This window comes from Lampris incognitus, chromosome 15 (genome assembly GCF_029633865.1).
Source record: "Lampris incognitus isolate fLamInc1 chromosome 15, fLamInc1.hap2, whole genome shotgun sequence".
Taxonomy (NCBI): domain Eukaryota; kingdom Metazoa; phylum Chordata; class Actinopteri; order Lampriformes; family Lampridae; genus Lampris; species Lampris incognitus.
This window is the reverse complement of record NC_079225.1, coordinates 10,106,713-10,178,801: the sequence shown is the minus strand read 5'-3', so window position 1 is coordinate 10,178,801 and position 72,089 is coordinate 10,106,713. Positions and strand designations below refer to the sequence as shown.

Sequence of the window (72,089 nt, the reverse complement as noted above, 5' to 3'; positions counted from 1 at the left end):
ACTTAATGACCTCATGAAAACTGAGGGGGTCTCACAACTGGGCTGCATCTGAGGCAGTATTTACACATATACTTATGCAAATGAGTACTCTGTGAGAAGAACATCACACCACAGCTCTTGTTTTACACAACAAACACCTACAGTGTGAAGAATGGCAGAGCACTGATGCAATCAGGTAGCAGGGTTTCACATGTTTACACACTGTCATATTGAGCTTATCAAAGACCTGATGGCTTCTGAATAAGCAGGACTAATGCATGTTGTCTTCATAACAATGTACCACGCACAAGCCAGTGTAGCTTGACACAAGACAGAAAACCAGGAGAGATGCAAAACTGGTTGTAGCACAACGAATGTGTAGAAAACACATTCACCTTTGTGAATACAGCCAGTGACAAATGTGGATTACAGACCACAGACTAGATGTGGAGAGGTTGACCAACCACTGACATGTGAGTGTGGACAGAAGCATCGTCAGAAGAATGAAGCTACCAATGCAGAGATGTCATGACTGCATGGCGTCTAATATCAAGTCAGTGATGTTGTTCACCATTATTGCCCCACAAGTGCCCTCAAAGCCTCAACACCATATTTGCTCTGGGGGGGGGACTACGGTGGCTCAAATGGTCAGATTTGACAACAACACACCGCAGAATATGTACACACGAGTTCTGAATTGTAACCGAGCTCTTCAGCTGGGAATGTGATACTGATATCATGCTGTGTATTCTTGCTACATCAGTCCTACTTCTGCAATACGGTGTGTAAGCCCTGTGCTCTGCTACTGCTGGCTGGTAGCGGGCCAGCTGGAAACCTTTACTACAGCTGGTCATCATCACACAGATTAAAACTTTGGACTCTTGAGGCGTCCGGGTAGCGTAGTGGTCTATTCCGTTGCCTACCAACACAGGGTTCGCCAGTTCGATTCCCCATGTTACCTCCGGCTTGGTCTGGCGTCCCTACAGACACAATTGGAGATGTCTGCAGGTGGGAAGCTGGATGTGGGTATGTGTGGTGTTCACTGCACTAGCGCCTCCTCTGGTCAGTCGTGGCACCTGTTCAGGGGGGGAGGGGGGACTGGGGGTAATAGCGTGATCATCCCATGCGCTGCGTCCTCCTGGTGAAACTCCTCACTCTCAGGTGAAAAGAAGCGGCTGGCGACTCCACATGTATTGGAGGAGGCATGTGGTAGTCTGCAGCCCTCCCCGGATCAGCAGAGGAGGTGCAGCGGCGACCCGGACGGCTCAGAAGAGCGGGGTAACTGGACAGGTACAACTGCGGGGAAAAAGGGGGAAACATGTTCAAAAACACAGAGGCTGTGTTCACACATAAACACGTTGTGTTAACTTTATGAGATGTGCAGATGTATTCAACTTTGTGAAATGCTGTAGGCATATGCTAAACGATAAATGTAACCCCCATGATTTTAGCTGCCCTAGAAAGAGTTAATGCATGTCCCCGCAGTCCCCTGTAGAGGGCGCTAGCAGCCTGTCCAAATGGACAATTGCCAGGCCTTGTCAGATCAGAACGAGAGTTGAAACAGATTAACTGCAGACTTTTCTTGAGCTGCAGACGAAGGAACAAAAGCCCAACTCGCAGAAGCTGGAACAGAGATACAACATTTATGCCTTTGTTACCTTTACTCCTTTAAGTTTACCAGTTTAAGTTAATTAATGCCGTTTGGATTGGAGAGGATTGCTTGCTTGGAGACCTGTTTTCTTTCTTTGCCCGGGTTCTCCGGTTGGTCTTTGTGTGCTGGATTCCTTCCCCAAGAGAAGGGAGCAGCGAGCCCTGTGACCCACGAGGCGTGGACAGCACGTGGAAGAGTGGCGTCTCGCTTCTCCATTGAGGACGACCAGGAGAGACAGATAAGACCGTTTTGGAGATCTCTCTATTTTTTGAATGAACACTACACACACACTACCCGGGTAGTTTCAGACTTTCATCTTTTCATATTTTCCCTTTTTGACCAGAGCTCTGAGTCCACACACTGAAAAGACTTTACGGACAGACCAAAGGGGTTTGACCCTTATTCCTTGTTATTTTTCTTATTGACCATTCAAAGTGCACTTGTGTTGATATTACTATGTTTAATAAATGTCGGCCATGTTTCTCTTTTATAAAACTGTTGTCTGAATAATATTCTTTTCCAATTCCTCCTTAGCCCAACCTATTTTAGATTATTTAGCCCAGTTGCTTTATAACCCATTTCCAGAGTCTTACATAAGCATTTCACTTTTCTTTCTTCATTCATTTGTTCATTTATTTAATCACTGCCATCAGAACCAATGGCCAGAGGTGTTGCCAAGGAGACCGTAGCATTAAAAGCCTGTTACGGGGGCAGTAAACCCTCAGCTAGTCCAAACTTTGCTGCAGGAAATGTACCTTCTAGTTTTTCCCATGTTGTGTGTGTGTGTTGACAGTGGCGTAGAGGACACTGGCATCATCAGAGACCGCGGCAGAGGAAGGAGGAGCTCTCACAGTGTGATACGTCACTTCTTCATCATCATCATCACCACCCAGACCCTGTAGGACGGAGCAGCACACCACACGAGGAGACACAACACCACGTCACAACACACAATGACACAAAGAAAGACACAATACAACAAAACACCACACGACACGAGAGGACACAACACCAAATTACACATCGCTCAAACACAACAGCCCATGAAATGACACAAGCACACACAACACAACACAAAACGTCTCTCTTGGTTGAATGTTTGTCATCATTTACAAATGAATGATCTTCATCCATTGAAATATGGGTACATGGGTTCTACCTGACAACGGTGAACAGCTACACACCAGGAACAAATGCTCAGAGTATAAAAGTTGTGGCCGTCATGTCTGGAGGCGATAGTGTGTCCCACTAACCTGGGACTAAATACTGTCTGGCCCTCTTCCCCGTGTCTCCTCTATAGAGAATCCACATCAGACGGCTTACCTGTCCTTCAGCCCTGCTCTGCTTCTTCTTCTTAGAGAAGGAGACGGAGGCATAGGTGAGACCATCACTGGGATCAGCCTACACAGTTTAGGACACATGTTCAGCTCAATGTTGGTCAGCGGCACACAGATTTGTAATGAATAATAAATAATAACAACAACAACAATAATAATAATTTCCCCTACGTCAGAATAAAACACAACGACACTTCACATTATTTCATACATTTAGACAATCTATTCTATTCTATTCTGTAGAAAGTGTAAATGACCTCACGTCGTCCTGACTGGCTGGCTCTCTCTCTCTCTTTCTCTCTCTCTCTCAGCTGAAGAGTGAGTGAGCATGCTGAGCAGACGTGTGAGGGTGGTTGTGAAAATATTCCATCTTTAATCTTTTTGCTATCTTTATTTTTCCTTCTAAGTATTGCAGGATTACTGGTTTGGTGTGTATATAGGGAGGTTTTAGGGGGTTGTGTGTGTGGTTCAGAGGGGAACCCTATGGACCTTCAAGGTATTCAGTGAATACCCAAGAATGATGTTGAGAGAATTTTTGTATTCCTAATAAATATTTTTAACCATTTTCATTCACTGAAATAACAGTAATAACTTCTACATCGTCGTTATTAACTTGGGCTAATATGTCTTGGCAAACAGTGGGTTAATATGATGGAACGGGAAATGGACCAATCACAAATTTTCTTCCGACAGTATCTGGGTGAATCAGCGGTTTCCCGTGCCAGGACCCTCGGTAGCTGTAACCCAGGGGTCCCCAACCTTTTTTGCACCGCGGACCGGCTTAATAAACAATATTCTGGCAGACTGGAGGGGGGGGGGGTTAATAACGACCGGAGTATAGTTTAGGCTTATAAATCAATAGTATCATAACATTTAAAGTAAAGTTTGGATATTAATACACAGCACATATTTTCCTCTCATTAACATTACATACATATAACAACATTGTGACTCCCCAACTTCATCAGTTCTCCTTGAAAGTGTGGTAGCTGAAAGAGGAACCTCTGCCACCTTGGCAGCTGCAGCTTCAACCCACAGTTCACGGCACATGTTCTTGGCAGCAGGCAGAATCAATTCTTCGCCGATAGTGAAAAGCTTCTTAGCCTTAGCAACACAACTAGCCACTAAGTAGCCTTAGCAACACGACCAGCCACTAAGTAGCCTTAGCAACACGACTAGCCGCTAAGTACCCTTAGCGACACGACTAGCCGCTAAGTAGCCTTAGCGACACGACTAGCCACTAAGTAGCCTTAGCAACACGACTAGCCACTAAGTAGTCTTAGCAACACGACTAGCCACTAAGTAGCCTTAGCAACACGACTAGCCACTAAGTAGCCTTAGCAACACGACTAGCCACTAAGTAGTCTTAGCAACACGACTAGCCGCTAAGTAGCCTTAGCAACACGACTAGCCGCTAAGTAGCCTTAGCAACACGACTAGCCGCTAAGTAGCCTTAGCAACACGACTAGCCGCTAAGTAGCCTTAGCAACACGACTAGCCACTAAGTAGCCTTAGCAACACGACTAGACACTAAATAGCCTTAGCAACACGACTAGCCACTAAGTAGCCTTAGCAACACGACTAGCCGCTAAGTAGCCTTAGCAACACGACTAGACACTAAGTAGCCTTAGCAACATGACTAGCCAATAAGTAGCCTTAGCAACACGACTAGACACTAAGTACGACGCTCTCAGAGCAGCAGCACGTGTAAAGGCGGTGGCTCTCAGCACGCGCTTCTGTCCTCCACGGGTTTGTCTCCACAGGTTTGTCTTTAAGTGCAGGGTGCTTGGACTCAAGGTGCCGAAGCAGTTCTAGGGCTTCATTGTCTCATTAGACAGTTTGTCTCCACATATCACACACAGGGGGCCCGGAGCATGCGAGTCACCAGTCACAATAAAGCCGTATCTCCTCGTATTTCCTATTTAAGGAAACTGCTTTTTTTGCTGTCTCGGCCTCTACTGTCTCTTATCATCGTCATTAGACCTTTTATCTCCCCTACCTCTTCTGAAGAAACTCTCATGCGACGTTTGTTTTTTACCGGTACTCATGGTAGCTAACTAAACTTAGCACAAAAAGTAAGGAAATGTGTGTTTGGTAGATTATGTCTATGTTGTAACAAAGCTTCTTGGCAATAAATCTTATATCAGGCAGCTGATTGGCAGCACGTGGGGTACCAGAAGCTCAAAACAAGAGTCAACAGCAACAGCAAAATAAGCTGTTGGGCCTTGGTAGAGAAGATTTGGCAAATGTTTCATGGGCGCAACCCACATACTCAGCTCTGCTGCTCATCCCACAAATGCATGTTCCTTACACATGTGGCACCGTTTAAAAGGCAAATAAACAGGCTTTCCAACGGTATAAGATTTATTGCCAAGAAGCATTGTTACATGTGTCTTACATTTGCCTATTGTCTTTGATTTAGTTGAACATCCATTTATAATAAAGTCTTCCGAATATTTTGGTTTCAGTCTAAAATGTATAAAGGTAATTAATATGATGTATAATGACATTAATAGTTCAGTTTCTCTCCCTAAAGGAACATCTAAAAGATCTGAGGTTAAACGAGGGATTTGACAGGGTTGTTCTTGCTCCCCTTTAATATGTATTTTAGTTGCAGAAGTGTTGGCTATTTTTTTTTTTTTTTAAAAACAGTCCAGACATTGAGCCTTTAAATGTGCTAGGCAATCATCTGGTCATAACTCAGCTGGCAGATGATACTACCATCTTCCTCAAGAGGTCAGAACAGATCCCTCTGGTAATCAAGAAGATAGATGAGTTTTCTAAAGCATCGGGACTACGCTTAAATTTTAAAAAATGTGAACTAATTGCTATACATGACCATCCACTAATAGATTTGAATGATATTCCAGTCAAAAAAGTAAGTAAAATACTTAGGAGTGGTTATAACTAAAGATTGTAAAGTTGAGAAGAACTAAATATTGAGACTGTTATAAAAAAATACATCTATCTCAGTTCTTGTTTACAGAGGAATTCATCAATATTCAGACGTATTTTGATTACTAAAATTGAAACATTATCTAGAATTATGTACCCAGCTTTTTCATTAGCCATTCCTGACAATTTAATTAAATCCACTAATCAAACAAATTTCAACTAATTTGGAAAAACAAACATCATTATATTAGAAAAGGGGATGTGGTAAAATCCTTAGAAGAAGGGGGCTTAAATGTGATTGACTATGAGTCAATGAATGGAATGATAAAACTAAAATGGTTACAACAATTCATACAAAATAATAATGGATTCTGGTTTAATATTCCTTCTAAAATATTTAGTGAGTGCGGTGGGATAGATTTTCTGTTTAGATGTGATTTCTGTATTGCTAAACTACCGATTAAGCTGTCTAGATTTCATCAGCAGGCTCTCTTATGTTGGAAACTGGTTTATAGCACAATTTCACATAGCTCTCCGATCTGGAATAACAGATGTACCTTGTTTAAAAGAAAATCTTTATGTTATTATGATTGGGTGGAGAGAGGTATTTGGTCTATTTTACATTTGATGGATCAAGTGGAAATCTTCTAGAGTACAATGAATTCATTGATAAATCCAATGTGACGTGTACAAAAAAACAATACTCAGTGGTTATCAAGGCAATCCCACAAGTAATGATGACTATGATAAAAGGAGTTTTGACTTATGACGTGTTAGTACCACAGATGCCTTCACTTTACATAGACAATCTCGACTTTAGGGAGAAAACTGCACAAACAAAATTGTAAGGGGTGCCCTTGCCGCCGTACTATTTCCTTTACCATTAAAAAGAAAAAACTCTGTTAAAACAATTATCCTAAAGAGACTATAGGCAGAATCAGAACCAGATACCTCACTCTCCATATTTCACCAAAAGCGAAAGAAACTCATTTTAAAATGATAAATGAGTTTCTGAGACAAAGACTTAATACTGAAAAAACAATTGTATGTTTTGTGATTCTGTTGTCGAACCATTAGAACATTTGGGGGTTTTTTTTACTTGTAATTATACTAGGACCTTTTGGGAATCATTTCAAAATTGGATATCTGAAAAGGACTTTCATTTGTCAAAAAGACAGGAGGCAGCGCTGGAGGTGACAGAGTTGAAGATGCTAAGATTTTTATTGGGAGTGACGAAGAAGGAACAGCCATGGAAGATGAAGGTATGACTCAACTCCTCCTCCTCGATGATCTGCCAAGTGATCTACTACACAACCCAGATGGCGGAGCTACTACAGCAGGCAACATGGTACCATATCGGAGGGAAGAGTCACCGACTCACCAACCTGAAAACACCTCTCCAACCACTCATTGGGACAGACAACCAATGGCAGCAACTGTGGCTAGAGACACTGTCATCCATCTGCCCACCGCATACGGCGACCTTCGCACCGCCCTTTTCAAGGAGGAGAGAGACACTCACACACCAGTCAGGGATCTCACCACACTGATGCCAGCCAAGTCCAGCCTCACTGGAACGGGTGGTGCCCCTTGGGTAGGATGAGCTCATCCTCTACTGATCGGGTGTTAAGATTGACTTGATGTAGCAGCTCTATTACCACGTAGAGAGTTTAAGTTGCATGGGGGTCAAATCTCTGACGTTGGTTCTGATATGTCATATAGTAGCCTTTGTAAACAGATTGACGAAGGTTTACAAGAGGGGTTCAGTGAATCCGAGGTCATGAGAACAGTACTAAAGATAACCAAACCTGGTACATTCAGGGACATGTTGACAAGTAAAGATGATCTTACAGTTGATGGTTTAAAGAGGATTCTCCGCTCCCACATTAGGGACAAAAATGACACTGAGCTCTTCCAGGAGTTACGTAATGCCAGACAGCAAGATAGAAAGAGCCCGCAGCAGTTTTTGTACAGAATTATGTGTTTAAAGCAGCGAGTTCTTTTTGAGTCACAACAACCTGGTGCAGGTTTTAACTATGACAAAAAGCTTGTTCAGGGCACTTTCCTTCACACCCTCTACCAAGGGTTAAATGAAAGAAACAGCCATGTTAGACATGATCTCAAACCCTTTCTCTCAGACACACGGGTCAGTGATGACTTCCTCTTAGAACTAATCACCAAATCTACAACTGAGGAAGAAGGGAGATTAAACCGTCGGAGTATAGTAGCTAAAACCAGGCCAGTAACTCTTAGTGCAGCTCAGCGTGACAAGAACGAACAGACTGACCAGACCAAACAGACCAAAGTTGACTCTGAGTTACAAGCTAATTGTGCTGCTCTCGACGAACTGACGGCACAAGTGTCCTCATTCTTTTACCTGTCTATGTATTTTTTTAAATGGTAATGTTTAATTATGAGCTTTTGATGAGAGTAGGGTGCAGGTTGAGGCAATCCCGGAGAGGTGGATGCATGAAGAAGAGGAATGGAAGTCAGTAGGAGCAAGACAGAACACATATACGTATGTGTGAATGAGAGGGAGGACAGTGGAATGGTGAGGATGCAAGGAGTAGAGGTGACAAAGGCGTATGAGTTTAAATACTTGGGGTCAACTGTCCAAAGTAACGGGGAGTGCAGAAGAGAGGTGAAGAAGAGAGCACAGGCAGGGTGGAGTGGGTGGAGAAGAGTGGCAGGAGGGATTTGTGACAGAAGGGTACCAGCAAGAGTTAAAGGCAAGGTGTACAAGATGGTTGTGAGACCAGCTATGTTACCATTTTGCTAAAGCATTTCACAGCCTTGTTTATGTTGAATTTCTAATTTTAAAACTCACATTATCTTCACCACATGCTGTTTGAGTCCCTGGAAAATATAAAACAAGTGAGAGGAGTTTAGATCCTGAAATCACCATGTCTTTCTCATGACTATCACATATTCATCTGTAAATATTATTACCTTTAGCTTTCCACCTGCACACGATGAATGCAGCTACAATTAAGAAGAAAAAGACCAAACCCACAGTCACTAAGCTGACAGTCTGGACAGAAGAATCTGTGGAGGAAAAAAGAGCAAATACAAAAACATATCACATGATGGCAAAACTAAATCAGGTAAAATATTTCTGGAGCTTCTTCTTGTGGGCTGTGGAGCTAAAACCCATTAAAACCCAGTAAAGATATGCTGGTTGTGTATCCTTGTAATGAGCTACAACATAGACTTTGCACTCATGAGCAAATTGTCATTGCACTGTATTGTCTGGTCTTTTCTGCTGCTGTTTGTCTGACATGCTGGTTTTATTGTGTGTTTGCTATCACTAAAACTTCAAACTGAATATGAAACTAGAAGGTGCAGTTCATACTGGCATGTGTTGCCATGGCTACGTGGTATAAAGTTCACTCCCCCTTGGTTTTGGAGCGGACGGAAGAGGAGAGAGGACTTCGGTATTTGCACTGCCACACTCCCAGAAGGGCCCACCCACCTGCAGACCCCTCCTGGGGACCCAGGCCCCACCAGGCCTTCACCCAACACAACACAGCCATGCCGGACCAGCCCGGCGCACCCAGTAACCAAAACCAGCCACCTGGACATGCCCCCAGCCAACAGGACCCGCTCACCGCCCCCAGCCGGACAGACCTGCTCGCCGTCCGCAGCCAACTGGACCTGCTAACCGCCCCCAGCCGGATAGACCTGCTCGCCGTCCCCAGCCAGATAGACCTGCTCGCCGTCCCCAGCCAGACAGACCTGCACACCATCCCCAGCCAACTGGACCTGCACACCGTCCCCAGCCGGATAGACCTGCTCGCCGTCCCCAGCCAACTGGACCTGCCCACCGTCCCCAGCCAACTGGACCTGCTCACCACTCCCAGCAAGACAGACCTGCTTGCCGTCCCCAGCCAACTGGACCTGCCCACCGTCCCCAGGCAACTGGACCTGCTCACCACCCCCAGCCAACTGGACCTGCTCACCGCCCTCAGCCAACTGGACCTACTCACCACCCCCCAGCTGGTTGGCCCCAACCAGCCAGCGCACCCAGAGCCGTCCAGCTGCCCAAGGAGCCCACTCTACAGGGCCCCAGCTATGCAGACACCCCCAGAAGACCACAGAACTTCATGGATACCGGTATGGGTGAAATCAAAGAACTACTGCAGTACATCTGTACCAAACTCATATAATATCAATACAAACAAGGTCAAGGTTTTCCTATAAGTAAACACATGCATGGATACATAAACTAAGATTAGATCCATTGTAGGAGCCATTTGGTCTCATCTCATAAGCACCTAATTGGTCCACAGGGGTCACTCTAATTGCTATGGGCTCACAGCAATTTCGGTGGGAACATTCAGTGAGGTGATAGGTGTGGCTTGACGGAGGGGAGCACACAGTTTTCTTGACCACTTCACTGCTGCAGGCCGCACTAGGCTGGCAAACGATACAAGTGTAAATTTGGAATATTGGACTGTTTATGATGTGTGATGTTTTATAGATTCATCGTGGCGAGTAATAACTATAGAGTTTCAACTTAAACAAGTCTGAACATTATTTCATATACACACGTAACGCGAAGTGGCTACAAGCGCGTCAATTAGGTGCCTGTCTAGCAACCCCTCAGGGGCTTCAAGTGTGGGCTTAGTCTCTACACCCATTATGCATCAATAGTTTAATAATAATTAAAAAATACGTTCAGTCAAAGTTCATCATTCTCTTTTTGATATCTGATGTATATGTATGCAGGTGTATATGTACATACGTATGTGTGTGTGTGCACAAGTACTGTATTTGTATGTGTACATATATGGATGCAAGTAAGTGCGTCTGTATGTGTACATGGATATATGCTGTATGTGTATATGCAAGATATGTGTGTACATGTATATGTATGCATGTATGTGTGAGTAAATATATGTATATGTACATATTTGCCACTTACAATATACATTTATATACATTCCACTAATGCCTTTGCTTGTCAAATAACAATTATCTGTTTTCCAAGTTTATCTCTTTTCAATAACAAGACATTTCAACAAGAAACGAGTATCGCTATAAGTACATGGAATATCCAAGGTCTGAAATCATCAGCCTTTGGTGTAAAAAGCCTAAAAAGAGATTTACAACAATGCATCAAGAACACAGACATCATCATTCTGCAGGAGACATGGTGTAAGGAAGACGTTGCCACTCACTGCCCCTCAGAATGCAGAGAGACCATTATACCCTCCCAGAAACTCAGCACCACACATCAGGGCAGGAACTCAGGGGGACTCATGATATGGTACAACGCTAAACTACACAACTTTATAAATCTTAAAAATCTAAAAATCACACGCTTGGATAAAAATGAAGGAACATCTCCTCTCAGCACAGAAAGACCTATTCCTCTGTGCTATACACGTCCCCCCTAAAGAGTCCCCCTATTACAAGGAAGACACTTTCTCTGAGCTTGAAAAGAGACGAGCCATTTCCAGGCCCGGGGAAATGTGCTCATCTGTGGTGATCTGAATGCCAGGACAGGAACCCAGCCTGATTCCACTGAGGAAAAAGGAAATAACTACATAACTAACAAACTGGCATATATTAACAACCTGACCTATTCCCACAGAAATAACCACGACCACAGTCCACACAAACAGAAAGGACTCGCTGCAGCTCTGCTGAAACCTGGGTGTGTACATCGTCAATGGCCGGGTACGAGGGGCCTCTCTAGGGCCATACACATGTTGCTCCCCTCTTGGGAATAGTACAGTAGATTACATGATAACACATATACATCCTTTTTCTCTCACAGCATCCACTGTTAATCCACTGACCCCTATGTCTGACCACAGCCAAATCACTGTATACATCAAAAAGACACACACACACACACACACACACACACACACACACACACACACACACACACACACACACACACACACACACAGGTTTCTTCCTTTTCTATTTTTTGTTCTTCTCGTCTTTGTCCTTCAACTTCAATTAATGTTTGCACTACTAAATGTATTGTTAAATTGGTTGTTTGTTTGTTTTTAACAATACAGCAACTTTGTTTTCTATTATAGTTTGTCTGTTATAAACTGTACTGTACTGTTTTGTCTCTTGTCTCTTTTTCATCGTCTTCTGCTTTTTCTTTGTTTTCTGGACAGAGGAAGCAACGATGCCCAATGAACAGGAGCGTCTCTAAAGAGGTCACATTGTCCCGTTTATCAGACCAAGTGAAAGGAAATAATTTGAACACCTCAAAATCATACTTTACCAGACATGTGAAAGATGAAGTCAAATATCCCCAGTCTTTCCCCAGTACCAGTCAGTTGACAGCTGAATGTCTCCTTCTTCTGGGTGGTTGAAAGCATCATAGTGGAGTTACAGAAATACACTGTGTTTTCCTTGCGAACACAGCTCACCTGACTATCTTTCTCATCCACCCACTCCACCTTTATAGACCGTTCATGTGTCACCACAGAGCAGGAGAGCGTCAGGTGGTCAGCGGTCTTCTGGCCAGTCACTGGAGAAGATGGTGATGTGTGTAGAGGAAGACAGCGACATGGTACCAAGTTATAACATCATTAAGACATTACTGTCGTGGTCATTACTGTCTCCTGTCCTACAGCAGCTCTGAATAGTTATAAGAATGTGGATGAAGATGAGCAGGATACAGTACAAATACTCACTGATTACAACAGAAAGATAAACATAAGAATAATCTCGTTGGTATGGGAGTTGTTGTTGGCAGATGTACAGACCAGCGTCCTCGACTGTCACCTTCTTTATAAGCAGAGAACAGTTTGGTGTAATACTCAGCCTGTCTGCTCTGGAGTTGGTGACGTCATTCCTTCTAACTTGACCACCAGAAACCAATACTTGTGTCTTATCATAGTTACTGAAGAACCACGTAGTAGTATTGAAACAGTTTTCTGGTCCTGATCTCACACTGGTACATGGCAGAGTGACCTCATCATCTCCATCTCTCCTGTAGATGGAGAGATATCCTTGTCCGGTAACTGCTGAGGAGAAAATATTTCTTATTGATCCAAATGAATAAAACCCACATAACAACACAGCTGGTACCAACACAGTTGGTGTGAAGAGATATTTGAAGACTGGCAGATAATGCACTTCAGATCTTGACTTTCAGGAATTCACTATATGAACCATTCAGCATGTTTTAAATAACATCATAATGAACGATGCTCACAGAATGAAGAGTGATTAATACATCATGTAATAATGTTTCCATGTTAAGCAGAAATTAATACGATGTTGCTGAATGTTGTTATTTATCCATAAGCTGTTATCTAAGATACATTAAAATGTGTTCTTACCTGCTGCAGGAAACAGTATTATCAGAAATAATGATGTTCCACTCATTCTCAACTCAGCCATTCTGCTCTGTCTGTCTGTCTGTCTGTCTGTCTCTTGCTGCTGTCTTCTGTCGGTCTGTATGTGGACTGGGTGTTGGTACAGAGACAAATATATCTCCTGTGCTTAGTTCTGCTTCTCAGCAGTGAGCAGGTGTATTTTATCACACCAGACACCACTGCTGATGAACTTCATGTTGCTTTCTTTCAGGAAAGAAGAAGAAGGAAGTTGTGGGTGAGGTGTCATTGCTGTTAACATGGAGTACAATCTGCTTCTCATTTTCACTGGTACGATGATCTTTCACACACACACACACACACACACACACACACACACACACACACACACACACACACACACACACACACACACCTAGGGGCAGGTTAGTATGACCTACTTGTCGTTGGACTGTGGGAGGAAACCCACGCAGACACGAGGAGAACATGCAAACTCCACACAGAGGACGACCCGGGACGACCCCCAAGGCTGGACTACCCCGGGCTTCGAACCCAGGACCTTCTTGCTGTGAAGTGACAGCACTAACCACGGCGCCACGTGCCGTCAGTGATGAAACGTATCTGTCAGTAAACGGTGTGTCCAGATGAACTGATTCAACCTTCTTTGACTTTCTTACCTGGATTCTTGAACATGCATCAAGACTTTGTGGTTGATAAATTTGCCAATCAAGTGAGCGCCAAGTGAAGCCTCAGGAAAGTTGGTCCACAAGGATTCAAACCATTGATTTAATAGGAACAGATGCATTTTCACACCTGCACACTTAGAGGCAACTTCAAATACTTGATATTTAATTATAAAAAGCTCAACACTATTACACATGTAAAATCAACAACAAAATATGACTGTTGATAAACTACAAACTAACAGGAAACACATTCACCCCTGAACTCAACAGCATGTCTGAAGTGACTGTTTGATGCCCCAAATTGTCATTAATTAAACTAATAAGCTTCCTTTATGTGCATTGCAGTTTTACATTTGGTGGCTCTGCTCTACTTTTATGGCTGTGCCTCTTTTTGCGTCACTACGCCCTCTTGTGGACGAATAAAACACTTTCCCAAAGACTTCCTTAACAACACATTCTACAAATACTCATTAAAAGAATAAATATACAGCACAAAATAACGTGTAAAACGACAAACATGTTGAACTGTCAATTTTATTCCCTCATCTATCGTAAACAACCCGTTGTAAAAGTAAAAACAAAAATAACTGCTTTGAAATTAAGTGTTTAATTGTGTAGGATTACAATTATATTTACCCAATAAAGTAAAACCAACAAGTAACAAATGATAGACTTAACTATGTTTTCCATTGCATATGAATACAGTCTGTTGAGCACGGGCATCATTTGGTGTCATACTGTCAGTTTTGAATAAATGTGACAGTAAAAGTAAAAATACTGCATCTGAAGCAGTATTTACACATATACTTATGCAAATGAGTACTCTGTGAGAAGAACATCACACCACATCTCTTGTTTTACACAACAAACACCTACAGTGTGAAGAATGGCAGAGCACTGATGCAATCAGGTAGCAGGGTTTCACATGTTTACACACTGTCATATTGAGCTTATCAAAGACCTGATGGCTTCTGAATAAGCAGGACTAATGCATGTTGTCTTCATAACAATGTACCACGCACAAGCCAGTGTAGCTTGACACAAGACAGAAAACCAGGAGAGATGCAAAACTGGTTGTAGCACAGCGAATGTGTAGAAAACACATTCACCTTTGTGAATACAGCCAGTGACAAATGTGGATTACAGACCACAGACTAGATGTGGAGAGGTTGACCAACCACTGACATGTGAGTGTGGACAGAAGCATCGTCAGGAGCATGAAGCTACCAATGCAGAGATGTCATGACTGCATGGCGTCTAATATGAAGGAGGAAGTTCAGAGGAAGGAGGAGTTGTCACAGTGTGATGCGTCACTTCATCATCAACATCACCATCAAGACCCTGTAGGACAGAGCAGCACACCACACGAGGCGACACAACACTACGTCACAACACACAATAACACAACAAAGAGCCTTCAGCCCTGCTCTGCTTCTTCTTCTCAGATGACGGAGGTCTAGGTGAGACCATCACTGGGATCAGCCTACACAGTTTAGGACACATGTTTGGCTCAACGTTGGTCAGCGGCACACAGATTTGTACTGAATCATTGTCCTCCTTCTATTCTATATGTCTCTATTTTCTTCTATTCTATCCTAAATGAAATGTGGAAGACAGAACGGGTTGCCTTGACAGGTGTCACGATGCAGTGGTGTCAGTAGAGCGACTGGTTGCAGCACTGACAACAGCTTACGTAGAAGCGACTGACGCGGTAATAGAAGTGCAGGTAGCTGGAGTAGGAAGAATAATAGAAGTAGTAGTAATGTAATAAAAGAAGCAGTAGTAATAGATACATAACTAATAGTAGTAGCCTCTCCTTCTAATAGTAGTTCTAATCCTTGGTTTTTATTTAGTGAAATAGAGTTTACCCCTGTGTCAGAATAAAACAACCATATTGCTTTTTTACGTGTTTATTCAAAAAGTCAAACCGGAACTACATGCAGACACTAGAGGACAGTACAGCGCATTAGCGACAACCATTGTCAAATTACTGTATTACAACACTGCCACTAAATTTTACAATAGCATTAATGCACTTCACACTAAATTATATTACTAAGAGCCGTGCTCTCCTTCACAAATAATGTCAAGATAATAAATCTTTAAACTGAAAAAACTTGCAAGATTCATTTTCTTACTATTTTCAACAGAAAAACAGTGCCTATTACAGTAAACCGAATTACATAGGGAAAAGCCCAATCTCTCTCCTAAGATATTCAAACTTCTGTTTAGTCAGTGGCTTGGTCAAGATATCTGCCTTCATGTCATTTGTTGGGCAATATTGCAGTTCTATTTGTCTATTCTGCACACATTCACGGATGTAGTGGTAGCGAATTTCTGTGTTTAGTCCTTGAGTGATCCATTGGATTCTTCGCAATTGCAATGGCTCCTTCGTTGTCCTCCAGGATCACTGTGGGCGTAGCATCCATTCCGAGATCATTCAGTAATCGTCTCAGCCAGGTACCCTCTTGAGCAGCTTGACTGAGTGCGACGTACTCGGCTTCTGCTGTTGAAAGTGCAACTGTTGCCTGTTTCTTGCTGAGCCAGCTCACTGCTCCTCCACTCAGTAAGAATATGTTGCCGGTTGCTGAACGGCGGTCATCCTGATCACCGGCCCAGTCAGCATCTGAGAAGCCGATCAAAGTTCCAGACTCTGACCTCTCATACTTGAGAGCAAGGTTCACTGTACCTTTCAATTATCGAAGTATTCTCTTCACAGCAGTCAGATGCGCAGCATCTGAATTTGCGTTGAACTTTGATACAGCACTCACTGCTTGAGCTATGTCTGGTCGTGTGGCCATCGCAGCATACAGCAGACTTCCTACCATAGATTGATAGGTACTGTGGTTCACAGGCTTACTGACACCACCACTTTTTTTCAATTTGACATTGGCATCAGCAGGAGTTGCAACAGGATTTGCATTATCCATCCCATATTTCTGAAGAATGGCTTCAATGTAATGCTTCTGATGAAGTAAGACACAGTTCTTTTCTTTGTCTTGGACAACAGAGATGCCCAGGATATAGGACAGCTCACCCATGTCCTTCATCTTGTAGCACTTCTTGAGAGCCATTTTCAACTCGTTCATGCTTGCAATCGACTCCGTAATCAGAATCAGATCATCCACATAAACAGCGAGTATCTCAAGCTCTTGTCTTGATCTCACAAACACAAAGGGGTCTGATGTGCTCTGTTTAAATCCAATTTCCATCATGAACTCCGTGAAAGCCTTGCTCCAGCAGCGAGAAGACTGCTTCGGTCCATAGATTGATTTCTTCAGTTTACACACCAGGTGTTCCTGCCCTGGTTTGATGTATCCCTCTGGTTGTTCCATGTAGATTTCTTCTTCCAGATGTCCATTAAGGAATGCAGTTACTACGTCCATCTGGTGCACATGTAGATTGTTCTGGATGGCAAAGGACAGGAATGTACGAATTGAGCTGAATCGTATCACGGGTGAAAGTTTCATCATAGTCAGCACCATACAACTGTGAGTTGCCCTTGGCGACGAGTCTGCACTTGTATCTCTCCACTCGTCCATCACTATGATGCTTGACTTTGAACCCCCATCTTGATCCTATGGCCTTTCTATCCCTTGGTAAATCAACTAAGTCCCACGTCTCATTTTCCAGAAGCGACTCATATTCCAAGTCAGCCGCCTCCTGCCATTCCTTTGCATTAGTACTCAACATTGCTTCTTTCAGTGCGCTTGGCTCTATGACACAACACACATTGGCATGATTATCAACAGTCACTATATCAGCAAACTCCTCATATCCATATCTCCTTGGAGCCCTTCTCTAACAGCTTCATCGACAGTGACCTCGTCATCTGGTGTTCCACTCTTATCTGTGTTCATGGTTACCTCGTTCTCTGAGCAGGTCACTTCCACTTCCTGTTTCCAGTCGAAGTCTGTTTTATTAAAGATGACATCACGACGAATTAGAATCCTCCTTTTCTCTTCATCAAACAGGCGATAGCCTTTGGCATTGTTTGCATATCCCATGAAACGAAGCTTCACAGCCTTCTTGTCCAGTTTTCTTTTCTCTGTGTCTGGGATATGTGCATAAGCAACACAGCCAAACACTCCCGTGTGACTCATGTCCGGCTTTTTGCCACACCATCTCTCGTAGGGTGTCTCATGTTTCAGGGCAGATGTAGGCAGCCTGTTCTGTATGTAAGCTGCGGTTGCTAAAGCCTCTGCCCAGAACATCTTTGGCAACTTAGCACGAGACAGCATACGTCTAGCTGCTTGAATTAATGTCCCATTTTTTTCTTTCTGCAACACAATTTTGTTGTGGTGAATGAGGTACAGTCATCTCATGGTGGATACCTTGAGCCTTCAGATATTCTTGAAACTCCTTTGATGTGTACTCACCACCATTGTCTGTTCTGTCTCGTGACGTTCTGCCCACACTCATTGGAGAATGTTTTCTCAAATTCCTTGAATTTGCTAAGGACTTCACTCTTCTGTTTCAGAAGTATACCTTGCAGCATCTAGCGTAATCATCGATAAAAGTCACAAAATATTTTGCTCCACCTATAGATTCAGTCTGCATGGGACCACAGACGTCGCTATGGATCAGCTGAAACTTGTGTTTGGAACGGATTTCTCCAACTGGCTTGTATGGCTTTCTAGACAGCTTGCCTTCCACACATCCTTCACAGAAAGGAACCTCTTTCTCTGCAGAGAAGTCCACTCCGTTCACCAGATCTTTTAGTTCCTTCAGCTTGGTGGTGTGACCCAGGCGCTGGAGCCACAGGCTGGCTGCTACTGATGCACTTGATGCACCATGACAGACAGACGAACTTCCTTCGACGTCCAGCTGATACAGCCCGTTCAGATCTTTGTGTTCCCATTCCTTGAAGAGTTCCATCTTCCCCACGTATGTAGCAGCAAGACTTTTTAAACTGCACCGTATTTCCTTTTCTGGCAGCAGCTCCCAATGAGAATACACTCCCAGATAAAATTGGAACATAACGCACGTCATACATTGTGACATTTTTTACATCACTTACTTTGAAAGTCATTCTTATTTTGACATTGCCAAGTCCTAGAGCGTCAACCACCCTGCCGTCACCGAGTTTCACAGACTGTGCTTTTGAGAATTGCAGGTAGTCTTGAATAATTTCTTTATCACATCATGTGCTTTGATGCTCCTGAATCAATCAACCATTCGACCTGTTGTGGCCTCTCAGTCGGGTTTGCCTCTTTAGCGACAAAGGCACTTTCAGATGAATCTTCTGCATCTTCACACGTCATGCTTTTGGCCTTGTGGGTTTTCTTTTTCTTTTTCCAACATGGACAGTCGTGCTTTATATGTCCTTCTTTTCCACATTTGTAACATTGCCACGTACTTGGTCTTTCAGTTCCCACTGCCTTGGAGTTAGCCTGCATATCTCCACGAAATTGTGATGACATGGCTGATGCACCACCTGACGTAGCACCACTGGAGTTATCATTAGCATTCACTGGCTTTTGCTCTTCATTTATTAATGCTTGCTGAACAAACTGCAGTGTCAAATTGTCAATCTTTGTTTCTAGAGCAGTGATAGTTGTAGCATAGCTTGGTGGCAAACTACCCAAGAGTGGTATAATTTGGTCTTCCTCTTCAATCACACAACCTATTGCTGCTAGCTGATCAGTCAGTTCCTTCATTCGTTTTAAATGTTCATTTAAACTTTCTCCTTCCTTCATTTCACATCTGAAATGTGTTTTCGTCAGGAACAGTTTATTTGCCAAATTATCTCTCTCAAAATGTCCATTCAGCGTGTTTCACGCCTCTTTTGGAGTCTGGCAGCTTGTTATCAGGTACAACTGGGGTGTACCTACATTCAGCACTAACACAGAGAATGCCTTCCCTCTCCGTTTCGTGAATTGAGCTTGTGCGTGTGCATTAGCATCTGCAGCTAGGATATCCATCTCCATTAGCATGCCCCATAGTCCTTTCACTTTCAGCAAGTGTTCTATCAAAAGTTTCCACATTGCCCAGTTCTCTGGTCCGCTCAGCTTGTCAATAAACAGCTTTTCTTCCATTGTGAATTCCACAACACCGTTTATCTCACACAAAAGTCCATGTAAAACAGCCTTTTAGCGAAGCTCTGGGCCCATAACCTATTGCTTTTTTACGTGTTTATTCAGAAAGTCAAACCGGAACTACAAGCAGACACTAGAGGACAGTACAGCGCATTAGCGACACCCATTGTCAAATTACTGTATTAAAACAAACCACACTACATGATTTCATACATCTCGACCTTGTTCTATTCTATTGTATTCTATTGTATTCTATTCTGTAGAAAGTGTAAATGACCTCACGTCGTCCTGATTGGCTGCAGGACCGGGCTGCTTCTCTCTGGGCTTACCATCACTGAACAAGGTGACACCCTGTCCAGATACAGCTGGTCAATATCTCTCTCTCTCTCTCTCTCTCTCTCTCTTTCAGCGGAGGAGCGAGTGAGCATGCTGAGCAGACGTGTGAGAGCGGTTGTGAGTGGTTTCTATCTTTAGTTTTGCTTGTGAGTCTTGTACATAGTGAGTGTGTATTGTGGGGTTACTGGTTTAGTGTGTATATAGGGAGGTTTTGGGGGGTTGTGTGTGTGGTTGCAGTCAGCCAGCGTTTGAAATGCGTGAATGAGAGGGAGGACAGTGGAATGAGGGGGAGGACACACACACAGAATTGTAGTAAAGTTATAAAACAGCATATGCTCTCTGACCTCTTCTGAAGCGTCTTGCAGTATTATAGGAACAAACATTATCAGATCAGTTGGTCTTAACAGGAAATATCATGCTAACCTTTCAACTCACTGAGTTACAGCACAAACAAAAACATGATATACCATTTTTATCTAAACTTATTTCTGATTTCTCCCAATTTAGTGGCCAATCGCTCCCTATTTTAATTCAAACACCCACCCTCGTACTGCATGTGTTCGCCAACTGCATCTCTCCGGCCGGCAGTCTGGAAGGAGACGCCTCGCCACTTCCGGGACAAGGCGAATCCAGGCCGAACCACTGCTTTTTCCCAACACACACAGAGACGCATTCATGTGACGAACACAAGCCGACTCCGCCCCCCTCCCGAAGACAGCGCTGCCAATTGTTGCTGCTTCATCGAGTCCGGCCATAGTCGGATCTGAGTTCCCCAGTGGGCAACTGCATCGACACAAAGCCGATGCTTAGACCGCTACACCACCGCGGACTCCACAATATACCATTTTTAAAAGCATTTCACAGCCTTGGATGTGTTGAATATCTCATTTTAAAACTCACATTATCTTCACCACATGCTGTTTGATTCCCTGGAAAAAAAATAAAACAAGTGAGAGGAGTTTAGATCCTGAAATCACCATGTCTTTCTCATGACTATCAAATGTGCATCTGTAAATATTATTACCTTTAGCTCTCCACCTGTACACGATGAATGCAGTTACAACTAAGTAGAAAAAGACCAAACCCACAGTTACTAAGTTGGCAGTCTGGACAGAAGAATCTGTGGAGGAAAAAAGAGCAAAAACAAAAACATATCACATGACGGCAAAACTAAATCAGGTAAAATATTTCTGGAGCTTCTTCTTGTGGGCTGTGGAGCTAAACCCCATTAAAACCCAGTAAAGATGTGTTGGTTGTGTAACTTTGTAATGAGCTATAAAACAAATGTTGCACTCATGAGCAAATTGTCATTGGACTCTATTGTCTGGTCTTTTCTGCTGCGGTTTGTCTGACATGCTGGTTTTATTGTGTGTTTGCTATACTAAAACTTCAAACTGAATATGAAACTAGAAGATGCAGTTCATACTGGCATGTGTTGCCATGGCTATGTGGTGTAAAGCTCACTCTCCCTTGGTTTTGGAGCAGACAGAAGAGGAAGGAGAATTTAAACCAAGCCTCACCTTCAAAATCACACTATCTGGTGTGATAAAAAAGGACTCCTGTCTTGTCAGTATTAAGCTGTAAAAAGCGGTTTGCCATCCAGTCCTTAATGACCATCAAATAATCATGAAGAACCAGCACTTTATCAGGCTTGTGAGGGTCGAATGGCCCTCCCACAATCAGTTGTGCCCCAACTATAACATCCAAGGCGATCAAATTGACCATTTTGGATTTTCAAAGTTTACACTTTGTGAAAAAAATACAGACCTACAGCTCCCTGAATGCTCCTAAAACTGCATATATTCGCATCAAAATAAGTTTTAGATCAATCGCACAAAAAATGTATGATAAGATCTACCTAAAACGGCTATGAGCGGTCAAAATGACCGCACGTCATTGTGCACGTCATGTAGTTTTTATGACGTGTGTTGGTCGCGTTATTTCCTTCACGAAGTTAATTACTCTGTCCTAGAAAACACACTAGCGTTCTCCAGTGCAGACAAATAGTCTAAACTTGATTTCTGATTATTGCCAACATGTCTGGGTACAGCCGCCGTTTCAGACACACCATGACTACCACCGAAACGTTGCTGTTTTCACAGGCGTCAGACAGCAGCGATTTTAAATTGTCTGAAAATAGTGTTAAAGTTGATAAAATGTTAATTTTGGTGCCAGTCGTTTCATAACAGACATACTAACATATACAATGCATCTCAGTTGGGTATTTATCCTGACAGAATATAAAGTTTAAAAACCATAGGCCGTGCTAGTAGTTTTTAAGTTCTGGTCATTGTTTGGGGATTGTTTCAATTGTTATTTTAATTATAATAATTTCTTTTTTACATTTCACGTTTCATAGGCAGGCCTTGTTACGTTTGTTAGATGAGCAATATGTGTTTTCCGTTTTGTTTTTCAGGGAATATTTTCACTTTTTCAACTTTGCTATTCAATCAACATTGTGAATTCTTTCCAGTCCAAAAGGGTGTAAGACAAGGCTGCATTCTATCGCCTCATCTATTCAGTGTCTACACAGAGCAGATAATGAGAGTGGCTGAAATGGAAGAGCTTGGGATCATTGTAGGTGGACAGGTTATCACAAATCTTCGCTATGCGGATGACACGGCACTCGCATCAAACACTAATATGCAGATTTTGCTGGATCATGTCAACCAAGCCGGAACAGTAGCTGGTCTAAAGTTAAATGCAAAGAAAACCAAAGTCATGCACATTGGTGGAAATCAAGACACTAAAATATGTATTGAAGGCGAGGCTTTAGAAAGTGTAGAACATTTCAAGTATCTGGGCTCGATCAAAAAGGCAAATGGTTTGTGTACTACTGACATCATAATGAGAACCAGGATGGCAAAGCAACAAATGATCCTACTAAATAACTTATGGAAAGATCGCGGCATCTCAACCAATCTGAAAATTAAAATACTACAAACAGTCGTATGGCCAGTCATGATTTATGGAAGTGAAAGATGATTTTTTCGTAAAATAGATGAAAAGTAAATAAATGCTGCCGAAATGTGGTTTTACTGCCATTTGTGGAGAATAGGTTGGATAGAAAAACATACAAATGAAAGTGTGCTACAGCAACTTGGAACAAATCTATGATCCTTCTGTCGACCATTCAGAGACGAAACCTAAAATATTTCGGCCATGCTATGCATCATAAGACCTGCAGTATTATGAAAAATATGCTGCAAGGCAAAGTTGAAGCCAAAAGGCAATGAGGCAGACCAGCAATCTCGTACCTGGACATCTCAAACTGGACGAAAATGGGTAAAACGGAAGCCATCAGAGCATGTGAGGGGAGAGAGAAATGGTGGACAGTTGTTGATCATGTTTTTTGGCCGCCACCATCATAGCGGATGATGCCGACCGGCTGACCGGTTCAAGTTTGACCATGTCTCTCTGAAGTTTAAATTGTTTAGAAATAGTATTATAGTTGTAAAAATGTTAATTTTGGTGTCAGTCGTTTCCTAACAGACATATTAAAATATGCAATGAATTAATATCTCAATTGGGTATTTATGTTGAGAGAATGTAAAGTTTAAAAACCGGCGGTCATTTTGTAGGCCCATGGTCATTTTAGGTAGGAGTGAAATCCTGGTCGTTGTAGTGTTAAAAGCATAAATAACAACAACACTGACTTACATTCAGGGTGTAAGACCGTATTCATCATCATCTCCATTATTTAGCTCTTGTCTGATTCTCTTAACAATTTTCTGTAGTCTATACACCTCCTGTTCAGTGAAATCCCTCCCTTTACTGCTCATCTGTAGCCTTGCAGAGTTAGCGAACAGCTCTGTCAGAGAAGTAATCCTCAATTTTCACTCCCTTCATGTTCTTTGATTTCTGTAAGAAGTTTGATTTTTCCAACACTGTAAATTCCTTTGGTTTTATGACTAACAGCCACTTCACAGTCACAAGTTCACTCTCCCTATCAGCAGCAGAGTCCTCCTCCATACTGGATCCAGACCCCATATCTATCTGTTTTTCAGCTCTCTTTCCTCTGGTCTTACTCGCTATACCTTTCTTCGCCTGTGAATTTCCACTGTTACTTTCAGATTTCCTTTTTAGATGTGTCACTCTTAGGGCCTCATCCTCGTCTTTCATCTCACCTTCACTTGCTCTCAACATGACATTCTCTGCAGCTCTTTCACTGACAGTCTTCCTTTTGTTTTGCAGCCTCCTGTCCCTCACCTTCCTCACCCACCCTCCTGTCTTGTTGTACGTCACCTGTCTCCTCCTGTCCCTCCACACTTTCTTGGTTGTCTTGTCTCATTGTCCCCATCTTATTCTGGTTCTGTTGCTCAGTTTCCCCTCTTCCAGCAGGTGCCTTATCAGAGCCATTCTGTCCTGATGTAGAGTTTTTCTCTGGACATGAGATGTCCCTCTCTACCACAACTGAAACATCTCATATTGTTGGATGTTACACAATTAACATAATCAAAGTCATCCACTGTCAATTTGAAAGTTACGTTCAGCTCCTCCTGTTGTTCAGGATCATGTGTAGCTGCGTTCTGTGTGACACCACATGTTTTAAATGAGGAGACTTACAGCCTGAGAAGACTTTCCATATTTGGGAGACTATTTTTCCATGTCGAGATAACTCCCGTGTCAACACTTCATCTCTAGTGAGCAGAAGAACGTTTGATAAAGTCACCTTTTTTTCCGCCAGTGTGGCGAGAGGCAGAACAGATACGAACGTATCGTTCATCACAATCCCTTTCTCCACCACCGCGTTCACATTTTCAACGCTGTCCACAAATATGACCGCCGCATTGTTCATCCGAGCAGCGGACTTAATGCTGCTGTAACCCACAACCTGCCCCACCGCCAGAGAGCAGTGCTGCACTGAACAAGGGATGGCCAGCACCATCTTAATGCCGTGCTTCCTAATCAGTTTGGACAGATCCATTCCGGTGACTAGCACGACTACAAACACACACAACCCCCCTAAAATCTCCCTATATACACACACCAAACAAGAAAACGCTACATTACACACTATTTACAATATTTACAATGAAAGATAAAGATGGCAAAACGTTGGAAAGTCACACACTCCGTAGAGATCGCAACACATGCTCACATGCTTCGCTCACTCAGTCACGCCCCCATCCACTCAGAGAGAGAGGGGGGGGGGTGCAGAGTAGGGCTGTTTAGAGGGGCCCCACTACTACACCGTCAGGACACTCCTAGCCCCCAGCACAGGCCTCCAGACTGACACCATTGTTTTTAGAGTGTGCGAGTCTAAAAATTACGTGGTCGCACTGGTGCGAGTGCACCATTCATTCACATTACTGTCTCGGTGTTGTGGTGTGCCTTGCACGGGCTGCCTACTGCTGCACCAAGTGGCTGAAATAGAAGTAAAAGGCTACTTGTTTCTTCTCCCCCTGCGCTCTCAGTCGATTATCTGCCTGACAACAGTGTCATCGTCAGTGTGCGTGTGTGCGTGTGATCAACCTCTAGCGTTAACGTTAGCAGTTCCCCTGTTCCAAAGGTGAAGCGGTCTATAGACGATTATCTAAAAGAACGAAACGATGAGAGACAGGAGAAAGCTGGAAACAAGAGAGAGGAGGGAGCTGGCGGAGACTAGAGAAAGAGGGGAGCTTGTGGAGACGACGGGGAGGAACCGACAAGTCCCGACTCAGACGCTGACGGCTGCAAGGAGGGTCCAGGTGCACACAGGGAGGGAGAGCCCGAGCGTAAGATGAAAAAGTACTCCTCTCAACCACAATGACTAACGAGTACCCGTGGTTGTGTTACGAGGAGAATGCTGTGCTGTGCGTGTGTTGTAAGCAGTGTGGTCCGTCCACTGCTGGCAAGTCTACATTTTTCCCTGCACTGGGTCCACGCAGTTTTAAGCTCGAAAGTTTGAAGTTGCACAACGACAGCAAGAAACACGAAGCCTGCAGGGACCGATGTATCAGCAGAACCATTGAGCCCCTCCCGTCCTCGTTTCAGTGTGTAAATGAGAGCAATCGCTCAACGGAGGAAAATGAAATGGTCATAAAGTTCAACACTGCCTATAACACAGCGAAAGAGGACCTCCTGTTCACAAAATTCAACTCCCAGATCATTCTGATGAAGAAGAACGGGTTGGATGTGAATCCGACTTAGGCCAGAAACACGGCCTGTGCTCAGTTTATAGGAGTGATCGCCGACAAAGACCGGTGACAAAATTGCCTCCTCCCTTCCTCCCTCTCTTTCATGATTGAAGGGGCCAGCGACGGCTCGACTAAACACTGCGAGATCGTCTATGCCCGTGTCATTGATAACGGCAGACCGTCCAATATACCGTAGTGAATTCGGTGGTGGTCGGGGGGGGGGCACTCGGCAGCACCGCCACAGACGGGAAGCGAACCCGTGTTTCCCACACCACAAGCGACAACGTTAACCAGTCGACTAAAGGGTCCGACCCATTAGCCAAGGGCCAACGCGTCTACTCATCCATGCACGTTACACTACTTATTAGCCATGTTGAGGCTGAACACGCCACACAAGTAGGTTGTAGTTTAACATCGGCCTTTATGTTGATTTTCCTTCTCATTCTTCCATCTCATGCCAGGAATGGATGCAACAAAGAAGTGGCAAAACAGGAGTTCCCAGAAGTGAAGATGACAATACACATGTCGTTCAAAGACAAAAGTTATTGTGGACTGTGGGAAGTCATGATAACGAAAGAGCCCTATTGCTCAGACTATGCGGTAGGCTCTGTTATTTTTAGTATATAAACATCACATGGTCATTGTCCCTGTTGATTTGGTCATTTGGTTTGACCAGTACTTGTATTTTTGCAGAATGTCCTACACCTGGTCCAAATCATGCTGTTGCTCCCTATTTCATCAGCAGTCTGCGAGAGAGGCTTCTCAGCACAGAACAGGATCAAGTCAGATGTGAGGGGAAGCCTGCATATTGATACTGTGGAGGAGTTAATTGGAGTCAGTGTTGAGGGGCCAGAGCTGATGGAGTATGATGCCAGGCAGGATGTAAGGCTGTGGTTCTCCCAGGGAAAGAGGGTCAGGAGGCCCCACTATAAAAGCTGGCCCCTATGAGTTGAATTGCAGGGGGTGAATGAATGCTGCAGCTGTTAATTGAAGTTACATTGTTATTTGTTATTGTTATTGGTCTCCAGAGGGGATATTGTTTGTGCAGCAGTAAATTACACAAGACAAACACCAAGGCACTTGAAGACAACATAGAATACATGATGCAGAAACATCCATGCTGTTGTTGTGCTTTGCTTTTATTTGACAACATTTTTGTTGTTTTCTTTTAAAATTCTACTAGAAGATGGCCTATTTTGTCACCCACAGCTTGTGGCAGAGCAACTTCATGTTCAGATTAAAATATTTATCAAGTCTCGAGTCACTGTGGTATGTAAATTAACACAACTATTCATCAGCATGGAAGGCCATTGAGTAATACCGTATATTACCGAGAGAAAAAAAGGGTACGACCAAATTATGTTCTGGTGCGCCCAACTGAGAAAGCTGGTCGCACCAATGCTACCAGGGGAAAAGTTAGTCTGGAGCCCTGCCCCAGCAGCCCTCCAGCAGCCTACCACACAGACAGACGAGCCTGCACAGCCTTCAGACACCAAGAAACTGCCGCCAACCAACACACACAAAGGCTTAAAACTAAACAAAGACACAGACGTTGCCATTCTTATAGACTCAAATGGGAAATTCCTAGAAGAAGAAAACATTTTCCCAGGCAAAATAACCACAAAAATATGGTGCCCCAAAACACAAAATGTGCTCCCAATACTGGCTGACCCTGAGTTGGTAAACCCAGCCATATCATCATCATCCATACTGGCACCAGTGACCTCCGACAGCAGCAAGAGAGAGTGGGAGGACTGGTCTGTAGAGTGTCAGAGAGAGCCACCGAGGCCTTCCCGAAAGCAAAGATCACCATCTCTACTCTTCTGCCACGCATGGACTTCCACAATGCCACCATTCAGACAGTGAATGTGGACATTTCCAGAAGATGTGCACTCCTGCCCAACGTGCACTTGGCTCACCCTCCACCATCACACCACAGCACCTGTATGTCGATGTGCACCTGAGCAAACATGCAGTGAATACATTCTCTAAGACTATAAAAGATGTGGCACTGGGAAGACATGCTGACACGGGAAGAAACTACAGCAGAGAGTATCCAAGACCTCAGTACTGCCACGGCCACACTCCCAGCAGGGGCCCACCCACCACCCGCAGACCCCTCCTGAGGACCCCGGCCCCATCATTCCTTGACTCGAGACAACATGGCCATGCCGGACCAGCCCAGTGCACCCAGCAACCCAGACCAGCCGCCTGGACACGCCCCAAGCCAATGGGACCTGCTCACCGCCCCCAACCAGCTAGACCTGCTCACAGCCTCCGGCCAGCTGGACCTGCCCACCGTCCCCAGCCAACTGGACCTGCTCACCACCCTCAGCCAACTGAACCTGTTCACCACCCTCAGCCAACTGGACCAGCTGGTTGGCTCCAGCCAGCCAGTGCACCCAGAGCCATCCAGCTGCCCCAGGAGCCCAGCCTACAGTGCTCCAACTATGCAGACACCCCCAGAAGACCACAGAGCTTCATGGGTACTGGTATGGGTGAACTCAAAGAACTACTGCAGTACATCTGTACCAAACTCATATAATATCAATACAAACAAGGTTAAAAGTTTTCCTATAAGTAAACACATGCATGAATACATAAACTAAGATTAGACCCATTATGCATCGATAGTTTAATAGAAATTAAATACGTTCAGTCAAAGTTCATCATACTGTTTTTGATATCTGATGTATATTTATGCAGGTGTATATGTACATATGTGTGCGTGTGTGCACAAGTACTGTATTTGTATGTGTACATATATGGATGCAAGCAAGTGTGTCTGTATGTGTACATGGATATATGCTGTATGTGTATATGCAGCATATGTGTGTATGTGTATACATGTATGTGTGAGTAAATGTATATATATGTACATATATACCGCTTACAATATACCTTTATATACATTCCACTAATGCCTTTGCTTGTCAAATAACAATTTGCTCTTTTTAATAACAATGTATTTCAACAAGAAATGAGTATCGCTATAAGTACACAGAATATCCAAGGTTTGAAATCATCACTGCCCCTCAGACTGCAGAGAGATCATTATACCCTCCCAGAAACTCAGCACCACACATCAGGAACTCAGGGGGACTCATGATATGGTACAAAGATAAACTACACAACTTTATAAATCTTAAAAATCTAAAAATCACACGCTTGGATAAAAATTAAGGAAAATCTCCTCTCAGCACAGAAAGACCTATTCCTCTGTGCTATACACGTCCCCCCTAAAGAGTCCCCCTTTTACAAGGAATTTAACAATACAGCAACTTTGTTTTCTATTATAGTTTGTCTGTTATAAACTGTACTGTACTGTTTTGTCTCTTGTCTCTTTTTCATCGTCTTCTGCTTTTTCTTTGTTTTCTGGACAGAGGAAGCAACGATGCCCAATGAAAAGAAGCGTCTCTAAAGAGGTCACATTGTCCTGTTTATCAGACCAAGTGAAAGGAAATAATTTGAACACCTCAAAATCATACTTTACCAGACATGTGAAAGATGAAGTCAAATATCACCAGTCTTTCCTCAGTACCAGTCAGTTGACAACTGAATGTCTCCTTCTTCTGGGTGGTTGAAAGCATCATAGTGGAGTTACAGAAATACACTGTGTTTTCCTTGCCAACACAGCTCACCTGACTATCTTTCTCATCCACCCACTCCACCTTTATAGACTGTACATGTGTCACCACAGAGCAGGAGAGCGTCAGGCGGTCAGCGGTCTTCTGGCCTGTCACTGGAGAAGATGGTGATGTGTGTAGAGGAAGACAGCGACATGGTACCAAGTTATAACATCATTAAGACATTACTGTCGTGGTCATTACTGTCTCCTGTCCTACAGCAGCTCTGAATAGTTATAAGAATGTGGATGAAGATGAGCAGGATACAGTGGAAATACTCACTGCTTACAACAGAAAGATAAATGAGAGCATAATCTCGTTGGTATGGGAGTTGTTGTTGGCAGGCGTACCAACCAGCGTCCTCGACTGTCACCTTCTTTATAAGCAGAGAACAGTTTGGTGTAATACTCAGCCTGTCTGCTCTGGATTTGGTGACGTCATTCCTTCTAACTTGACCACCAGAAACCAATTCTTGTGTCTTATCATAGTTACTGAAGAACCACCTGGTAGTACTGAAACAGTTTTCTGGTCCTGATCTCACACTGGTACATGGCAGAGTGACCTCATCATCTCCATCTCTCCTGTAGATGGAGAGATATCCTTGTCCGGTAACTGCTGAGGAGAAAATATTTCTTATTGATCCAAATGAATAAAACCCACATAACAACACAGCTGGTACCAACACAGCTGGTGTGAAGAGATATTTGAAGACTGGCAGATAATGCACTTCAGATCTTGACTTTCAGGAATTCACTATATGAACCATTCAGCATGTTTTAAATATCATCATAATGAACGATGCTCACAGAATGAAGAGTGATTAATACATTATGTAATAATGTTTCCATGTTAAGCAGAAATTAATACGATGTTGCTGAATGTTGTTATTTATCCATAAGCTGTTATCTAAGATACATTAAAATGTGTTCTTACCTGCTGCAGGAAACAGTATTATCAGAAATAATGATGTTCCACTCATTCTCAACTCAGCCATTCTGCTCTGTCTGTCTGTCTGTCTCTCTGTCTGTCTGTCTCTCTGTCTGTCTCTTGCTGCTGTCTTCTGTCGGTCTGTATGTAGACTGGGTGTTGGTATAGAGACAGATATATCTCCTGTGATTAGTTCTGCTTCTCAGCGGTGAGCAGGTTTATTTTACCACACCAGACACCACTGCTGATGAGGTTCATGTTGCTTTCTTTCAGGAAAGAAGAAGGAAGTTGTTGGACGGTGAGGTGACATTGCTGTTAACACTGGGTGCAATGTACTTCTCATTTCCCTGGTACGATGATCTTTCTCTCTCCCTCACACGCAAACACACACACACACATGAAAACTTGTGTGCACAAATCATACATGCATGCAATAAACTTGCGCATACATACATAAATGCACACATGTGCAAACCCAAACACACACACACACACACACACAAGCAACAATGTCACACATGTAAACAGATAACACACGTGAAAGATCAACACCTCTGAATGCAGACTCAAACCAAACCAATGTGCATAGAAACCATTACACAAACACACATAAATAAGTACACAAACATATACACATTCACCAATACACACTGAAAAACATGTACGCTCAGATACATACAAACACACTCAGTGAACCACATATTTACACTGATCTATTTGTACACACACACAACTAAACTCAAACACGTGTACACACGTCTTCCGGTTCGGTCAGGTTGTCGTTTGTATAGACTGTCATTTCCTTCACTTTTTGTCACAGCAAAAAAGTATTCAAAAAGTATTCTCCACCATGCTGTACACGGTTTTCATTCTGGTGGAATCCTTCAGTTTCTCCAGCTGAAATAATACCAGTCGCTGGCAGGAGTTATCAGCTGTACTCGTGGTTTTGTTGTTTTGCTGCACTTTTTTTATTCCCTTTCATTTTTCAAGTGTGTGACTTATGGCTTACCTGCATTCAAGAATCCATCCAGGCTTGGTTCACTTATCTTGACGTATTTCTGTTCCTTATGGATCTCGGTTTTCATCAACATGATGGCATCTGTAAGAGTAAAGCTGAGTCTGTCATGTGAACACAAAGTTATTGTAGCAGGAGGCTTAAATCCTGTTGACATATTGCAGTATTACAGCAAATGAAATAACAGGCCTCGCACCAATAACGTGAAATATATAAATAAAACATGATCATCTGTTCAGTCCATAATAGCTCTCAGTGGGATAGCACCAGAGTCAATGCCCTGTTGATAATACTCATTGTATGTATGCCAGTTCAGGACTACAAACAGCTTTTTAATAAGGGATGTAACCTGCAAATATGTTCACATCCTGACATCAGACTCTTTGCTGCTGAGTTGCAGTAAGATGCATCAACCCTGCATGCACTGCAGTCAAGATGATACCTCTGCAACTTCTGTTGTTAAATGCTACTTAGAGGTAGACTGTTTTAGGCTATTTGAGTATTTCTATTTTAAGGAACTTTATAAGTCCGCTGTGTTTCAAAGGAAATATCCTACAAAAAGGCAACATGGTTTTGACTGTTAATGCTGGCAGGGCACAGCTGCACGCAGTAATTTATGCATGTGAACTGGTAACGTCCATCCATTATCCAAACCACTTACCTTCTCTCAGGGTCGCTGGAGCCTATCCCAGCAGTCATTGGGGGGCAGGCAGGGAGACACCCTAGACAAGCTGCCAGGCCTTCACAGGGCAACAGACTACTAAGCATATCTCTCTGAAAAATTAGAGACAAATAGTGACATTCTCATACTAGATTTAATAGATAAATCCCTCCCTAAACAAATTAGTAAAACTTTCTTAATACACTTCCTTTTCTAGGCCGTTTTATCACAGCATTCAGAGAAGAAAAACAGCTGTTTGGCTCCTCTTTGGCTCCAATGGTTCACTCTTTCAAGGTGGTAAGAACAGGCTTTGGAGAGGACACTTTCTGCCTTTAAAATGGGACGAGTTGGACCATACTGTGGTCTGAACTGCTCAGATCTGCATCAGAGACAAACATAAGCATCCCCCACAGTCTAGCATCCCTCCTAGTGTTTGGGTGGTTCTGGACTTGATTGTTTTTGCTAAAGGACAGTTTCCTTTTTCCTTTTTTAAACGTGATGTCATATAATTTAGTGTCATACAGACAAAAAACGTCACTGATCAATTGAATATTAAGAAACTTACAACTTTGCAAAATGTTCTCACTGGGCTTCAGGGAGAAGATTCAGCGTGCTATGCTGTGAGAAAGGTCTTGTGAGGGAAACATCAGCATTTTGATAAATCAATACAGAGGTGAACCTGTGTGTGCCGTGTTATCTGTTGCATAACATGAATTTCCCATGTAGGGTTTAATTCCCTGCATCACGAGAGAGAATACACACAGTGGTGTCAAGACTTCATATCTGCTTTCAAGTGATCGAGTCAAATGTGTCTGTTAAGGCATCATTTACCTATCTGCATCGGTTACCATACCATAACGACTTAACATGTCATGCTGCTTAATATGTTAATATGGTGTGGCGGAGTGGTGACGTAATACATATGTTACCCGCAGCGGGACCCCCAGTTCGCTGTGCAGTCTCCCGGGCCACGGCTGTCGTGGCTGCACATGTCCACGCTGCATAACGTTGGCGGTAACTCCGCAAAGACAACGACAGATCCGGTTCTTTAAGGAGGTTCGGCAGAAATTAACGTGACGTCACCACCAGACGAGTCGACCTGAGACATAAACGGTGCAGTTCGGCTCACGTGCTGCTCAGCGCTCGTGCCCGCTAGGCTCTCGTGAGAGCGGACCTCCTTCTGACGTCATCAGATGACGAAGGCGCTACTCGACGCAGCAGGTTCGCTAGAACGCTGGAAAACCCAACGACCACGACGGGACCGGTAACTGATTATTAGCAGGTTCCTTCGCCACGGCTTCTCTTGGCCATCGTACCGTTACTTTACATTGATGCCGGACAGTCCGCCAACACACGTAACAAGCCAGCATGACTTGTGACAAGTGTGACACCTTTACCGGGACATTTCCCACCAAGCTGAAACGGAGGAAGTCATTTCCCACCAGCTTTGCTGGCTAGCTAGCTAGCTAGTCTTCATGCGGCTTACTCCGCCGAACCCCGATAACGGCAAGGTAGTTTGCTAGCTCGGTTAGTTGCTTATTTTTGAATAAACACATTACACAGTTAACTATATTGACCAAGTAACCAAATATAAAGCACTTAAATGTGTTAATAGTAATTTAAAAAGTTAAAATTTGAACTAAGTCTTACCTTCCACGGCTCACAAGATGGCGACGACGAAAAAGGGGCGAAATGTTTTGTGGGCGGGGCTTGAACTGCTCCTTTACACCTGCTCAGAGTTGAACCAGCGCCTTGCAGTTCAACTAGTTATTTTCACCACCACTAGGGGTCGCTTTACGCTTTCATTAGTTAGAATGACCTTGAAAGGGTAAATTTACTCTCACAAGTTAATTAACTCTAGGAATTTTACTGTGTATCTGCATGTGTTTGTATGTGTATGTTTGAATCTGTTGGGTCAGTTGAGTGTGTATGTGTGTGTGTGTGTTATATTTGTTGTATTGTTTATATTTGTTGTACTGTATTGTTTACGTGTTGTACTGTATTGTTTACATGTCCTGTACTGTGTTGTTTACATGTGTTGTACTGTATTGTTTGTAAGGGTGGTTGCCTGCAGTCAGTCCAGACTGAAGAGGTCACTTAGATGAGTGATGAAACGTATCTGTCAGTAAACGGTGTGTCCAGATGAACTGATTCAACCTTCTTTGACTTTCTTACCTGGAGTCTTGAACATGCATCAAGACTTTGTGGTTGATAAATCTGCCAATCAAGTGAGCGCCAAGTGAAGCCTCAGGAAAGTTGGTCCACAAGGATTCAAACCATTGATTTAATAGGAACAGGTACATTTTCGCACCTGCACACTTAGAGCCAACTTCAAATACTTGATATTTAATCATAAAAAGCTCAACACTATTACACATATAAAATCAACAACAACAAAATATGACTGTTGATAAACTACAAACTAACAGGAAACACATTCACCCCTGAACTCAACAGCATGTCTGAAAGTGACTGTTTGATGCCCCAAATTGTCATTAAACTAATAAGCTTCCTTTATGTGCATTGCAGTTTTACATTTGGTGGGTCTGCTCTGCTTTTATGGCTGTGCCTCTTTTTGCGTCACTCCGCCCTCTTGTGGACAAATAAAACACTTTCCCAAAGACTTCCTTAACAACACATTCTACAAGTACTCATTAAAAGAATAAATATACAGCACAAAAAAACGTGTAAAACTACAAACATGTTGAACTGTCAATTTTATTCCCTCATCTATCGTAAACAACCCGTTGTAAAAGTAAAAACAAAAATAACTGCTTTGAAATTAAGTGTTTAATCGTGTAGGATTACAATTATGATATTTACCCAATAGAGTAAAACCAACAAGTAACAAATGATAGACTTAATTATGTTTTCCATTGCATATGAATACAGTCTGTTGCTGAACGGGCATCATTTGGTGTCATACTGTCAGTTTTTAATAAATGTGACAGTAAAACTTAATGACCTCATGAAAACTGAGGGGGTCTCACAACTGGGCTGCATCTGAAGCAGTATTTACACATATACTTATGCAAATGAGTACTCTGTGAGAAGAACATCACACCACAGCTCTTGTTTTACACAACAAACACCTACAGTGTGAAGAATGGCAGAGCACTGATGCAATCAGGTAGCAGGGTTTCACATGTTTACACACTGTCATATTGAGCTTATCAAAGACCTGATGGCTTCTGAATAGGCAGGACTAATGCATGTTGTCTTCATAACAATGTACCACGCACAAGCCAGTGTAGCTTGACACAAGACAGAAAACCAGGAGAGATGCAAAACTGGTTGTAGCACAACGAATGTGTAGAAAACAAATCAGGGATTATTTAATCGTCACATCCGATGAATGAGACTGATTGGCCAAAACGCTCAATTAAACAGGTAGAAGAAGAAAGCAACACATGTTAACCTTATTTCCTCTTTGTGAATACAGCCAGTGACAAACGTGGATTACAGACCACAGACCAGCAGTGGAGAGGTTGACCAACCACTGACATGTTGTGAGTGTGGACAGAAGCATCGTCAGAAGAATGAAGCTACCAATGCAGAGATGTCATGACTGCATGGCGTCTAATATCAAGTCAGTGATGTTGTTCACCATTATTGCCCCACAAGTGCCCTTGAGCAAAGCCTCAACACCATATTTGCTCTGGGGGGAGTACGGTGGCTCAAATGGTCAGATTTGACAACAACACACCGCAGAATATGTACACACGAGTTCTGAATTGTAACCGAGCTCTTCAGCTGGGAATGTGATATTGATATCATGCTGTGTATTCTTGCTACATCAGTCCTACTTCTGCAACATGTTCAAAAACACAGAGGCTGTGTTCACACATAAACACGTTGTGTTAACTTTATGAGATGTGCAGATGTATTCAACTTTGTGAAATGCTGTAGGCATATGCTAAACGATAAATGTAACCCCCATGATTTTAGCTGCCCTAGAAAGAGTTAATGCATGTCCCCGCAGTCCCCTGTAGAGGGCGCTAGCAGCCTGTCCAAATGGACAATTGCCAGGCCTTGTCAGATCAGAACGAGAGTTGAAACAGATTAACTGCAGACTTTTCTTGAGCTGCAGACGAAGGAACAAAAGCCCAACTCGCAGAAGCTGGAACAGAGATACAACATTTATGCCTTTGTTACCTTTACTCCTTTAAGTTTACCAGTTTAAGTTAATTAATGCCGTTTGGATTGGAGAGGATTGCTTGCTTGGAGACCTGTTTTCTTTCTTTGCCCGGGTTCTCCGGTTGGTCTTTGTGTGCTGGATTCCTTCCCCAAGAGAAGGGAGCAGCGAGCCCTGTGACCCACGAGGCGTGGACAGCACGTGGAAGAGTGGCGTCTCGCTTCTCCATTGAGGACGACCAGGAGAGACAGATAAGACCGTTTTGGAGATCTCTCTATTTTTTGAATGAACACTACACACACACTACCCGGGTAGTTTCAGACTTTCATCTTTTCATATTTTCCCTTTTTGACCAGAGCTCTGAGTCCACACACTGAAAAGACTTTACGGACAGACCAAAGGGGTTTGACCCTTATTCCTTGTTATTTTTCTTATTGACCATTCAAAGTGCACTTGTGTTGATATTACTATGTTTAATAAATGTCGGCCATGTTTCTCTTTTATAAAACTGTTGTCTGAATAATATTCTTTTCCAATTCCTCCTTAGCCCAACCTATTTTAGATTATTTAGCCTAGTTGCTTTATAACCCATTTCCAGAGTCTTACACAAGCATTTCACTTTTCTTTCTTCATTCATTTGTTCATTTATTTAATCACTGCCATCAGAACCAATGGCCAGAGGTGTTGCCAAGGAGACCGTAGCATTAAAAGCCTGTTACGGGGGCAGTAAACCCTCAGCTAGTCCAAACTTTGCTGCAGGAAATGTACCTTCTAGTTTTTCCCATGTTGTGTGTGTGTGTTGACAGTGGCGTAGAGGACACTGGCATCATCAGAGACCGCGGCAGAGGAAGGAGGAGCTCTCACAGTGTGATACGTCACTTCTTCCTCATCATCATCACCACCCAGACCCTGTAGGACGGAGCAGCACACCACACGAGGAGACACAAGACCACGTCACAACAAACAATGACACAAAGAAAGACACAATACAACAAAACACCACACGACACGAGAGGACACAACACCAAATTACACATCGCTCAAACACAACAGCCCATGAAATGACACAAGCACACACAACACAACACAAAACGTCTCTCTTGGTTGAATGTTTGTCATCATTTACAAATGAATGATCTTCATCCATTGAAATATGGGTACATGGGTTCTACCTGACAACGGTGAACAGCTACACACCAGGAACAAATGCTCAGAGTATAAAAGTTGTGGCCGTCATGTCTGGAGGCGATAGTGTGTCCCACTAACCTGGGACTAAATACTGTCTGGCCCTCTTCCCCGTGTCTCCTCTATAGAGAATCCACATCAGACGGCTTACCTGTCCTTCAGCCCTGCTCTGCTTCTTCTTCTTAGAGAAGGAGACGGAGGCATAGGTGAGACCATCACTGGGATCAGCCTACACAGTTTAGGACACATGTTCAGCTCAATGTTGGTCAGCAGCACACAGATTTGTAATGACTAATAAATAACAACAACAACAATAATAATAATAATTTCCCCTACGTCAGAATAAAACACAACGACACTTCACATTATTTCATACATTTAGACAATCTATTCTATTCTGTAGAAAGTGTAAATGACCTCACGTCGTCCTGACTGGCTGGCTCTCTCTCTCTCTTTCTCTCTCTCTCTCAGCTGAAGAGTGAGTGAGCATGCTGAGCAGACGTGTGAGGGTGGTTGTGAAAATATTCCATCTTTAATCTTTTTGCTATCTTTATTTTTCCTTCTAAGTATTGCAGGATTACTGGTTTGGTGTGTATATAGGGAGGTTTTAGGTGGTTGTGTGTGTGGTTCAGAGGGGAACCCTATGGACCTTCAAGGTATTCAGTGAATACCCAAGAATGATGTTGAGAGAATTTTTGTATTCCTAATAAATATTTTTAACCATTTTCATTCACTGAAATAACAGCAATAACTTCTACATCGTCGTTATTAACTTGGGCTAATATGTCTTGGCAAACAGTGGGTTAATATGATGGAACGGGAAATGGACCAATCACAAATTTTCTTCCGACAGTATCTGGGTGAATCAGCGGTTTCCCGTGCCAGGACCCTCGGTAGCTGTAACCCAGGGGTCCCCAACCTTTTTTGCACCGCGGACCGGCTTAATAAACAGTATTCTGGCAGACTGGAGGGGGGGGGGTTAATAACGACCGGAGTATAGTTTAGGCTTATAAATCAATAGTATCATAACATTTAAAGTAAAGTTTGGATATTAATACACAGCACATATTTTCCTCTCATTAACATTACATACATATAACAACATTGTGACTCCCCAACTTCATCAGTTCTCCTTGAAAGTGTGGTAGCTGAAAGAGGAACCTCTGCCACCTTGGCAGCTGCAGCTTCAACCCACAGTTCACGGCACATGTTCTTGGCAGCAGGCAGAATCAATTCTTCGCCGATAGTGAAAAGCTTCTTAGCCTTAGCAACACAACTAGCCACTAAGTAGCCTTAGCAACACGACCAGCCACTAAGTAGCCTTAGCAACACGACTAGCCGCTAAGTAGTCTTAGCAACACGACTAGCCACTAAGTAGCCTTAGCAACACGACTAGCCACTAAGTAGTCTTAGCAACACGACTAGCCACTAAGTAGCCTTAGCAACACGACTAGCCACTAAGTAGCCTTAGCAACACGACTAGCCACTAAGTAGTCTTAGCAACACGACTAGCCGCTAAGTAGCCTTAGCAACACGACTAGCCGCTAAGTAGCCTTAGCAACACGACTAGCCGCTAAGTAGCCTTAGCAACACGACTAGACACTAAATAGCCTTAGCAACATGACTAGCCACTAAGTAGCCTTAGCAACACGACTAGCCACTAAGTAGCCTTAGCAACACGACTAGACACTGAGTAGCCTTAGCAACATGACTAGCCAATAAGTAGCCTTAGCAACACGACTAGCCACTAAGTACGACGCTCTCAGAGCAGCAGCACGTGTAAAGGCGGTGGCTCTCAGCACGCGCTTCTGTCCTCCACGGGTTTGTCTCCACAGGTTTGTCTTTAAGTGCAGGGTGCTTGGACTCAAGGTGCCGAAGCAGTTCTAGGGCTTCATTGTCTCATTAGACAGTTTGTCTCCACATATCACACACAGGGGGCCCGGAGCATGCGAGTCACCAGTCACAATAAAGCCGTATCTCCTCGTATTTCCTATTGAAGGAAACTTCTTTTTTTGCTGTGTCGGCCTCTACTGTCTCTTATCATCGTCATTAGACCTTTTATCTCCCCTACCTCTTCTGAAGAAACTCTCATGCGACGTTTGTTTTTTACCGGTACTCATGGTAGCTAACTAAACTTAGCACAAAAAGTAAGGAAATGTGTGTTTGGTAGATTATGTCTATGTTGTAACAATGCTTCTTGGCAATAAATCTTATATCAGGCAGCTGATTGGCAGCACGTGGGGTACCAGAAGCTCAAAACAAGAGTCAACAGCAACAGCAAAATAAGCTGTTGGGCCTTGGTAGAGAAGATTTGGCAAATGTTTCATGGGCGCAACCCACATTCTCAGCTCTGCTGCTCATCCCACAAATGCATGTTCCTTACACATGTGGCCCCATTTAAAAGGCAAATAAACAGGCTTTCCAACGGTATAAGATTTATTGCCAAGAAGCATTGTTACATTTGTCTTACATTTGCCTATTGTCTTTGATTTAGTTGAACATCCATTTATAATAAAGTCTTCCGAATATTTTGGTTTCAGTCTAAAATGTATAAAGGTAATTAATATGATGTATAATGACATTAATAGTTCAGTTTCTCTCCCTAAAGGAACATCTAAAAGATCTGAGGTTAAACGAGGGATTTGACAGGGTTGTTCTTGCTCCCCTTTAATATGTATTTTAGTTGCAGAAGTGTTGGCTATTTTTATTTTTTTTTAAAATAGTCCAGACATTGAGCCTTTAAATGTGCTAGGCAATCATCTGGTCATAACTCAGCTGGCAGATGATACTACCATCTTCCTCAAGAGGTCAGAACAGATCCCTCTGGTAATCAAGAAGATAGATGAGTTTTCTAAAGCATCGGGACTACACTTAAATTTTAAAAAATGTGAACTAATTGCTATACATGACCATCCACTAATAGATTTGAATGATATTCCAGTCAAAAAATGAAGTAAAATACTTAGAAGTGGTTATAACTAAAGATTGTGAAGTTGAGAAGAACTAAATATTGAGACTGTTATAAAGAAAATACATCTATCTGAGTTCTTGGTTACAGAGGAATTCATCAATATTCAGACGTATTTTGATTACTAAAATTGAAACATTATCTAGAATTATGTACCCAGCTTTTTCATTAGCCATTCCTGACAATTTAATTAAATCCACTAATCAAACAAATTTCAACTAATTTGGAAAAACAAACATCATTATATTAGAAAAGGGGATGTGGTAAAATCCTTAGAAGAAGGGGGCTTAAATGTGATTGACTATGAGTCAATGAATGGAATGATAAAACTAAAATGGTTACAACAATTCATACAAAATAATAATGGATTCTGGTTTAATATTCCTTCTAAAATATTTAGTGAGTGCTGTGGGATAGATTTTCTGTTTAGATGTGATTTCTGTATTGCTAAACTACCGATTAAGCTGTCTAGATTTCATCAGCAGGCTCTCTTATGTTGGAAACTGGTTTATAGCACAATTTCACATAGCTCTCTGATCTGGAATAACAGATGTACCTTGTTTAAAAGAAAATCTTTATGTTATTATGATTAGGTGGAGAGAGGTATTTGGTCTATTTTACATTTGATGGATTCAAGTGGAAATCTTCTAGAGTACAATGAATTCATTGATAAATCCAATGTGACGTGTACAAAAAAACAATACTCAGTGGTTATCAAGGCAATCCCACAAGTAATGATGACTATGATAAAAGGAGTTTTGACTTATGACGTGTTAGTACCACAGATGCCTTCACTTTACATAGACAATCTCGACTTTAGGGAGAAAACTGCACAAACAAAATTGTAAGGGGTGCCCTTGCCGCCGTACTATTTCCTTTACCATTAAAAAGAAAAAACTGTTAAAACAATTATCCTAAAGAGATTATAGGCAGAATCAGAACCAGACACCTCACTCTCCATATTTCACCAAAAGCGAAAGAAACTCATTTTAAAATGATAAATGAGTTTCTGAGACAAAGACTTAATACTGAAAAAACAATTGTATGTTTTGTGATTCTGTTGTCGAACCATTAGAACATTTGGGGTTTTTTTTATACTTGTAATTATACTAGGACCTTTTGGGAATCATTTCAAAATTGGATATCTGGAAAGGACTTTCATTTGTCAAAAAGACAGGAGGCGGCGCTGGAGGTGACAGAGTTGAAGATGCTAAGATTTTCATTGGGAGTGACGAAGAAGGAACAGCCATGGAAGATGAAGGTATGACTCAACTCCTCATCCTCGATGATCTGCCAAGTGATCTACTACACAACCCAGATGGCGGAGCTACTACAGCAGGCAACATGGTACCATATCGGAGGGAAGAGTCACCGACTCACCAACCTGAAAACACCTCTCCAACCACTCATTGGGACAGACAACCAATGGCAGCAACTGTGGCTAGAGACACTGTCATCCATCTGCCCACCGCATACGGCGACCTTCGCACCGCCCTTTTCAAGGAGGAGAGAGACACTCACACACCAGTCAGGGATCTCACCACACTGATGCCAGCCAAGTCCAGCCTCACTGGAACGGGTGGTGCCCCTTGGGTAGGATGAGCTCATCCTCTATTGATCGGGTGTTAAGATTGACTGATGTAGCAGCTCTATTACCACGTAGAGAGTTTAAGTTGCATGGGGGTCAAATCTCTGACGTTGGTTCTGATATGTCATATAGTAGCCTTTGTAAACAGATTGACGAAGGTTTACAAGAGGGGTTCAGTGAATCCGAGGTCATGAGAACAGTACTAAAGATAACCAAACCTGGTACATTCAGGGACATGTTGACAAGTAAAGATGATCTTACAGTTGATGGTTTAAAGAGGATTCTCCGCTCCCACATTAGGGACAAAAATGACACTGAGCTCTTCCAGGAGTTACGTAATGCCAGACAGCAAGATAGAAAGAGCCCGCAGCAGTTTTTGTACAGAATTATGTGTTTAGAGCAGCGAGTTCTTTTTGAGTCACAACAACCTGGTGCAGGTTTTAACTATGACAAAAAGCTTGTCCAGGGCACTTTCCTTCACACCCTCTACCAAGGGTTAAATGAAAGAAACAGCCATGTTAGACATGATCTCAAACCCTTTCTCTCAGACACACGGGTCAGTGATGACTTCCTCTTAGAACTAATCACCAAATCTACAACTGAGGAAGAAGGGAGATTAAACCGTCGGAGTATAGTAGCTAAAACCAGGCCAGTAACTGTTAGTGCAGCTCAGCGTGACAAGAACGAACAGACTGACCAGACCAAACAGACCAAAGTTGACTCTGAGTTACAAGCTAATTGTGCTGCTCTCGACGAACTGACGGCACAAGTGTCCTCATTCTTTTACCTGTCTATGTATTTTTTTAAATGGTAATGTTTAATTATGAGCTTTTGATGAGAGTAGGGTGCAGGTTGAGGCAATCCCGGAGAGGTGGATGCATGAAGAAGAGGAATGGAAGTCAGTAGGAGCAAGACAGAACACATATACGTATGTGTGAATGAGAGGGAGGACAGTGGAATGGTGAGGATGCAAGGAGTAGAGGTGACAAAGGCGTATGAGTTTAAATACTTGGGGTCAACTGTCCAAAGTAACGGGGAGTGCAGAAGAGAGGTGAAGAAGAGAGCACAGGCAGGGTGGAGTGGGTGGAGAAGAGTGGCAGGAGGGATTTGTGACAGAAGGGTACCAGCAAGAGTTAAAGGCAAGGTGTACAAGATGGTTGTGAGACCAGCTATGTTACCATTTTGCTAAAGCATTTCACAGCCTTGTTTATGTTGAATTTCTAATTTTAAAACTCACATTATCTCCACCACATGCTGTTTGAGTCCCTGGAAAATATAAAACAAGTGAGAGGAGTTTAGATCCTGAAATCACCATGTCTTTCTCATGACTATCACATATTCATCTGTAAATATTATTACCTTTAGCTCTCCACCTGTACACGATGAATGCAGCTACAATTAAGAAGAAAAAGACCAAACCCACAGTCACTAAGCTGACAGTCTGGACAGAAAAATCTGTGGAGGAAAAAGAGCAAATACAAAAACATATCACATGATGGCAAAACTAAATCAGGTAAAATATTTCTGGAGCTTCTTCTTGTGGGCTGTGGAGCTAAAACCCATTAAAACCCAGTAAAGATATGCTGGTTGTGTATCCTTGTAATGAGCTACAAAATAAATGTTGCACTCATGAGCAAATTGTCATTGCACTGTATTGTCAGGTCTTTTCTGCTGCTGTTTGTCTGACATGCTGGTTTTATTGTGTGTTTGCTATCACTAAAACTTCAAACTGAATATGAAACTAGAAGGTACAGTTCATACTGGCATGTGTTGCCATGGCTACGTGGTATAAAGCTCACTCTCCCTTGGTTTTGGAGCGGACGGAAGAGGAGAGAGGACTTCGGTATTTGCACTGCCACACTCCCAGAAGGGCCCACCCACCTGCAGACCCCTCCTGGGGACCCAGGCCCCACCAGGCCTTCACCCAACACAACACAGCCATGCCAGACCAGCCCGGCGCACCCAGTAACCAAAACCAGCCACCTGGACATGCCCCCAGCCAACAGGACCCGCTCACCGCCCCCAACCGGACAGACCTGCTCGCCGTCCCCAGCCAACTGGACCTGCTAACCGCCCCCAGCCAGACAGACCTGCTCGCCGTCCCCAGCCAACTGGACCTGCACACCGTCCCCAGGCAACTGGACCTGCTCACCACCCCCAGCCAACTAGACCTGCTCACCGCCCTCAGCCAACTGGACCTACTCACCACCCCCCAGCTGGTTGGCCCCAACCAGCCAGCGCACCCAGAGCCGTCCAGCTGCCCAAGGAGCCCACTCTACAGGGCCCCAGCTATGCAGACACCCCCAGAAGACCACAGAACTTCATGGATACCGGTATGGGTGAAATCAAAGAACTACTGCAGTACATCTGTACCAAACTCATATAATATCAATACAAACAAGGTCAAGGTTTTCCTATAAGTAAACACATACATGGATACATAAACTAAGATTAGATCCATTGTAGGAGCCATTTGGTCTCATCTCATAAGCACCTAATTGGTCCACAGGGGTCACTCTAATTGCTATGGGCTCACAGCAATTTCGGTGGGAACATTCAGTCAGGTGATAGGTGTGGCTTGACGGAGGGGAGCACACAGTTTTCTTGACCACTTCACTGCTGCAGGCCGCACTAGGCTGGCAAACGATACAAGTGTAAATTTGGAATATTGGACTGTTTATGATGTGTGATGTTTTATAGATTCATCGTGGCGAGTAATAACTATGGAGTTTCAACTTAAACAAGTCTGAACATTATTTCATATACACACGTAACGCGAAGTGGCTACAAGCGCGTCAATTAGGTGCCTGTCTAGCAACCCCTCAGGGGCTTCAAGTGTGGGCTTAGTCTCTACACCCATTATGCATCAATAGTTTAATAATAATTAAAAAATACGTTCAGTCAAAGTTCATCATTCTCTTTTTGATATCTGATGTACATGTATGCAGGTGTATATGTACATACGTATGTGTGTGTGTGCACAAGTACTGTATTTGTATGTGTACATATATGGATGCAAGTAAGTGCGTCTGTATGTGTACATGGATATATGCTGTATGTGTATATGCAAGATATGTGTGTACATGTATATGTATGCATGTATATGTGAGTAAATGTATGTATATGTACATATTTGCCACTTACAATATACATTTATATACATTCCACTAATGCCTTTGCTTGTCAAATAACAATTATCTGTTTTCCAAGTTTATCTCTTTTCAATAACAAGACATTTCAACAAGAAACGAGTATCGCTATAAGTACATGGAATATCCAAGGTCTGACATCATCAGCCTTTGGTGTAAAAAGCCTAAAAAGAGATTTACAACAATGCATCAAGAACACAGACATCATCATTCTGCAGGAGACATGGTGTAAGGAAGACGTTGCCACTCACTGCCCCTCAGAGTGCAGAGAGACCATTATACCCTCCCAGAAACTCAGCACCACACATCAGGGCAGGAACTCAGGGGGACTCATGATATGGTACAACGCTAAACTACACAACTTTATAAATCTTAAAAATCTAAAAATCACACGCTTGGATAAAAATGAAGGAACATCTCCTCTCAGCACAGAAAGACCTATTCCTCTGTGCTATACACGTCCCCCCTAAAGAGTCCCCCTCTTACAAGGAAGACACTTTCTCTGAGCTTGAAAAGAGACGAGCCATTTCCAGGCCCGGGGAAATGTGCTCATCTGTGGTGATCTGAATGCCAGGACAGGAACCCAGCCTGATTCCACTGAGGAAAAAGGAAATAACTACATAACTAACAAACTGGCATATATTAACAACCTGACCTATTCCCACAGAAATAACCACGACCACAGTCCACACAAACAGAAAGGACTCGCTGCAGCTCTGCTGAAACCTGGGTGTGTACATCGTCAATGGCCGGGTACGAGGGGCCTCTCTAGGGCCATACACATGTTGCTCCCCTCTTGGGAATAGTACAGTAGATTACATGATAACACATATACATCCTTTTTCTCTCACAGCATCCACTGTTAATCCACTGACCCCTATGTCTGACCACAGCCAAATCACTGTATACATCAAAAAGACACACACACACACACACACACACACACACACACACACACACACACACACACACACACACACACACACACACACACACACACACACAGGTTTCTTCCTTTTCTATTTTTTGTTCTTCTCGTCTTTGTCCTTCAAGTTCAATTAATGTTTGCACTACTAAATGTATTGTTAAATTGGTTGCTTGGTTGTTTTTAACAACACAGCAACTTTGTTTTCTATTATAGTTTGTCTGTTATAAACTGTACTGTACTGTTTTGTCTCTTGTCTCTTTTTCATCGTCTTCTGCTTTTTCTTTGTTTTCTGGACAGAGGAAGCAACGATGCCCAATGAACAGGAGCGTCTCTAAAGAGGTCACATTGTCCCGTTTATCAGACCAAGTGAAAGGAAATAATTTGAACACCTCAAAATCATACTTTACCAGACATGTGAAAGATGAAGTCAAATATCCCCAGTCTTTCCCCAGTACCAGTCAGTTGACAGCTGAATGTCTCCTTCTTCTGGGTGGTTGAAAGCATCATAGTGGAGTTACAGAAATACACTGTGTTTTCCTTGCCAACACAGCTCACCTGACTATCTTTCTCATCCACCCACTCCACCTTTATAGACCGTTCATGTGTCACCACAGAGCAGGAGAGCGTCAGGCGGTCAGCGGTCTTCTGGCCAGTCACTGGAGAAGATGGTGATGTGTGTAGAGGAAGACAGCGACATGGTACCAAGTTATAACATCATTAAGACATTACTGCCGTGGTCATTACTGTCTCCTGTCCTACAGCAGCTCTGAATAGTTATAAGAATGTGGATGAAGATGAGCAGGATACAGTACAAATACTCACTGCTTACAACAGAAAGATAAACATAAGAATAATCTCGTTGGTATGGGAGTTGTTGTTGGCAGATGTACAGACCAGCGTCCTCGACTGTCACCTTCTTAATAAGCAGAGAACAGTTTGGTGTAATACTCAGCCTGTCTGCTCTGGAGTTGGTGACGTCATTCCTTCTAACTTGACCACCAGAAACCAATACTTGTGTCTTATCATAGTTACTGAAGAGCCACGTAGTAGTACTGAAACAGTTTTCTGGTCCTGATCTCACACTGGTACATGGCAGAGTGACCTCATCATCTCCATCTCTCCTGTAGATGGAGAGATATCCTTGTCCGGTAACTGCTGAGGAGAAAATATTTCTTATTGATCCAAATGAATAAAACCCACATAACAACACAGCTGGTACCAACACAGTTGGTGTGAAGAGATATTTGAAGACTGGCAGATAATGCACTTCAGATCTTGACTTTCAGGAATTCACTATATGAACCATTCAGCATGTTTTAAATAACATCATAATGAACGATGCTCACAGAATGAAGAGTGATTAATACATCATGTAATAATGTTTCCATGTTAAGCAGAAATTAATACGATGTTGCTGAATGTTGTTATTTATCCATAAGCTGTTATCTAAGATACATTAAAATGTGTTCTTACCTGCTGCAGGAAACAGTATTATCAGAAATAATGATGTTCCACTCATTCTCAACTCAGCCATTCTGCTCTGTCTGTCTGTCTGTCTGTCTGTCTGTTGCTGCTGTCTTCTGTCGGTCTGTATGTGGACTGGGTGTTGGTACAGAGACAGATATATCTCCTGTGGTTAGTTCTGCTTCTCAGCAGTGAGCAGGTTTATTTTATCACACCAGACACCACTGCTGATGAACTTCATGTTGCTTTCTTTCAGGAAAGAAGAAGAAGGAAGTTGTGGGTGAGGTGTCATTGCTGTTAACATGGAGTACAATCTGCTTCTCATTTTCACTGGTACGATGATCTTTCACACACACACACACACACACACACACACACACACACACACACACACACACACCTAGGGGCAGGTTAGTATGACCTACTTGTCGTTGGACTGTGGGAGGAAACCCACGCAGACACGAGGAGAACATGCAAACTCCACACAGAGGACGACCCGGGACGACCCCCAAGGCTGGACTACCCCGGGCTTCGAACCCAGGACCTTCTTGCTGTGAGGTGACAGCACTAACCACGGCGCCACGTGCCGTCAGTGATGAAACGTATCTGTCAGTAAACGGTGTGTCCAGATGAACTGATTCAACCTTCTTTGACTTTCTTACCTGGATTCTTGAACATGCATCAAGACTTTGTGGTTGATAAATTTGCCAATCAAGTGAGCGCCAAGTGAAGCCTCAGGAAAGTTGGTCCACAAGGATTCAAACCATTGATTTAATAGGAACAGATGCATTTTCACACCTGCACACTTAGAGGCAACTTCAAATACTTGATATTTAATTATAAAAAGCTCAACACTATTACACATATAAAATCAACAACAACAAAATATGACTGTTGATAAACTACAAACTAACAGGAAACACATTCACCCCTGAACTCAACAGCATGTCTGAAGTGACTGTTTGATGCCCCAAATTGTCATTAATTAAACTAATAAGCTTCCTTTATGTGCATTGCAGTTTTACATTTGGTGGCTCTGCTCTACTTTTATGGCTGTGCCTCTTTTTGCGTCACTCCGCCCTCTTGTGGACGAATAAAGCACTTTCCCAAAGACTTCCTTAACAACACATTCTACAAATACTCATTAAAAGAATAAATATACAGCACAAAATAACGTGTAAAACTACAAACATGTTGAACTGTCAATTTTATTCCCTCATCTATCGTAAACAACCCGTTGTAAAAGTAAAAACAAAAATAACTGCTTTGAAATTAAGTGTTTAATTGTGTAGGATTACAATTATATTTACCCAATAAAGTAAAACCAACAAGTAACAAATGATAGACTTAACTATGTTTTCCATTGCATATGAATACAGTCTGTTGAGCACGGGCATCATTTGGTGTCATACTGTCAGTTTTGAATAAATGTGACAGTAAAAGTAAAAATACTGCATCTGAAGCAGTATTTACACATATACTTGTGCAAATGAGTACTCTGTGAGAAGAACATCACACCACATCTCTTGTTTTACACAACAAACACCTACAGTGTGAAGAATGGCAGAGCACTGATGCAATCAGGTAGCAGGGTTTCACATGTTTACACACTGTCATATTGAGCTTATCAAAGACCTGATGGCTTCTGAATAAGCAGGACTAATGCATGTTGTCTTCATAACAATGTACCACGCACAAGCCAGTGTAGCTTGACACAAGACAGAAAACCAGGAGAGATGCAAAACTGGTTGTAGCACGACGAATGTGTAGACAACACATTCACCTTTGTGAATACAGCCAGTGACAAATGTGGATTACAGACCACAGACTAGATGTGGAGAGGTTGACCAACCACTGACATGTGAGTGTGGACAGAAGCATCGTCAGGAGCATGAAGCTACCAATGCAGAGATGTCATGACTGCATGGCGTCTAATATGAAGGAGGAAGTTCAGAGGAAGGAGGAAGTGGCCACAGTGTGATGCGTCACTTCATCATCAACATCACCATCAAGACCCTGTAGGACAGAGCAGCACACCACACGAGGCGACACAACACTACGTCACAACACACAATGACACAACAAAGAGCCTTCAGCCCTGCTCTGCTTCTTCTTCTCAGATGACGGAGGTCTAGGTGAGACCATCACTGGGATCAGCCTACACAGTTTAGGACACATGTTCGGCTCAACGTTGGTCAGCGGCACACAGATTTGTACTGAATCATTGTCCTCCTCCTATTCTATATGTCTCTATTTTCTTCTATTCTATCCTTAATGAAATGTGGAAGACAGAACGGGTTGCCTTGACAGGTGTCACGATGCAGTGGTGTCAGTAGAGCGACTGGTTGCAGCACTGACAACAGCTTACGTAGAAGCGACTGACGCGGTCATAGAAGTGCAGGTAGCTGGAGTAGGAAGAATAATAGAAGTAGTAGTAATGTAATAAAAGAAGCAGTAGTAATAGATACATAACTAATAGTAGTAGCCTCTCCTTCTAATAGTAGTTCTAATCCTTGGTTTTTATTTAGTGAAATAGAGTTTACCCCTGTGTCAGAATAAAACAACCATATTGCTTTTTTACGTGTTTATTCAAAAAGTCAAACCGGAACTACATGCAGACACTAGAGGACAGTACAGCGCATTAGCGACAACCATTGTCAAATTACTGTATTACAACACTGCCACTAAATTTTACAATAGCATTAATGCGCTTCACACTAAATTATATTACTAAGAGCCGTGCTCTCCTTCACAAATAATGTCAAGATAATAAATCTTTAAACTGAAAAAACTTGCAAGATTCATTTTCTTACTATTTTCAACAGAAAAACAGTGCCTATTACAGTAAACAGAATTACATAGGGAAAAGCCCAATCTCTCTCCTAAGATATTCAAACTTCTGTTTAGTCAGTGGCTTGGTCAAGATATCTGCCTTCATGTCATTTGTTGGGCAATATTGCAGTTCTATTTGTCTATTCTGCACACATTCACGGATGTAGTGGTAGCGAATTTCTGTGTTTAGTCCTTGAGTGATCCATTGGATTCTTCGCGATTGCAATGGCTCCTTCGTTGTCCTCCAGGATCACTGTGGGCGTAGCATCCATTCCGAGATCATTCAGTAATCGTCTCAGCCAGGTACCCTCTTGAGCAGCTTGACTGAGTGCGACGTACTCGGCTTCTGCTGTTGAAAGTGCAACTGTTGCCTGTTTCTTGCTGAGCCAGCTCACTGCTCCTCCACTCAGTAAGAATATGTTGCCGGTTGCTGAACGGCGGTCATCCTGATCACCGGCCCAGTCAGCATCTGAGAAGCCGATCAAAGTTCCAGACTCTGACCTCTCATACTTGAGAGCAAGGTTCACTGTACCTTTCAATTATCGAAGTATTCTCTTCACAGCAGTCAGATGCGCAGCATCTGAATTTGCGTTGAACTTTGATACAGCACTCACTGCTTGAGCTATGTCTGGTCGTGTGGCCATCGCAGCATACAGCAGACTTCCTACCATAGATTGATAGGTACTGTGGTTCACAGGCTTACTGACACCACCACTTTTTTTCAATTTGACATTGGCATCAGCAGGAGTTGCAACAGGATTTGCATTATCCATCCCATATTTCTGAAGAATGGCTTCAATGTAATGCTTCTGATGAAGTAAGACACAGTTCTTTTCTTTGTCTTGGACAACAGAGATGCCCAGGATATAGGACAGCTCACCCATGTCCTTCATCTTGTAGCACTTCTTGAGAGCCATTTTCAACTCGTTCATGCTTGCAATCGACTCCGTAATCAGAATCAGATCATCCACATAAACAGCGAGTATCTCAAGCTCTTGTCTTGATCTCACAAACACACAGGGGTCTGATGTGCTCTGTTTAAATCCAATTTCCATCATGAACTCCGTGAAAGCCTTGCTCCAGCAGCGAGAAGACTGCTTCGGTCCATAGATTGATTTCTTCAGTTTACACACCAGGTGTTCCTGCCCTGGTTTGATGTATCCCTCTGGTTGTTCCATGTAGATTTCTTCTTCCAGATGTCCATTAAGGAATGCAGTTACTACGTCCATCTGGTGCACATGTATATTGTTCTGGATGGCAAAGGACAGGAATGTACGAATTGAGCTGAATCGTATCACGGGTGAAAGTTTCATCATAGTCAGCACCATACAACTGTGAGTTGCCCTTGGCGACGAGTCTGCACTTGTATCTCTCCACTCGTCCATCACTATGATGCTTGACTTTGAACCCCCATCTTGATCCTATGGCCTTTCTATCCCTTGGTAAATCAACTAAGTCCCACGTCTCATTTTCCAGAAGCGACTCATATTCCAAGTCAGCCGCCTCCTGCCATTCCTTTGCATTAGTACTCAACATTGCTTCTTTCAGTGCGCTTGGCTCTATGACACAACACACATTGGCATGATTATCAACAGTCACTATATCAGCAAACTCCTCATATCCATATCTCCTTGGAGCCCTTCTCTAACAGCTTCATCGACAGTGACCTCGTCATCTGGTGTTCCACTCTTATCTGTGTTCATGGTTACCTCGTTCTCTGAGCAGGTCACTTCCACTTCCTGTTTCCAGTCGAAGTCTGTTTTATTAAAGATGATATCACGACGAATTAGAATCCTCCTTTTCTCTTCATCAAACAGGCGATAGCCTTTGGCATTGTTTGCATATCCCATGAAACGAAGCTTCACAGCCTTCTTGTCCAGTTTTCTTTTCTCTATGTCTGGGATATGTGCATAAGCAACACAGCCAAACACTCCCGTGTGACTCATGTCCGGCTTTTTGCCACACCATCTCTCGTAGGGTGTCTCATGTTTCAGGGCAGATGTAGGCAGCCTGTTCTGTATGTAAGCTGCGGTTGCTAAAGCCTCTGCCCAGAACATCTTTGGCAACTTAGCACGAGACAGCATACGTCTAGCTGCTTGAATTAATGTCCCATTTTTTTCTTTCTGCAAAACCATTTTGTTGAGGTGAGTGAGGTACAGTCATCTCATGGTGGATACCTTGAGCCTTCAGATATTCTTGAAACTCCTTTGATGTGTACTCACCACCATTGTCTGTTCTGTCTCGTGACGTTCTGCCCACACTCATTGGAGAATGTTTTCTCAAATTCCTTGAATTTGCTAAGGACTTCACTCTTCTGTTTCAGAAGTATACCTTGCAGCATCTAGCGTAATCATCGATAAAAGTCACAAAATATTTTGCTCCACCTATAGATTCAGTCTGCATGGGACCACAGACGTCGCTATGGATCAGCTGAAACTTGTGTTTGGAACGGATTTCTCCAACTGGCTTGTATGGCTTTCTAGACAGCTTGCCTTCCACACATCCTTCACAGAAAGGAACCTCTTTCTCTGCAGAGAAGTCCACTCCGTTCACCAGATCTTTTAGTTCCTTCAGCTTGGTGGTGTGACCCAGGCGCTGGAGCCACAGGCTGGCTGCTACTGATGCACTTGATGCACCATGACAGACAGACGAACTTCCTTCGACGTCCAGCTGATACAGCCCGTTCAGATCTTTGTGTTCCCATTCCTTGAAGAGTTCCATCTTCCCCACGTATGTAGCAGCAAGACTTTTTAAACTGCACCGTATTTCCTTTTCTGGCAGCAGCTCCCAATGAGAATAGACTCCCAGATAAAATTGGAACATAAAGCACGTCATACATTGTGACATTTTTTACATCACTTACTTTGAAAGTCATTCTCATTTTGACATTGCCAAGTCCTAGAGCGTCAACCACCCTGCCGTCACCGAGTTTCACAGACTGTGCTTTTGAGAATTGCTGGTAGTCTTGAATAATTTCTTTATCACATCATGTGCTTTGATGCTCCTGAATCAATCAACCATTCGACCTGTTGTGGCCTCTCAGTCGGGTTTGCCTCTTTAGCGACAAAGGCACTTTCAGATGAATCTTCTGCATCTTCACACGTCATGCTTTTGGCCTTGTGGGTTTTCTTTTTCTTTTTCCAACGTGGACAGTCGCGCTTTATATGTGCTTCTTTTCCACATTTGTAACATTGCCACGTAGTTGGTCTTTCAGTTCCCACTGCCTTGGAGTTAGCCTGCATATCTCCACGAAATTGTGATGACATGACTGATGCACCACCTGACGTAGCACCACTGGAGTTATCATTAGCATTCACTGGCTTTTGCTCTTCATTTATTAATGCTTGCTGAACAAACTGCAGTGTCAAATTGTCAATCTTTGTTTCTAGAGCAGTGATAGTTGTAGCATAGCTTGGTGGCAAACTACCCAAGAGTGGTATAATTTGGTCTTCCTCTTCAATCACACAACCTATTGCTGCTAGCTGATCAGTCAGTTCCTTTATTCGTTTTAAATGTTCATTTAAACTTTCTCCTTCCTTCATTTCACATCTGAAATGTGTTTTCTTCAGGAACAGTTTATTTGCCAAAGTATCTCTCTCAAAATGTCCATTCAGTGTGTTTCACGCCTCTTTTGGAGTCTGGCAGCTTGTTATCAGGTACAACTGGGGTGTACCTACATTCAGCACTAACACAGAGAATGCCTTCCCTCTCCGTTTCGTGAATTGAGCTTGTGCGTGTGCATTAGCATCTGCAGCTAGGATATCCATCTCCATTAGCATGCCCCATAGTCCTTTCACTTTCAGCAAGTGTTCCATCTGAAGTTTCCACATTGCCCAGTTCTCTGGTCCGCTCAGCTTGTCAATAAACAGCTTTTCTTCCATTGTGAATTCCACAACACCGTTTATCTCACACAAAACTCCATGTAAAACAGCCTTTTAGCGACGCTCTGGGCCCATAACCCATTGCTTTTTTACGTGTTTATTCAGAAAGTCAAACCGGAACGACAAGCAGACACTAGAGGACAGTACAGCGCATTAGCGACACCCATTGTCAAATTACTGTATTACAACAAACCACGCTACATGATTTCATACATCCCGACCTTGTTCTATTCTATTGTATTCTATTGTATTCTATTCTGTAGAAAGTGTAAATGACCTCACGTCGTCCTGATTGGCTGCAGGACCGGGCTGCTTCTCTCAGGGCTTACCATCACTGAACAAGGTGACACCCTGTCCAGATACAGTTAGTCAATATCTCTCTCTCTCTCTCCCTCTCTCTCTCTTTCAGCGGAGGAGCGAGTGAGCATGCTGAGCAGACGTGTGTGAGCGGTTGTGAGTGGTTTCTATCTTTAGTTTTCCTTGTGAGGCTTGTACATAGTGAGTGTGTATTGTTGGGTTACTGGTTTAGTGTGTATATAGGGAGGTTTTGGGGGGTTGTGTGTGTGGTTGCAGTCAGCCAGCGTTTGCAATGCGTGAATGAGAGGGAGGACAGTGGAATGAGGGGGAGGACACACACACAGAGTTGTAGTAAAGTTATAAAACAGCATATGCTCTCTGACCTCTTCTGAAGCGTCTTGCAGTATTATAGGAACAAACATTATCAGATCAGTTGGTCTTAACAGGAAATATCATGCTAACCTTTCAACTCACTGAGTTACAGCACAAACAAAAACATGATATACCATTTTTATCTAAACTTATTTCTGATTTCTCCCAATTTAGTGGCCAATCGCTCCCTATTTTAATTCAAACACCCACCCTCGTACTGCATGTGTTCGCCAACTGCATCTCTCCGGCCGGCAGTCTGGAAGGAGACGCCTCGCCACTTCCGGGACAAGGCGAATCCAGGCCGAACCACTGCTTTTTCCCAACACACACAGAGACGCATTCATGTGACGAACACAAGCCGACCCCGGCCCCCTCCCGAAGACAGCGCTGCCAATTGTTGCTGCTTCATCGAGTCCGGCCATAGTCGGATCTGAGTTCCCCAGTGGGCAACTGCATCGACACAAAGCCGATGCTTAGACCGCTACACCACCGCGGACTCCACAATATACCATTTTTAAAAGCATTTCACAGCCTTGGATGTGTTGAATTTCTCATTTTAAAACTCACATTATCTTCACCACATGCTGTTTGATTCCCTGGAAAAAAAATAAAACAAGTGAGAGGAGTTTAGATCCTGAAATCACCATGTCTTTCTCATGACTATCAAATGTGCATCTGTAAATATTATTACCTTTAGCTCTCCACCTGTACACGATGAATGCAGTTACAACTAAGTAGAAAAAGACCAAACCCACAGTTACTAAGTTGGCAGTCTGGACAGAAGAATCTGTGGAGGAAAAAAGAGCAAAAACAAAAACATATCACATGACGGCAAAACTAAATCAGGTAAAATATTTCTGGAGCTTCTTCTTGTGGGCTGTGGAGCTAAACCCCATTAAAACCCAGTAAAGATGTGTTGGTTGTGTAACTTTGTAATGAGCTATAAAACAAATGTTGCACTCATGAGCAAATTGTCATTGGACTCTATTGTCTGGTCTTTTCTGCTGCGGTTTGTCTGACATGCTGGTCTTATTGTGTGTTTGCTATCACTAAAACTTCAAACTGAATATGAAACTAGAAGATGCAGTTCATACTGGCATGTGTTGCCATGGCTATGTGGTGTAAAGCTCACTCTCCCTTGGTTTTGGAGCAGACAGAAGAGGAAGGAGAATTTAAACCAAGCCTCACCTTCAAAATCACACTATCTGGTGTGATAAAAAAGGACTCCTGTCTTGTCAGTATTAAGCTGTAAAAAGCGGTTTGCCATCCAGTCCTTAATGACCATCAAATAATCATGAAGAACCAGCACTTTATCAGGCTTGTGAGGGTCGAATGGCCCTCCCACAATCAGTTGTGCCCCAACTATAACATCCAAGGCGATCAAATTGACCATTTTGGATTTTCAAAGTTTACACTTTGTGAAAAAAATACAGACCTACAGCTCCCTGAATGCTCCTAAAACTGCATATATTTGCATCAAAATAAGTTTTAGATCAATCGCACAAAAAATGTATGATAAGATCTACCTAAAACGGCTATGAGCGGTCAAAATGACCGCACGTCATTGTGCACGTCATGTAGTTTTTATGACGTGTGTTGGTCGCGTTATTTCCTTCACGAAGTTAATTACTCTGTCCTAGAAAACACACTAGCGTTCTCCAGTGCAGACAAATAGTCTAAACTTGATTTCTGATTATTGCCAACATGTCTGGGTACAGCCGCCGTTTCAGACACACCATGACTACCACCGAAACGTTGCTGTATTCACAGGCGTCAGACAGCAGCGATTTTAAATTGTCTGAAAATAGTGTTAAAGTTGATAAAATGTTAATTTTGGTGCCAGTCGTTTCATAACAGACATACTAACATATACAATGCATCTCAGTTGGGTATTTATCTTGACAGAATATAAAGTTTAAAAACCATAGGCCGTGCTAGTAGTTTTTAAGTTCTGGTCATTGTTTGGGATTGTTTCAATTGTTATTTTAATTATAATAATTTCTTTTCTTACATTTCACGTTTCATAGGCAGGCCTTGTTACGTTTGTTAGATGAGCAATATGTGTTTTCCGTTTTGTTTTTCAGGGAATATTTTCACTTTTTCAACTTTGCTATTCAATCAACATTGTGAATTCTTTCCAGTCCAAAAGGGTGTAAGACAAGGCTGCATTCTATCGCCTCATCTATTCAGTGTCTACACAGAGCAGATAATGAGAGTGGCTGAAATTGAAGAGCTTGGGATCATTGTAGGTGGACAGGTTATCGTAAATCTTCGCTATGCGGATGACACGGCACTCGCATCAAACACTAATATGCAGATTTTGCTGGATCATGTCAACCAAGCCGGAACAGTAGCTGGTCTAAAGTTAAATGCAAAGAAAACCAAAGTCATGCACATTGGTGGAAATCAAGACACTAAAATATGTATTGAAGGCGAGGCTTTAGAAAGTGTAGAACATTTCAAGCATCTGGGCTCGATCAAAAAGGCAAATGGTTTGTTACTACTGACATCATAATGAGAATCAGGATGGCAAAGCAACAAATGATCCTACTAAATAACTTATGGAAAGATCGCGGCATCTCAACCAATCTGAAAATTAAAATACTACAAACAGTCGTATGGCCAGTCATGATTTATGGAAGTGAAAGATGATTTTTTCGTAAAATAGATGAAAAGTAAATAAATGTTGCCGAAATGTGGTTTTACTGCCATTTGTGGAGAATAGGTTGGATAGAAAAACATACAAATGAAAGTGTGCTACAGCAACTTGGAACAAATCTATGATCCTTCTGTCGACCATTCAGAGACGAAACCTAAAATATTTCGGCCATGCTATGCATCATAAGACCTGCAGTATTATGAAAAATATGCTGCAAGGCAAAGTTGAAGCCAAAAGGCAACGAGGCAGACCAGCAATCTCGTACCTGGACATCTCAAACTGGACGAAAATGGGTAAAACGGAAGCCATCAGAGCATGTGAGGGGAGAGAGAAATGGTGGACAGTTGTTGATCATGTTTTTTGGCCGCCACCATCATAGCGGATGATGCCGACCGGCTGACCGGTTCAAGTTTGACCATGTCTCTCTGAAGTTTAAATTGTTTAGAAATAGTATTATAGTTGTAAAAATGTTAATTTTGGTGTCAGTCGTTTCCTAACAGACATATTAAAATATGCAATGAATTAATATCTCAATTGGGTATTTATGTTGAGAGAATGTAAAGTTTAAAAACCGGCGGTCATTTTGTAGGCCCATGGTCGTTTTAGGTAGGAGTAAAATCCTGGTCATTGTAGTGTTAAAAGCATAAATAACAACAACACTGACTTACATTCAGGGTGTAAGACCTTATTCATCATCATCTCCATTATTTAGCTCTTGTCTGATTCTCTCAACAATTTTCTGTAGTCTATACACCTCCTGTTCAGTGAAATCCCTCCCTTTACTGCTCATCTGTAGCCTTGCAGAGTTAGCGAACAGCTCTGTCAGAGAAGTAATCCTCAATTTTCACTCCCTTCATGTTCTTTGATTTCTGTAAGAAGTTTGATTTTTCCAACACTGTAAATTCCTTAGGTTTTATGACTAACAGCCACTTCACAGTCACAAGTTCACTCTCCCTATCAGCAGCAGAGTCCTCCTCCATACTGGATCCAGACCCCATATCTATATGTTTTTCAGCTCTCTTTCCTCTGGTCTTACTCGCTATCCCTTTCTTCGCCTGTGAATTTCCACTGTTACTTTCAGATTTCCTTTTTAGATGTGTCACTCTTAGGGCCTCATCCTCGTCTTTCATCTCACCTTCACTTGCTCTCAACATGACATTCTCTGCAGCTCTTTCACTGACAGTCTTCCTTTTGTTTTGCAGCCTCCTGTCCCTCACCTTCCTCACCCACCCTCCTGTCTTGTTGTACGTCACCTGTCTCCTCCTGTCCCTCCACACTTTCTTGGTTGTCTTGTCTCATTGTCCCCATCTTATTCTGGTTCTGTTGCTCAGTTTCCCCTCTTCCAGCAGGTGCCTTATCAGAGCCATTCTGTCCTGATGTAGAGTTTTTCTCTGGACATGAGATGTCCCTCTCTACCACAACTGAAACATCTCATATTGTTGGATGTTACACAATTAACATAATCAAAGTCATCCACTGTCAATTTGAAAGTTACGTTCAGCTCCTCCTGTTGTTCAGGATCATGTGTAGCTGCGTTCTGTGTGACACCACATGTTTTAAATGAGGAGACTTACAGCCTGAGAAGACTTTCCATATTTGGGAGACTATTTTTCCATGTCGAGATAACTCCCGTGTCAACACTTCATCTCTAGTGAGCAGAAGAACGTTTGATAAAGTCACCTTTTTTTCCGCCAGTGTGGCGAGAGGCAGAACAGATACGAACGTATCGTTCATCACAATCCCTTTCTCCACCACCGCGTTCACATTTTCAACGCTGTCCACAAATATGACCACCGCATTGTTCATCCGAGCAGCGGACTTAATGCTGCTGTAACCCACAACCTGCCCCACCGCCAGAGAGCAGTGCTGCACTGAACAAGGGATGGTCAGCACCATCTTAATGCCGTGCTTCCTAATCAGTTTGGACAGATCCATTCCGGTGACTAGCACGACTACAAACACACACAACCCCCCTAAAATCTCCCTATATACACACACCAAACAAGAAAACGCTACATTACACACTATTTACAATATTTACAATGAAAGATAAAGATGGCAAAACGTTGGAAAGTCACACACTCCGTAGAGATCGCAACACATGCTCATATGCTTCGCTCACTCAGTCACTCCCCCATCCACTCAGAGAGAGAGAGAGCGAGAGAGAGAGAGAGAGAGAGAGAGAGAGAGAGAGAGAGAGAGAGAGAGAGAGAGAGAGAGAGAGAGAGAGAGAGAGAGAGAGAGAGAGAGAGAGAGAGAGAGAGAGAGAGAGGGGTGCAGAGTAGGGCTGTTTAGAGGGGCCCCACTACTGCACCGTCAGGACACTCCTAGCCCCCAGCACAGGCCTCCAGACTGACACCATTGTTTTTAAGAGTGTGCGAGTCTAAACATTACGTGGTCGCACTGGTGCGAGTGCACCATTCATTCACATTACTGTCTCGGTGTTGTGGTGTGCCTTGCACGGGCTGCCTACTGCTGTGCCAAGTGGCTGAAATAGAAGTAAAAGGCTACTTGTTTCTTCTCCCCCTGCGCTCTCAGTCGATTATCTGCCTGAGAACAGTGTCATCGTCAGTGTGCGTGTGTGCGTGTGATCAACCTCTAGCGTTAACGTTAGCAGTTCCCCTGTTCCAAAGGTGAAGCGGTCTATAGACGATTATCTAAAAGAACGAAACGATGAGAGACAGGAGAAAGCTGGAAACAAGAGAGAGGAGGGAGCTGGCGGAGACTAGAGAAAGAGGGTAGCTTGTGGAGACGACGGGGAGGAACCGACAAGTCCCGACTCAGACACTGACGGCTGCAGGGAGGGTGCAGGTGCACAGGGAGGGAGAGCCCGAGCGTAAGTTGAAAAAGTACTCCTCTCAACCACAATGACTAACGAGTACCCGTGGTTGTGTTACGAGGAGAATGCTGTGCTGTGTGTATGTTGTAAGCAGTGTGGTCCGTCCACTGCTGGCAAGTTTACATTTGTCCCTGCACTGGGTCCACGCAGTTTTAAGCTCGAAAGTTTGAAGTTGCACAACGGCAGCAAGAAACACGAAGCCTGCAGGGACCGATGTATCAGCAGAACCACTGAGCCCCTCCCGTCCTCGTTTCAGTGTGTAAATGAGAGCAATCGCTCAACGGAGGAAAATGAAATGGTCATAAAGTTCAACACTGCCTATAACATAGCGAAAGAGGACCTCCTGTTCACAAAATTCAACTCCCAGATCATTCTGATGAAGAAGAACGGGTTGGATGTGAATCCGACTTAGGCCAGAAACACGGCCTGTGCTCAGTTTATAGGAGTGATCGCCGACAAAGACCGGTGACAAAATTGCCTCCTCCCTTACTCCCTCTCTTTCATGATTGAAGGGGCCAGCAACGGCTCGACTAAACACTGCGAGATCGTCTATGCCCGTGTCATTGATAACGACAGACCGTCCAATATACCGTAGTGAATTCGGTGGTGGTCGGGGGGGGGGGGGCACTCGGCAGCACCGCCACAGACGGGAAGCGAACCCGTGTTTCCCACACCACAAGCGACAACGTTAACCAGTCGACTAAAGGGTCCGACCCATTAGCCAAGGGCCAACGCGTCTACTCATCCATGCACGTTACACTACTTATTAGCCATGTTGAGGCTGAACACGCCACACAAGTAGGTTGTAGTTTAACATCGGCCTTTATGTTGATTTTCCTTCTCATTCTTCCATCTCATGCCAGGAATGGATGCAACAAAGAAGTGGCAAAACAGGAGTTCCCAGAAGTGAAAATGACAATACACATGTCGTTCAAAGACAAAAGTTATTGTGGACTGTGGGAAGTCATGATAACGAAAGAGCCCTATTGCTCAGACTATGCGGTAGGCTCTGTTATTTTCAGTATATAAACACCACATGGTCATTGTCCCTGTTGATTTGGTCATTTGGTTTGACCAGTACTTGTATTTTGGCAGAATGTCCTACACCTGGTCCAAATCATGCTGTTGCTCCCTATTTCATCAGCAGTCTGCGAGAGAGGCTTCTCAGCACAGAACAGGATCAAGTCAGATGTGAGGGGAAGCCTGCATATTGATACTGTGGAGGACTTAATTGGAGTCAGTGTTGAGGGGCCAGAGCTGATGGAGTATGATGCCAGGCAGGATGTAAGGCTGTGGTTCTCCCAGGGAAAGAGGGTCAGGAGGCCCCACTATAAAAGCTGGCCCCTATGAGTTGAATTGCAGGGGGTGAATGAATGCTGCAGCTGTTAATTGAAGTTACATTGTTATTTGTTATTGTTATTGGTCTCCAGAGGGGATAGTTTGTGCAGCAGTAAATTACACAAGACAAACACCAAGGCACTTGAAGACAACATAGAATACATGATGCAGAAACATCCATGCTGTTGTTTTGCTTTGCTTTTATTTGACAACATTTTTGTTGTTTTCTTTTAAAATTCTACTAGAAGATGGCCTATTTTGTCACCCACAGCTTGTGGCAGAGCAACTTCATGTTCAGATTAAAATATTTATCAAGTCTCGAGTCACTGTGGTATGCAAATTAACACAACTATTCATCAGCATGGAAGGCCATTGAGTAATACCGTATATTACCGAGAGAAAAAAAGGGTACGACCAAATTATGTTCTGGTGCGCCCAACTGAGAAAGCTGGTCGCACCAATGCTACCAGGGGAAAAGTTAGTCTGGAGCCCTGCCCCAGCAGCCCTCCAGCAGCCTACCACACAGACAGACGAGCCTGCACAGCCTTCAGACACCAAGAAACTGCCGCCAACCAACACACACAAAGGCTTAAAACTAAACAAAGACACAGAAGTTGCCATTCTTATAGACTCAAATGGGAAATTCCTAGAAGAAGAAAACATTTTCCCAGGCAAAATAACCACAAAAATATGGTGCCCCAAAACACAAAATGTGCTCCCAATACTGGCTGACCCTGAGTTGGTAAACCCAGCCATATCATCATCATCCATACTGGCACCAGTGACCTCCGACAGCAGCAAGAGAGAGTGGGAGGACTGGTCTGTAGAGTGGCAGAGAGAGCCACCGAGGCCTTCCCGAAAGCAAAGATCACCATCTCTACTCTTCTGCCACGCATGGACTTCCACAATGCCACCATTCAGACAGTGAATGTGGACATTTCCAGAAGATGTGCACTCCTGCCCAACATGCACTTGGCTCACCCTCCACCATCACACCACAGCACCTGTATGTCGATGTGCACCTGAGTAAACATGCAGTGAATACATTCTCTAAGACTATAAAAGATGTGGCACTGGGAAGACATGCTGACACGGGAAGAAACTACAGCAGAGAGTATCCAAGACCTCAGTACTGCCACGGCCACACTCCCAGCAGGGGCCCACCCACCACCCGCAGACCCCTCCTGAGGACCCCGGCCCCATCATTCCTTGACTCGAGACAACATGGCCATGCCGGACCAGCCCAGTGCACCCAGCAACCCAGACCAGCCGCCTGGACACGCCCCAAGCCAATGGGACCTGCTCACCGCTCCCAACCAGCTAGACCTGCTCGCAGCCTCCGGCCAGCTGGACCTGCCCACCGTCCCCAGCCAACTGGACCTGCTCACCACCCTCAGCCAACTGAACCTGTTCACCACCCTCAGCCAACTGGACCAGCTGGTTGGCTCCAGCCAGCCAGTGCACCCAGAGCCATCCAGCTGCCCCAGGAGCCCAGTCTACAGTGCTCCAACTATGCAGACACCCCCAGAAGACCACAGAGCTTCATGGGTACTGGTATGGGTGAACTCAAAGAACTACTGCAGTACATCTGTACCAAACTCATATAATATCAATACAAACAAGGTTAAAAGTTTTTCTATAAGTAAACACATGCATGAATACATAAACTAAGATTAGACCCATTATGCATCGATAGTTTAATAGTAATAAAATACGCACAAGTACTGTATTTGTATGTGTACATATATGGATGCAAGCAAGTGTGTCTGTATGTGTACATGGATATATGGTGTATGTGTATATGCAGCATATGTGTGTATGTGTATACATGTATGTGTGAGTAAATGTACACTACCGTTCAAAAGTTTGGGATCACATTGAAATGTCCATATTTTTGAAGGAAAAGCACTGTACTGTTCAATGAAGATAACTTTAAACTAGTCTTAACTTTAAAGAAATACACTCTATACATTGCTAATGTGGTAAATGACTATTCTAGCTGCAAATGTCTGGTTTTTGGTGCAATATCTACATAGGTGTATAGAGGCCCATTTCAAGCAACTATCACTCCAGTGTTCTAATGGTACAATGTGTTTGCTCATTGGCTCAGAAGGCTAACTGATGATTAGAAAACCCTTGTGCAATCATGTTCACACATCTGAAAACAGTTTAGCTCGTTACAGAAGCTACAAAACTGACCTTCCTTTGAGCAGATTGAGTTTCTGGAGCATCACATTTGTGGGGTCAATTAAACGCTCAAAATGGCCAGAAAAAGAGAACTTTCATCTGAAACTCGACAGTCTATTCTTGTTCTTAGAAATGAAGGCTATTCCATGCGAGAAATTGCTAAGAAATTGAAGATTTCCTACACCGGTGTGTACTACTCCCTTCAGAGGACAGCACAAACAGGCTCTAACCAGAGTAGAAAAAGAAGTGGGAGGCCGCGTTGCACAACTGAGCAAGAAGATAAGTACATTAGAGTCTCTAGTTTGAGAAACAGACGCCTCACAGGTCCCCAACTGGCATCTTCATTAAATAGTACCCGCAAAACACCAGTGTCAACATCTACAGTGAAGAGGCGGCTGCGGGATTCTGGGCTTCAGGGCAGAGTGGCAAAGAAAAAGCCATATCTGAGACTGACCAATAAAAGAAAAAGATTAAGATGGGCAAAAGAACACAGACATTGGACAGAGGAAGACTGGAAAAAAGTGTTGTGGACGGATGAATCCAAGTTTGAGGTGTTTGGATCACAAAGAAGAACGTTTGTGAGACGCAGAACAAATGAAAAGATGCTGGAAGAATGCCTGACGCCATCTGTTAAGCATGGTGGAGGTAATGTGATGGTCTGGGGTTGCTTTGGTGCTGGTAAGGTGGGAGATTTGTACAGGGTAAAAGGGATTCTGAATAAGGAAGGCTATCACTCCATTTTGCAACGCCATGCCATACCCAGTGGACAGCGCTTGATTGGAGCCAATTTCATCCTACAACAGGACAATGACCCTAAACACACCTCCAAATTGTGCAAGAACTATTTAGAGCAGAAGCAGGCAGCTGGTATTCTATCGGTAATGGAGTGGCCAGCACAGTCACCAGATCTGAACCCCATTGAGCTGTTGTGGGAGCAGCTTGACCGTATGGTACGCAAGAAGTGCCCATCCAACCAATCCAACTTGTGGGAGCTGCTTCTGGAAGCGTGGGGTGCAATTTCTCCAGATTACCTCAACAAATTAACAGCTAGAATGCCAAAGGTCTGCAATGCTGTAATTGCTGCAAATGGAGGATTCTTTGACGAAAGCAAAGTTTGATGTAAAAAAAAACTCTTATTTCAAATACAAATCATTATTTCTAACCTTGTCAATGTCTTGACTCTATTTTCTATTCATTTCACAACATATGGTGGTGAATAAGTGTGACTTTTCATGGAAAACACAAAATTGTTTGGGTGATCCCAAACTTTTGAACGGTAGTGTATATATATGTACATATATACCGCTTACAATATACCTTTATATACATTCCACTAATGCCTTTGCTTGTCAAATAACAATTTGCTCTTTTCAAAACAATGTATTTCAACAAGAAATGAGTATCGCTATAAGTACACAGAATATCCAAGGTTTGAAATCATCACTGCCCCTCAGACTGCAGAGAGATCATTATACCCTCCCAGAAACTCAGCACCACACATCAACTACACAACTTTATAAATCTTAAAAATCTAAAAATCACACGCTTGGATAAAAATTAAGGAAAATCTCCTCTCAGCACAGAAAGACCTATTCCTCTGTGCTATACACGTCCCCCCTAAAGAGTCCCCCTATTACAAGGAATTTAACAATACAGCAACTTTGTTTTCTATTATAGTTTGTCTGTTATAAACTGTACTGTACTGTTTTGTCTCTTGTCTCTTTTTCGTCTTCTGCTTTTTCTTTGTTTTCTGGACAGAGGAAGCAACGATGCCCAATGAAAAGAAGCGTCTCTAAAGAGGTCACATTGTCCTGTTTATCAGACCAAGTGAAAGGAAATAATTTGAACGCCTCAAAATCATACTTTACCAGACATGTGAAAGATGAAGTCAAATATCACCAGTCTTTCCCCAGTACCAGTCAGTTGACAGCTGAATGTCTCCGTCTTCTGGGTGGTTGAAAGCATCATAGTGGAGTTACAGAAATACGCTGTTTTCCTTGCGATCAAAGCTCACCTGACTATCTTTCTCATCCACCCACTCCACCTTTATAGACCGTTCATATGTCACCACAGAGCAGGAGAGCGTCAGGTGGTCAGCGGTCTTCTGGCCAGTCACTGGAGAAGATGGTGATGTGTGTAGAGGAAGACAGCGACATGGTACCAAGTTATAACATCATTAAGACATTACTGCCGTCGTCATTACTGTCTCCTGTCCTACAGCAGCTCTGAATAGTTATAAGAATGTGGATGAAGATGAGCAGGATACAGTGGAAATACTCACTGCTTACAACTGAAAGATCAACGTAAGAAAAATCAAATAGGTGATGGTATGGGAGTTGTCGGCAGGCGTACCAACCAGCGTCCTCGACTGTCACCTTCTTTATAAGCAGAGAACAGTTTGGTGTAATACTCAGCCTGTCTGCTCTGGAGTTGGTGACGTCATTCCTTCTAACTTGACCACCAGAAACCAATACTTGTATCTCAACATTGTTTCTGAAGAACCACCTAGTAGTACTGAAACAGTTTTCTGGTCCTGATCTCACACTGGTACATGGCAGAGTGACCTCATCATCTCCATCTCTGCTGTAGATGAAGAGAGATCCTTGTCCGGTAACTGCTGAGGAGAAAATATTTTTTATTGATCCAAATGAATAAAACCCACATAACAACACAGCTGGTACCAACACAGTTGGTGTGAAGAGATATTTGAAGACTGGCAGATAATGCACTTCAGATCTTGACTTTCAGGAATTCACTATATGAGCCATTCAGCATGTTTTAAATAACATCATAATGAACGATGCTCACAGAATGAAGAGTGATTAATACATTATGTAATAATGTTTCCATGTTAAGCAGAAATTAATACGATGTTGCTGAATGTTGTTATTTATCCATAAGCTGTTATCTAAGATACATTAAAATGTGTTCTTACCTGCTGCAGGAAACAGTATTATCAGAAATAATGATGTTCCACTCATTCTCAACTCAGCCATTCTGCTCTCTGTCTCTTGCTGCTGTCTTCTGTCGGTCTGTATGTGGACTGGGTGTTGGTATAGAGACAGATATATCTCCTGTGGTTAGTTCTGCTTCTCAGCAGTGAGCAGGTGTATTTGATCGCACCAGACACCACTGCTGATGAACTTCATGTTGCTTTCTTTCAGGAAAAAACAAGAAGGAAGTTGTCGGACGGTGAGGTGTCATTGCTGTTAACACTGGGTGCAATGTACTTCTCATTTCCCTGGTACGATGATCTTTCTCTCTCCCTCACACACACACACATACACTCAAATGTAAACTTGTGTGCACAAAACACACATGCGTGCAACAAACTCACGCATACATAATTAAATGCACACACGGGGTCCGCGGTGGTGTGAGTCCGCGGTGGTGTAGCGGTCTAAGCATCGGCTTTGTGTCGATGCAGTTGCCCACTGGGGACCGGGGTTCGCGCCTCGGTCTCGTCAGATCCGACTATGGCCGGACTCGATGAAGCAGCAATAATTGGCAGCGCTGTCTTCGGGAGGGGGGCGGAGTCGGCTTGTGTTCGTCACATGAATGCGTCTCTGTGTGTGTTGGGAAAAAGCAGTGGTTCGGCCTGGATTCACCTTGTCCCGGAAGTGGGGAGGCGTCTCCTTCCAGACTGCCGGCCGGAGAGATGCAGTTGGCGAACGCATGCAGTACGAGGGTGGGAGTTTGAACTAGAATAGGGATCGATTGGCCACTAAATTGGGAAAAATCAGAAATAAATTAAAGATATTAAATGCACACATGTGCAAGCCCAAATACACACTCACACACAGCCGAAAGTGTATGCACAGCCACACACTCACACACACACAAGCAACAATCTCACACACGTAAACGGATCATAACACACGCGAAAGATCAACACCTTCGAATGCAGACTCAAACCAAACCAATGTGCATGGAAACACATCCGCACACACATACAGACATGAATAAGTACACAAACATACACATATTCACCAACACACACTGAAAAACATGTACGCTCAGATACATACAAACCCTGATACATATAAACCCAGCCATTGAGGATGCACAAGCCAATGCGTTCTTAGTGCCGGTCCCAAGCCCGGATAAATGGGGAGGGTCACCCTCCCCCATTTATCCGGGCATCACCCTGCACAACTCTGAATAGCGTTAATATAATGTTACACTATGCAAACAACCCCCAGAGTGTTAATTCTATTGGACTCTGGGGTTAATCTTAATTTAACTCTTCATCAATGTTAAAACTAGTTAACACTAATTGCTAATTTAAAGCTTTCTGCCACAAGTGAAAAATAACTCTTTAAATCTTATTTACTCCTTATAAGTATTATTCCCACTAAGTGTTGATTTTTAATTAACTCCTGTCAGTGTATATCCAGATCTACTACGATACTATAAAATGTTTGCAGGTAACAGGAAAGAACAATAAACACCATTAATTATGCCCATGTCTTCATTTACTGAGCATTCAAAAAATTACTCTGACAGAACAAGTGCAAAGTGGACTTGGACATATTTACAATTTTGAGATTAAACTCATCTGGAATGGCCTTCATCCTCGGTCAAGATAATTGTGTCATCGGAATCACAGGCTGAGGCAGATGAAGGTGTCCCTTGGGAACCTAAGTGAAGTTCAACGCAAAGATGGCAGTCAGAGCAACCTGCAAGTATGGCAAAGCACAAGTTATGGTCACTTGTAGGCAAAGCACTAGGTGACTTGAACTAGAACTACTAACAAGTGTTTCAAACCCATGAGCACAGAACTAACAGACTAGCAATAGTCTCTGAATGGCAACCTTTCTTTAATGAAAAGGTTACATATAACGGTGTATCAGGTTTCCTTTCTAATAGGCAGTTGTAATGATATTGTGGTTCATCTGATACAAAAATAATACTCAGTTGTGGTATGGGTAAAACACCTTTTTGACTGCCCTACCTTACACTCTGTAGCAATTACCTCATAGAGTACGTATTATATTATTCCATTATTAAATCTGGCAATTTATTTTTGTAGGCCTAGAATATATATCCAAGTGTCTCCTAACTCAGTAACCATCAAGAAACTGATCTCAAGCTTACACACCTAAAGGTTTTGGCACTGTAATCGGCAATCTTCAAGTATGATCTCAATTTTGCATGGACTTTGGCAGCGCTGATATGCGAAAATGAACTAAATGGGTTTTATTTCTATAAAAAAACAAAACAACGGTATAGCTGGTGGGCAAGTAATGTAATTGGTGTATGCCTGAACACCGTGTAACATCGGTAAAAAGGACTACTGCGGCAAGCCTAGTCTGGGCTACGTTTAAGCCTCTAGCCCTTGCTTACACCTTGAGGCATTTGTGGGTTTTTCACAGCTCAATATTGTGACTCAGTCTTAGGCAACATGACCTGTACTGGGGTGAACCTACACAGATCCAGCAAAAAAGCAAATGGAAATTAAGTGAAAAATCATGTTTACCATTGTCTAATCTGATTGTGAACACACCAGCGCTGGGCTGTTGCACCACTTCTTCAAAGACATCAGCATCCACCTCAGTCCCTGTCTCATCAGAAACTCTGACGCATTCACTGACAGCTGGGAAGGAGAACTTGATGAAAGCTATGGAATAAATAACAAGCAGAGCTTCCTTCCATAGGGAATGTTCCAGATGTCGGGCTGTTATTGTGTAGAGCTGTATGGGACTCTTCAAGAGAGGCTTTGGTAGTGACAGAAAATCTGTTAGTGACTTGGACATCCATCCAGTAAGCTTGTTACAGTTATGACTCAAAAAGTATTCTCCACGATGCTCTACAGGGTTTCATTCTGGTGGAATCCTTCAGTTCGAGGGGGGGGGGGGGTGCTGCTGAATGCAGAGAATTCAGGGGGGCAACCCGGGACCGCCACAGCCGGGACACGAACCCGTATCTCCTGCACCGCAGGCGACAACGTTAACCAGTCGACTAAAGGGTCCGACCCGTTAGCCAAGGGCTACCGAGTCTATCTATCCATGCACGTTACACTACCCAACTCTTTCGGGAAGCGCTTCAGCATATTGATCAGCTCCCTCACGCTTCTGGGCGCACGCGCTTCCGATGACCTCACGGTCTCACCATCCCACTTCTGACACCAATGTTGTATTCATTGATACGGTATAATGAATGAGGCAGTTTACTCAAATTGTTTGTCTTTAATGAACGCCATCGGGGCATCCCCATGACATATCGCCACTACATATTCTATCTGTGAATTCATGCCAGGCCAAAATAGAATGTTTCTAGCCCTTTGTTTACTCTTTTCTACTCCCATGTGTCCTGTGTGTATGCGTCTTAGCATTTCTTCTCGTAGTGTGTGCGGAACAACGATTTTCTCACCTTTGAACAACACACCGTTGATTTCTGTGATCTCGTCCCTGTGATTCCCATATTCAGCAACACTGGGTGGACACTTCTTTCTTGATTCAGGCCAGCCAGCCCGAATTACCTGTTTCAACACGGTGAGCTGCGCGTCTCGGGATGTAGCTGCTTGGATTTCCACAAGCTTGCTGTCACTCACAGGTAGGTTACTCATGAGCATGTGTATTTGGGCATCCATGCCTTCACTCAGATTGGTCTCGTCGGTGACGATTGACTTCCTGGACAACGTGTCTGCGACTGGAATGTCTTTTCCGGGACGGTGCATGATAGTGATGTCATATCTTTGCAGTTGCAGTATCATGCGTTGAAGTCTGACTGGTGCTGCTGCAAGGGGTTTCTTCAGTGTCAATTCGAGAGGCTTGTGGTCAGACTCGATAACTATGGGGAACCGCCACAGCCGGGACGCGAACCCATATCTCCTGCACCGCGGGTGACAACGTTAACCAGTCGACTAAAGGGTACGACCCGTTAACCAAGGGCTACCGAGCCTATTCATCCATGATCGTTACATTGCCCCCCCTTCCTTCGGGAAGGGCGTCCCTGGCCTGACCGTCACAGCCGGGGTGCGAACACGTGTATTCCGTACCGCGGGCAACTACGTTAACCATTCGACTAATGGGCCCGACCCGTTAGCCAAGGGCTACCGAGCCTATTCATCTGTGATCGTTACAGTATTAAGCTTTCATTTGAATGACAGCCTGCGGAAGGAAACTTTTTATATCTGGTTGTTTTGGGGTACAGTGCTCTCCCAGAGGGAAGGAGTTGGAACAGGTTGTGACCAGGGTGTGATGGGTCTGCAGTGATGAGGAGGGCAGGTTGGCACCAATGATTTTCTCTGCAGACCTAACTGTCCGTTGTAGTCTGTCCCTGTCCTTTTTGGTGGCCGAAATAAACCAGACCGTCATGAACGTGCAGAGGACAGACTGGATTATTGCAGCGTAGAACTGAATCAACAGCTCCTGAGGCAGGTTGACTTTCTTGAGCTGGCAGAGAAAGCACATCCTCTGCTGGCCCTTTTTGATGATTGTGTTTGATGACTGATGGATGCCCACCTTGGGTCCTGGGAGATTGTGGAACCCAGAAATCTGTAGGTTTTTCACCCGAGACACCGTGCTGTTGCGTATGGTGGTAGTGGGGGGAGGCAGTGTTGGGGGACTCCTCCTGAAGTCCACTGTCATGACCACAGTTTTGAATGTGTTCAGCCCCAGGTTGTTATTACCAAGAACACAGAGACTGGCGGACACAAATGCAGGCAGCTAGACAGTAACCAGTT

General features: G+C 43.3%; 2 long non-coding RNA genes across 3 annotated transcripts; both read right to left on the bottom strand.

The window, feature by feature from the left end:
* Positions 1 to 730: 730 nt before the first annotated feature.
* On the bottom strand, positions 731 to 3,019 carry LOC130125497 (uncharacterized). Of its 2 annotated transcripts, XR_008811437.1 has the most exons (4): positions 2,954 to 3,019; positions 2,386 to 2,526; positions 1,658 to 1,840; positions 731 to 1,275 (listed from the first exon to the last, which is right to left on the bottom strand). It is a non-coding gene; the product is annotated as an uncharacterized LOC130125497 (long non-coding RNA). The 2 variants fall into 2 exon arrangements; XR_008811436.1 differs by lacking the exon at positions 2,954 to 3,019 and having other exon boundaries at positions 2,386 to 2,898.
* A 46,530-nt stretch (positions 3,020 to 49,549) lies between these two features.
* LOC130125534 (uncharacterized) lies at positions 49,550 to 56,268 on the bottom strand. The gene is made up of 3 exons (XR_008811441.1): positions 56,071 to 56,268; positions 55,947 to 55,975; positions 49,550 to 50,013 (listed from the first exon to the last, which is right to left on the bottom strand). It is a non-coding gene; the product is annotated as an uncharacterized LOC130125534 (long non-coding RNA).
* Positions 56,269 to 72,089: the final 15,821 nt, after the last annotated feature.